Raw genomic sequence first — 69937 nt, forward strand, 5'->3', positions numbered from 1 at the left:
AAGGTGGTATTTTTTAACTTTCACTGGAATGATCCACCCAAAAAATCAAATATCGTTAAAACCCTTCATTTCATATTGAATAAAACAAAGCTTGATTCTTTTAATTTCCTTTAAAATTCTACCATTCAAAAATAAAATTGTAGAAAATTTTTGACTACAGCGAATGGAAATATTACTAAATTTAGTTAGTTTTTAAAAAACTAAAAAAACTGAACAATTCTTCAAATGGTTTATATCAAGCTTTTCAATTGAAAACTAATAAAATTTACTTAAATTAACTAATTAACTTTGAAAAAACAATGATTTGAGAAAATTGATAAATTTCAAGAGAATTTCACACCGTCTGCGAAATCGTAAAAATCCACTAACCCTATATATTATTTTATTAATTGAACAAGGGTATTCACTCGCTTAGTTCTACAGTATTTTTTAAGAATATTTTCATTCCTATTTCAAGTTTGATAAAATATTTTGAGAAAAATAGTTACAGTTTCACACAAAAAAAAACAAATTTCGCGGATTTCACGCTGTCCGCGAAACCGTGATTTCACTAACCCTACGTTTAAGTAAATTTTTTATATTTAGTTCACGAGATATTCAATTTTGAATTTAAGCCTATAATTTTTGTATGGTCCTCAGGATCATTTTCCAATAATCAACTAAAAAAATATTTTTTTGAAAATTCAGGCTTGAAAGGGTTAAGAGATTAACAATTTCATATTTTGCAGTTTAAAAAGTTGTGCTAAAATTTGTTTGTCATTTTCTACTTAGGCTGTTGGAAATATTTTCAGCATTTTTTTTTTAAACTAACGTTTGAATAACAAACAAACAAAAATTATATATTTAAATTATGAAACCATTTCTAGTATTTTTTTTTTACTTTTTTATAAAAAAGTTGCGGTAAAATCTATTATTGAAAATAATCGGGCTGCCATTGTGGCCACTGTTTTACTTACAAATTTGAGTAGTAAGAATGTGTTTAATGTTTCATTTCAAAATCCACAATTAAATCATTTATTTAAATCCCCAAAATAGAACTTTGGTAAAAATCCATAAAAGAAAATCATGAAAAATACTAATTGCCATCATACTAACTTAAAGCAAGAATTGAAAAAAAACTCATTTAAATAGAAATTTTAACTGGAAATGGCATTAAATTTGGCAATAAAGTAAATATTTTTCCCATATTTTTATAGAATATTCAATGCATAGATTTTGTGATTTTTACAAACTTTACTTACTTTTTTTATATGTTGTATAGAGCTTTATGACGTTTCGCGTACGCACACTAGCGCACCATTTGATTTTGCTGGCTGAAAAAATTTAACCTCACTTTATTTTCGTGTACGTACACGCAATACATACGCACGTAGAATGCTCTATTGCACTTACACTGAAAACTGATGATCAATATTGTTTGACAGACTTTTTTGGCATTGCTATGCATTTTTTGATACTGCCAAAAATATATTTTAAAAGATTTTTATAACCTTTTTTGATTTTAAGATTTTTTTCAGCAATTTGATCCATTCTTGCATTGCTGAGGTACAGGCCATGACTTTTATATAAAAAAAATATTTTATATTATAGAGACAGAGTAGAAAACCTTGGAGGAAATTTAGAGTATTTTTAGGTCCTATAACTATGGGGTTTCGTATGTTGTAGGATCTTTTATAACAATCCTCTAGAATTATTATATCACGAATGCTTGTGGGACTTTAGAATTAACTTTAAAACCAAATTTACGATGCATTTTTTAAATAATTAAATGTTAAACGTAAACATTCACTGGCGTGCGCAGGATAGACGGCTTGTTAACAATTCCATTTTCCCTTTTTTGCTAAATTTTTTTTCTTTTTCATTTTACTTTTGCAGCGCCACTATATACAGAAGTGGCCATCAATCGAAGTTGTGTGATCCCTTTCATTCGTTTTCCACATTCGTCACACGTTGCTTTCAGGCGTTATTTTACATGAAGTCATTTTATATGAAGTACTAGAATGGAACGTACTAAATCTAACAGATTAAATGATGAGGGCTCACAAAATTTTAAAATAATTGTCACCCCCAACAAAAATAATTGTCACCCCTAACAAAAACTAGGTATGCAAACTATTTTGGTACATACTTCGGTTTGTAGCCTCAAATAAAAATCTGCTGTATTTTAAATAAAGCTTAGTATATGATCTGATAAATATTTCGGATTATAATCAAGTTTTTTTTCTTCAATCTAGAAAATAAGTTTATTACACAACAAACCTACATCACTCTCTACCAAACACCTTCGTAAAAGTTTTCTCATCGTAAACCTCCCCATACCGGTGCACAATCCGGTACACCTCGCCGTTATCGTGGTTCTTGATGGGAAAGTAAAACTTCAGCAGTGTCCGCTGCAGCTCCGACCGGGGCACGATGTTGTCCACCGGATAGATGCGGTTCTGCCGCTTACCGCCGGGGTCCACGTACGATATTTTCACCTGCTTGCCCTCATCGTCGGTGTACACGTAACCGACCAGATTGTTCGTGAAATAGCTAAACGCCAGCAGGGTCAAGGTGGTTGTGAAGCCTAAAATTAATTAAATAAAATAAAATTTAAGTTTTGAAGTCAAATGCAAATTTATGACTTCTCACCAACAGATCCGAAAATCTGTGCCGTCGTAACGGAGCAAATGTCCGCGTAGGCCAGCGCCAAACAGGTGGGAACCGTTACCGCCGTGAGACCCGCCGGGTACAGCTTCAACCGCTTGAAAGCCGCCGTCAGCATGATTCCTCGGAAGTGGTACAGGGTGTACCACTTGGTGGAATCTTCAACGTGCGACGGCGGCTCGTTTTGGGGAACCTTTTCTGGCGCAGCTGGTTGTGATGATTTTGTGGAGCATTGTCGCACCAGCAGCCCAGGGGAGGAACGAAATGCCGGCGATGAAGTTGGTTTGAGCGCGAGTGAAATTCGTGACAGCGGGCAACTTCGGAGCGCTTGTAACATTTTGAAGGCTTTTGTTAGGTAATCTTTGAACTTGTCAAACTACTTCCATCAATTATTTTCAAGCTATTCCACGAAAAATCAGAATATTTTCAGAGCGAATTTTCAACACAAATTTTGCATGATGCAATGAAAGTGAGGTACTAGATTCAAAACAAACTAGAGAACTGTCAGATAATCAGCTGTTTGACTTTTGACAGTTCTCGTTTTAAAAGCGCACGTGCGATTTGTTGACCAACGTTGTCGGTTCAGTTTGGTTGCAATTTATATAGTTTTTTAGGTGTAAAAAGTTGGAAAAGTTGTTAAAATGAGTGCCAAGATAAAGCTAAAGGAAGTGTAAGTATAGTTTAGAAATATTTCCACAGTTTACTGCTATTTTTGCTTTGTTACAAGCGTTCAAAAAATGCGTACTGTTTTTGCTTTCGAACCTCGTTTGTTTTGGTACAGTAAGACGCCAGTAAAGGCGGTTATTTTGAAATCAAAAGTTTTTAAAATATATTTATCTGAAAAATTTGGGAATAGTATTCATTCAATTTATTTGTTGTTTCTATTGTTTGAATTATTTGAAATGTGTGTTTTAAAATTATTTAATACAACATTTTTTGTTATAAAAATATTATTGTTATTCGAAAGAGTTCTAAAGCACTTTTTTCATTTTAATTTTATTTAAATTGTACTCAGAAAAATAAGCTTTATCATTGTGAACAACAAAATCGCATATTTAAGCTTAATTACATATTGGCCTTTTTATAAAATATTTATTTTCTGACTCAATCTCAAATTCGGATTTATTGAACTTTTTTCACTATAATAAATAATACCTCAAAATGAATACTTAAAACGTAGTACAGTCCAGACTCGATTATCCGAAGCCTCGATTTTCCGAAGTTTCGATTATCCAAAGGTTTTTATGGGCCTTCGTATAATCATTTTTTTTTTCGTGTTTGAGTTCTGCGATTAGCGAATTTGAATGTTGATTGCCTTAAACCGCCATTTAAACATTCTTAATCACTTTAGCGAAGTTTAGGGGTCAAAGCTGGGCAATAGATAAAGAAAAAAAAATTCTGAGGCCTTCGTATAATAGATTCTGGACTGTAACTGCTATTTTTCTGTAAATAAAAAAAATAAAAGACAAAAAACAAGTTTTTTCAATAAATCTTATTTTTGCGCAATAAAAAATACAGTTTTAATTGTAAAAGTGTCAAAATATGATTGCAATTGAAAAATAAACATTCGAATACTTCAATCGTTCTTATTTAGTACTGATTTTTTTTTTTTTTTTTTATTTATATTTATTCAGATTTTTTTTTTTCCATGTACATTCATTCAGTTAAAATATTATTGAGTGTCCAATCACAATTGATGACTTTTCACCTCAATTTTAAATTCTAGCAATTTTCATTTATTCATGAAATATTGTAGCTTTCGCTATTCAGTGATTTCATATGTAGGAGGGCCTACATGTACAAAGGGAAAAAGGGATACCTTAAAACTAACTTATAAACTATATAAAGAGCGGATCAATGCAGCTGAAGACTGCAATGATTTTTGTCGAAATGCATCAATTATCTTATTGGACATAACATCCAAAGTGTTAACTTCGGCTAATTGATGAAGTTCACTGGTATTGATTTTATCAATGATCAAGTTTGAACTGCATTTTATTATTTTTGCCCTTGCAGTTTTTTATCTTTTGAAATTCAAGTTGGCTTCAAAATAAAAAAAAAATATTTTTTACCTATATCTAACTTCCTTTAGAGCTGTTCTTTGTTTTTTTCGCTTCAATAACTTAACATCTGATAACATTCAAACTCTTTACAGTTACGAAGTCCAGAACCAGTACAAGGCGTTCTACACCGGCGGCACCGTCCAGTGGTCCCCGAATGGGCAGGAACTGCTGTGCCAAAACTCGGGTGCCATCAATCTGATCTCCGTCAACGATGATTCCTCGGAACCGGTCATTTTCGGCGCCAATCCTTCAACAACCGACGACGACGATGGAATCGCCGAAGATTCGGTCTACACATTCGCGCTGGCCAACGGTGGCGAGCACGTCGTTTCTGCGCATCGATCGGGGCTGCTTCGGATGTGGGACGTCGCGAGCAGGCAGGTTGTCAAGATGTGGCGCGGGCTGCACCAGGGACCGACGACGCGGTTGGCGTTCAGCGCCGGGGATCAGCTGGTGGCGAGTGGCGGGACGGACACTACGGTGCGCATTTGGGACCCGATGCAGCAGGTTTGCGTGGGGACACTGCGCGGGTGTGTTGGGGTTGTTAGTTTGCTGGTGTTTCATCCGGACGAGGAGCGGAAGGTTATTTTGGCGGCCGGGGATGACGCGAAGATTTATGTTTGGAACTACGAGACGCGCGAGTTGGTGAAGACGTTTTCGGGGCACTTTTCTAAGGTGACCGCGGTGTCGTTCTCGAACGATAGGAAGTTTTTGGTCTCGGCTGGACGGGACAAGATATTGGTTCTGTGGGATTACGAAACGCAGCAGTCGGTAAAGACGATTCCGGTTTACGAGAGCTTGGAGAGCGTGATTGTACTTCCTGATGGTATTCGGGTGAACGGACAGAAGTTGAAGAAGGGCAAGATTTATGCGGCTTGTGCTGGTGAAGAAGGTTTGATCAAGGTTTGGGAGATGACCGAGACGGCGATCGTCTTCAAGCAGAGCAACAGCTTGGTGACCAAATCCGCGGAAGAAGGTGGCCTTGCCATCACGGAGATGCTGCTGAACCGGCAAACGTCGCAATTGGCCGTGGTCAGTGCCGATCACAACATCATAATCCACGACCTGGAAACGTTCGACTGCTTCAAGCAGCTGTCCGGGTTCAGCGATGAAATTCTGGATTTGATCCTGTTTGGAAAGAAGGATCGCTTCCTCGGAATGGCCACCAACAGCAATGATTTCAAAGTGTACGACACCACGACCATGAACTGCCAGCTGGTTAAAGGCCACACCGACATCGTTCTGTCCCTTTCGGCCAACGATCAGTTCATGCTTTCGTCTTCAAAGGACAACTCGATCCGTTTGTGGCAGTACAACGCGACCAAGTTTGAGATTCACTGCGTGGCGATTGGGCTGAAGCACACCAACGCCGTCGGAAGCGTTTCGTTGAGCAAGATATCCGGCAAATTTTGCGCCAGCGTCAGTCAGGATCGCTGCTTGAAGGTTTGGAAGATCCCGAAAGAGTTCAACCAAACAACCGACGAGAAGGAACTAACCCGTCTGAACTGCACTCTGACAGAGTTGGCCCACGAGAAGGACATCAACTGCGTGAGCATTTCCCCGAACGACCGTCTGCTGGCAACCGGTTCGCAAGACAAAACCGCCAAGCTATGGGACGTGAGCAACCTCAGTCTGGTGGGCGTATTCCGAGGTCATAAGCGAGGAATTTGGGCGGTTCGATTCTCGCCCATCGATCAGATTCTCCTAACAAACGCGGCGGATTGTTCCATCAAGCTGTGGTCGTTGACGGACATGACCTGCCTGAAGTCCCTCGAAGGTCACGAAAGTTCCGTGCTGCGCGTCGAGTTCCTCTCCAACGGAATGCAACTCATCTCAGCTGGAGCGGACGGACTGCTGAAACTTTGGTCCATCAAGAGTTCCGAGTGCATTCAAACACTGGACAAGCACGAGAGCCGCATCTGGGCGCTTTGCGTGACCGAGGACGAGACCGTATTCTACAGTGGCGGTTCCGACTCGCAGCTCATCAAGTGGAAGGACGTAACGGACGAAAAGCGCGACCGAGAAATGACCGAGCGCAAGGACATGCTCCTCCAAGAGCAGGAACTCAACAATCTCGTCAACGACAAAAAGCTCCTGAAAGCGCTCCGTCTCTCCCTCAACCTGAACCGACCCCTAATGACGCTCAAGATCATCAACGCCGTCATAAAAGCCCAAGAGCAAGGACTCCCCGAAACCGTCCAAAAGCTCTCCAATGACCACAAGGAAACCCTGCTGAAGCACGCCATCGAGTGGAACACCAACAGCCGAAACTGCCGGCCAGCCCAGCTCGTACTCAACATTCTGCTCCAGGAGATCCTCGCCGGTGCCTTCCAAGTGTCCGAGCTGAACAAGCACCTGACGGCGGCTCTGCCCTACACCGAGCGGCACTTTGCCCGCATGACCGAGTACGCCAAGGACCTCAAATTTATCGAGTACACACTGCAGTGTATGCAACCCCACGCGGCACGAGCCACCAATAAATCCTAATCGTAAGGAAAACTCTCGTCGTACAAAGTAAGTAAGTCCTCCTTCTTTATTTGCAAATCCGAACATTCCATTGAATTCTAAACAAACGACGAGTGTTTGTAGCGGCGGCGGCGGCGGCGGGCGAGTCTAATTTGCCAAACCAAATTTGCTTATCTGAAATCAAAGCTGGTTGTGTTTGCCTGGCTGGATAAGTGTTTAGGTTTCACGGTTAAAGCTAGGCGAAGGTGGTCCTCCTCTGGAAGCTCTCTCTCTCTCCTTCTCTCGTTGAAAAAAGATCCGTGCCGTGCATAATATTTGCCGTTTCGCTTCGCGCTCTGCTGGGAAGTAGCTACTTGCGCACTAATTAATGGTACTAGCTGGGAATACAGTAAAAAGTGTGGATATTGCTTGCAGAGTTATAATTTACTACACTGAAATCCCGATGGTTTGACACCAACTGTTGTCAAACTAACGGGGTCACTTTTTATTTTGACACCCTCTTTACACAGAGCTCACACTTACTACCAAACCTTTGGTTTGATACGGACGGTCCCTATCCAATGATTTTTTATTCAACAAAGTGATTTTTTTTTGCGAGAACTTCGAATAATCGAGTTGCACTCTTAAAAAAATACCGTTTTTCATTACATTTTTTAAACAACAGTAAAATTCCCAAAGACCATTTTTTCTAATTTTGGGAGCCAAAAAACTTCACTGTTAAACAGCATTTGAAAAAATTATGATTTATAAATACTTTTTTTTACCTGTTTTTTTTTATCAATTTCAAAAGCAAAATCACATTTTCAATCAAATATTATTAAAAAAAAATTCCGATGAAACGTACGGTTTCAAGTCATAAAACATAAATTTTGGCAGTTTTATCAAAATGTACAGGTTTATTTTGAACTTTAAAAAATATTTGTACAGTCAACACTCGATTATGCGAAATCTCGATTACCTGGTGTTCGATTATCCGACCGAAGCGAAGGTTTTTATGAGACTTCGGATAATCAAATCACGAAAAAAATATGTCTTATAATTTTTTATTTTTTTTTTTCTTACATTTAACATCAAATTCGAATTCTGCGATCCCATTTTAGTCATTTTTTAGGGTTGTTTGCCTTAAAAATTACTAAATGCATTTTCTTAATATTTCATCACTGCCATTTTGGCCACCTTGATTTAAAAAACTTTAAATCACTTTAGAATAGTTTTGGGGTCATACTAAAGCTCGACAATTAAAAATAAGAAAGCGAAAAAAAAAATCGGGATTCGATTATTGTGTAATTTTACCAAGGCCTTCGGATAATCGAGATTTCCAAAAAGTCTCCACGTGGTTTATGAATGGTCCCCTCTATGACAAAAAAAACATAAATTATACTTTTTGTTATACCTGTAATAAACCTTTAAATGGCTTTAACTTGAACACGGTGCTTTTTACCGAAAATCATATAAATACTTTCGAATGAAAGAATTAATTTGTTCATAAAGATTAATCCTAAAAAAATATTTAGTGTTTATCTAATATATATTTTAAATAACAATAATATAAGAAATCACATTTCCGTGAAAAAAAATGTTCATGTTTCTCCGAGGATCAAAAATTTCCATTTTAAACCATATAAAAAAAATTTTTTTTGTGAAAAAAAATATTTTTTTGTGAAAAAATATAATTTTGGTGATTTTTAGAATGTTACTATTTTTTTATGAAAGGTCCTCATCGTACAATTTTGCTGAAGACACCCAATCAATCAGAAACTCCTTCCCGAGATATCGATTTTTGAATATTTACATTCCATTTTTTTCATTGGTGTAAAACTCCTATTTCTGTGTATAACTTGTTGTAGCTCTGACTTCTAAAGCTTGAAGGTGAAATAAAACATTTCAGTTTACTCACCGATAAACCCCGTTGACCAAACTTCTTTGATTGCAATTTGCGCAAATGATGTGTGTGCAGTTTGTAAGCACTGTTTGGCTGCTAACCAAATATGTTATCGTGCCTTTTAATTAACGAAACCAACCACCAGCTTAAACCAGCCTGTACGTACCGTTTGCGTTAATTCAACGTCAACAAGATCCAATATTTAAACAATGATTTGGTATCCACCAGTATAGAACGACGAAAACAGCGAAATCCAGAAGCGATTGCCAACACCTGAGGAAGGGTCCTGAACTTCCACCTAAGGAGAGTCCTTGCAGCAATCCAAGCGCACCACCGATAATACTAATTGATGTTAACGACCTTTTCCGCGGGATTGATGCACCGGCCTCAGCGCGTGATTTGAATACTGATTGAAGGCGAGTTGCAACAAAAGCTGGATTCATTCATTCGCAGCGGTTCTTATCTCGTTTTTTGATCGATTGTGAGACTGAAATCGCCTCGTGATGATCACATCTTGGCGGCAAACAAAAGTTAAAAAGGTCCGTTGAGAATTTAAATTTCGCTAATGCTTTGTTTGGGCGAGGTAAACGTTCAATGTTGATAAACTGTGATGATGAAATGGTCGTATTTTGATTCTTATTTCGATATGGAGAAACCTTGTTTGATGACTGAAATTTCGTGTCCAAATAGACAAGACAAAATATAAAAATAAAACTCATGTCAGCACTCCACGTTGCTACGCTTGGTATCGTGCGAGCAGCGGTTCTAGATCAACAACTGATAAGAGGAAGTGCCTATATCTATCGGAACATCTTCGCCTGAGAGCTATCACTTGTCCATCATCATCGATATACGATACATATAGGAAAACGACACATCTCTTCTGCTCCGTTAGCTTTGTGTGATGTAAATTACTTTTTTCTTGCTCTTCCGCGACTAATTGATTTTTGTCTTTGAACTTGCACAAATGACCGCGATGCCGCCCCCGACGTCGTTTGTTGTTATCATTCGTTGCGCGGGATTCGTCATCCAGCTTTTTTCCGCAGAAAATCCAGAAACGCGGTGGCGCGCTGTTTGTTCTCCTACTCTCCTCAAGCCATACCGAAGAGTCTGAACAGTTTGTTTGTACCTGAACGATGTCTTTATCTGCCACTTGACGTCCGACGTGAGCTTTTATGGGGGCCCCCTTCCGAATCATCATTATGCTGTTTTAGCGCAAAGTTTGCTTTTTCGTGAATCAGTGTTCCCGCCGTGTCAATAGCAGTTAATAACTCACTTGAGGATTATAATACACGAGGGTTTTAACAAATAGTTGCAATATGAAGAAAACTACTCAAAAAATTGCAACCGTTTTATTGAATTGAAAAAAAAACTAAAGCAGCTACAATCACAAAAGTATAAAGACACTGTGTAATGATACTTTCAATAATTACCAAACAATTTCAGAAATCTTGAATACCATTTATTAATTTTTTGATTAGCTGTGTTGAGAAATTTGACTGTCTAAACCTTGATTTTTTCAAGCAAATTGTTCATCACTTTGAAACCCAATCCCTAAGGAATCAGTTGGACCGGTAACTTAAATTCTCTGGTTTTCGGCCATAACACAACTAATCTGGATAAGTCTAAAATTAGGAAGACTTCAATTTGATCAATTCTATTTATAATTCCGATTTAATTTTTTACGTAAATTGAATTCATAATTGAAGAAACAGCTATTATCCGATCCACTTTTGGCAAAATATAATCATTTTATTCGATCACAGCTTTTTTTGGCAATAATCGCTTTGAGCAATTCTCTACGAAATCAGCCGATTTCGACCATTTTTATTTCTTATATTTTCTTCAAATTTGTCACAAACTTTTTGGGGGCCTTTCCTATGACCAAAGAAGCCATTTTGTGTCATTGGTTCAACCATACAAATCTCCATATAATTTTGGCAGCTATCCATACAATAATGGTTTGATTTTTTTATTAACTTTTTTTTCACATAAACACAATTTCCCAAAATCCGTACTTTTTGATTTTCGAGATTTTTGTATATGTTTTAGGGGACCAAAACCCGCAACTTTTGAGCCATAGAGAAGCATGGTCAAAAAATTGGCCGCCGAGCAAATGGAAGGAAAATGGAAAAAAAATAATTTCATGCATAACATTACTTTACACATTTTTTGATAAAGTGCCCCGATTTCAAAATATAGCCACCTAAAGTTTGATTTCAGCGAAATATTTACAGTTTTTCGATTTTTAAAAATAGCGACAATTTTGTTAATTTTTTTTAAAGGTTCAGAAAATTTGCTATAAAATTCTGAGGAGGCGGAAGGGAAATATTTTTTTTTTTAAACTTGATCATCCCGGTACGAGAATCGAACTCACGACCTCTGGATTGGAAACCCAGCACGCCGCTAGTCGAAACCCATCCCCTACCGGTCAGTATTCCCAGTGAGCATATTTACTCTTTTAAGGGAGCTGACTTTGCCGAGCCAGACAAGAATCGAACCCATCACCTTCCGCTTACAAGGCGAAACTCGTAATCCCACGGCCACGGAAGCTCGGCATTTCACAATTTTCAAACAATGAGTATCACAAAATGCTTTATACGTTATTATTACAGTGATGTTTCTGCCAAACATTTGCAAAATATTTGAATTTGCAATTTTCAGCAATATTTTAATTTTTTTTGTCTTCTCAATTTTATTAGACAATTTTAAAACATGATAATATTGTCAAGGCATCAGCCTAAATAATTTACCTCATAAATCCAGTCCCCAAAAGTTAGATGCAATCAGTATGAAGCATGAATTTTTATTCAACACAAGTCCAACGATATAAAATTTAGTACGACTCATGTGTTGTTTTCAACAGAGCTGTGGAGTTGGGTATAGCTTTTGCAGCGACGCTGACTCCAACGCCAGCTTCTGGAAACTTAGCAACTTTGATTCAGGTTTCTCAGATTTCTGTGAATCCGATTTCGGGTCATTAAATAAACCAGGCTAGTATTAAAAACTGAGAATAACATTTTTTAGGTGTCATAGTCGATTTCCTGTTACATGAATTAAAACAAATCTCAATATTTTACAACCTTCCATAGCAGTCATCTTGGCACACACATTTTCAAACCCATTTCGTAGTATTCTAGAGGCCATATTCAAAATCAGTAACCAGATATAATTGAAATTTTGAATATTCGAATTTTTAGTGCCATCCAGTCAGATAGATAGATAGTCAGACATGCATTTGCCCTTCGTGCACTTTTACAATTCTGCATCCCATTTTTTTTAACGATTTTATAATGGTTCACATCTTTGAAAACAAGATTCGAGTCAAAACCATTTTTTGATTAAGTTTTTTTTTAAACCTAAAGATAAATCACCAAAAATCAATTTTTAAACCAATTTTTGATCTTTGAAAGAAGAACTCTTGATTTTTTTTTAATTTTAGGGTTGGAACTTTTACTTGTTTTATGTGACTTTGCCAATGTTTTTAAAATTGTCATTTTTTGTGGGGTCAGCTTTGGCTGTGATTTCTACTAACATTTCCTTTATTTTAAGTAAAAAGAGGTATGCAGTAATTTTTGTGTTGACCTAGACATGCTTCTACGTATTTTTTTACAATTTAAATGATAATGATGCCATTCTATAGCAGAAAATGTGGAAAAGAAGCAAAAAATAGAAAAAAATACTGTAAAAACATGATTTTTTTTAATAGACAAAATGTAGGGGAGCTGGGGGTAAGACGGCCAGGCGGAGTAAGACGGCCACCCCACTGTTTTAATAAATATACTAATGAAAATTACTAAAATGTTTAGCAATACTGTTCCTCATGCTAAATATGCATATTGCCAAACATATTGTGTGAAATAGTATAAAAATAGCTCAAAATAAACAAATAATTTTTGAACTTGAAACTGGATGTAATTTTCTTGAATTACAACTTAGGCATTTTTGTTAGATAACAATATGTTTTCCTGTCTTCAAATATTTTTTCATATTAAATGAAGTTTTCCCTAGATTATGTCCCTCGGAAAAGTTTAAAAAATGCGATGAGCTATTTGCAAAAAATGTTTTAAAAAATAATTTATTTGGGGGCAAGACGGCCAACTCCTCCGGGGTTAAGACGGCCAACCGTAATTTGTAAATTTTATTTGATATAGGTTATATTTTGGTCGGTTTTTTGACTATTAAGACATATTTGTAGATAAGGAAAAGCATTTTCAATAAAACTATCAATTTTTAAACAAAATGGTTAACACAACATTCTTCACTGTGATATAGCAAAACTCATTGAATAGTATGAAATCCTATCAAACTATTCATAAAAATTGCTAATTTAATCTCGGTTGAGTTTTCAAAAAGCCGTAAGAGCCACCGTGACCTCCGGCATTAATTTTAGTTTTTCTCCAAATTGAACCAATATTTCATTTGTTTTAAATTTTTCGTTTTTGAAGGACGTATAGATGAAGAATCTCAAGCATTTTTGAAGTTGGTTTTTCGTAAGAAGGACGAGTACCGATGTAAAAAGGGCTTACTTTGTCAATGGCTCTTGCGTCCTTTTGAAAACTAATCCGAGTAATATTGTTTACATAGTTTTGATTTACTTATTCTAATCGAAATATACAAACTTATTATTTTGCATCAAATTGTGTTTGTTTTGTAGTAAAAATTCACAGTTCTTCATAAAATGTGGTCGCAATGATATGAAATTCACTGAGCCAAAATATGATTTTTTTAAAAATAGAAAACATTTGAAACTTGATTTTTTCAACCAAAATAGTTATGATGTTCAGAGAAGTCTGTTCAACCAACCATGTAGGTATTTAGGTGGATTTAGCAAAGTTATTAAGTTAATTTTTAGCACTGACCGTCTTACCCCACGTATTTAATATATATACGATTTCAATTTTTTTTAAAAACTGAAAAGCCAACTAATTTTTGTCATTTCTATAATGGACTACTGGTAGAACAATATGTACGTAATTTGAGATCAAAATAATCTGTTGTGTAAATTTTATGAGACTTCTCCCTTAGGGTGGCCGTCTTACCCCAAGCTCCCCTAATGATAGGAAGTGGTAGAATAGGCCAAATACTACCAAAAACAAACATAAACTAAACAAGATAAATGCAAATTAAAATATAAATAAAATATTAAAAAAAAAATCAAGAAAAACATAAAACAAGAGAAGTAAAGTTTTTCGTAGAACAAAAGTTGAACAAGGGAAAAATAAAAATGTTCGACAAAAAAACTGGGCAGTGTTAAATTTGAATACACTCAAACCCCGATGGTTTAACAACAACTGTTGTCAAACGAATGGGGTCACGTTTTAGTTTGACACCCCTTTTACACGAAGTTCACACACACTACTAAACGTTTGTTTTGATAGTGTGCGTGAGCGCCGTGTAAAAAGTGACAGTTCGTCACTTTTTAGTTTGACTTTGACCAACCAACGGGGTACAAACTAAAAAAGTGTCAAACGAAAAAGTGACCAACCACCGGGGGTTGAGTGTAGTCAACATTCTAAACAGGATTCCACCGTTACAGCACGTGCTCGATCACAAACAAGCAGACGTTCTCGCAGCCCTTGTGCGCACGCGATCACCCTCAACTTTGCGCGAACCAACTCTCTCAAGTCTCAAGCCCAAGAGCCTCTTCTCAACCCAGAAGCCACCCTCTCGATACGGCATCGTCCCAGCCAACTTCAAAAGAGTCGCTTTTCTCTCTCGCATTGCTGCGCCAAGATAAGAGCGACGCCGTCGTGGGTTCTCGGCGAAAAAATCAACAAATCTTTTGCCGCGCTCGTGAAGCGTTCGGTTATCTACACCTCGGAACACCGCAGACTCGCCGTCAGAATCAAGCCGCGCGCGCTCGAGTCAACTTCGTCCGATCCCCGATCTGTAGAACTTTGGCGAAGAGAACACCAACCTCCCTGTGGAGATCAGCACCTGTTGCAACAGACCGTGTGTGTGTGTTTGTGTGTTGTTCTAGTGAGAGTTTTCAAGTCCTGGCCCGCAGGTGTTGGCTGGTGCGTTTAGCTATTAGGAGGTGTACACGGTGTGGAGTTCCTACTTCCCGGTCGCGCGAAGCGATATGTGTGTGACGACACTTTGGTGACGTCCGTGCAGGAAACAATTGTGGCTGTGAAGAGTAAGGGTGTCTATTGTTTGTTGATGGCCTGTTGGTGAATCAATTCAGTGGCAGTGTTTCTGCTTTTGTACTTGAAAGAAGAACGACGCTGTGTTGTCTGTGGCGAACGTGATTTGTATCCACATAGCTTAAAGTTCCCGTGCCGAGCAATTTGCCTTGTCAGATGTAATTGTAGTCACCGTAGAAATAAGTTCTGTAACACCGCCTCCCAGTGATAACAAAGTGCCCGGAGCAACAACCCGCGATCGGTTACCCATTTTTCCTCAAATATGCCCGTTTTGGGCGTACTTTCGCCTTGAGTGTGACAAAAAAAAATCAATAATTCATAGCCCACTCGCGAAAGTCGAAAGTCTCAAAATGCACTCAACCGTTGTGCTGCTCGCAGCACTGCTGCTGCCCGCCGTGCCAAGTTTCGCACAAAATGACCCCACGGAACTACCGCCGGTCAACACTCCGGCCAACCTCAACAACGAGACCGAGCTCATCGACGCCAACGAGCTCACCAAGGCATACGAAAGCACCCTAGCAAGCGAGTCCACCAGTAGTAGTTCAACGACAACCACTTCTTCAACAACTCCGCAACCATCGTCAACGACAACCCACAACTCGAGCGATGTGGGCAACTCCACCGAGCCGATGACCCAGGAGGAGATCCAGCGGCTGCTGCTTCCGCCGGCCAAGATCGAGGCCAGCATTGCGCACCTCGAAGACGCCACCGACGAGGCCGGCGGAGACTCGACAGTCAACGGCGTGCCGAGCGAGAAGAGTGTCAAGTAAGTGTTTGTTTTTTTTCTCTTTTTTTATTACAATCGCGATTACGCGTACGAAACGTGCACTCGCACGCTCGACCAACGGTCAATGCATTCGATGGCACACACCGGTAGTAATAAGTCGGTGGTCCTTCGATGCGTGGGTGTCATCCTCCTTGAGCGGATGCATATGCTTTTGCATCGCTGTTGATCAGGGTGAGGCTCGTTGCTTCGGTAATCGACGTGCGATAGTTTCAGTGAAGTTTTGAATGATGTTGTAAAATTCATTTATTGTTCTGGAAATTTGCAAAGCCTTATCTATTACACAACAATAAATTTTGAAACTAGCTTTTTTTTCTCCATGCTGAACTGTAAGAATTTGGCTTCTTGAACACACTCAAATTGACAGAATTGACCGATTCTTCGGCTCCTTTTCAAAAAAATCCCAAGTTTTTTTCAGCGTTTTGGCTGTAATGGCAAAATAAAAGAAGAAGCCCCCCAATGTTTTTAACATATATGGAAAGATAATTGAATTTCTTACAAAGAAATGGTATGTAGAATAAACAACATTGTACCTCTGCTTCCCTAGAAATGAAAATGTAGCGTGACGGGACAACATCGTACAACTGGACTTTTAAAAAGCACATCAAAACAATCGCTACAACTTTGCCAGTTTTATTTTTTCAAACTTTTGCTGTTTTACACATTATCACAAATTGAAAAACGAATCTTTTGCTCCTTGCACTGAACGAATTGGTTGAAATTTTAGTTTTTGCCAGCCATTTCTTTCCGTGACGGGACAACGAAAGGAGCAGATTTGTGTAAAAACTCCTCTCCCATTCGTTGGCTTGCAGACAATATTTGGTAAATATTTTTGGTGTTTAAGGTAAGAAACGCATTTAATGAATATTGCAATTATTGAATCATACTAAAAATGATTTTTTTCATTTAAAAAATCACATTGAAAATTGAAAAAAGTGATTTTTTGGTGTAGCTTCGCTAAGAATCGGTCAATTACATTTTAATTCGTGTCCAGCCAGTACTAAACATAAAATGTTTCGTTTATAAATGCTATGGAATCATTCTAAGAAACCAAGCGCCTCCATTGAATCTCCCTCTCCAAAACCAAATCCAAGGAGGCGCATGGATTTTTAGAATGGACACCTGGCCGTTATTGAACTTATTATTTTTTTGCCAGTTGAGTCTCTAGAGAACTCTTTTTCTCATAGATGAGAAAGGGACCATCAATAAACCACGTGGACACTTTAGGGGGTATGGCGATTGTCCACGATCCATACAAACAAGATTTTTTTTGTATGGACAATTGTCCACGAAGGGGGTAAAGATTGCCAAAAAAGTGTCCACGTGGTTTATGGATGGTCCCAAATCGCAATTCGCAATTTTCAGTGTAAGAACGGGCCTTGACCGATCTTATGCACCAGGTTCCCGACGAACACGCACTGCCCTTACACCTACATCTCACCCTTGCTCTGAGTCAGTAGGAGCAGCACGCTAGAACACGCTTTGAGTGTTCGTGCCAGGCATGCACACCTTCTTTTCCGGTTACGCATTTTAACTCGGCCGGGGGTGGTACATTACGTAGGGTTTGATGTAAGTATAAGCGCCTAACCATTTATAGTGTGCCTATCAACTTTCATTAAAGCAAAAACTGTTTTATTTTGAATTCAAAAACTAATTGTTATTTACTGTGTATTGTTTTCTCCTGAAATCTTCCCTATTGTTGAGTCGTGTTTATCTGGGTGCAGAATAGTTGTCCGCAAAGCGGCCTCAATTTAGAACTGTCAAAGCGGAACCAATTTACTGTTCGCAAAATAATACCAAGAAGTGGCAAGTATTGTGATCGATCTATAATTTATTTTGTCAGGAATAAAAAAAAGTCGATGGCGTCGAGCTATAAAGATTTTCGAAGACAAAACATCTTAAGAAGAGGGTTGAAATCGAGATTGGCATGATTCGTTGCTAACATTTCAAAATCGCTATGTCTCACGCAAAACCTATGTTTATGACGCTTTTTGAAATGTTAGCGACGAATTATCAATAACTATCAATGGTACTTTCCAAATATTATTGGATAATCTTATTACGATATTATCACTGAACATCAAAGATACATAATCTCGGAACTTGCATACGGTTGCTCTTCTGATTCACGAAATTCCACCCACATTTGACACAATTTTTCATCACGTGGAAAACAAAAAAGGACTCTTTTGGCCGCCCATCGTATAGTATACGAAGAAAAAAGTGGGATGCACTAAATTTTTCATCGAAAACATCAACATCGACAGATCCAAAATGTTTCAAAGCAATTCACTTCAGCAGCAAAAAATATGTCACGCTTGAGCTTGAACATAGCCTTCTACTTTGTTTATGTTTACAGCTGTAGTGCAGTTGTATTAGTGGGGAGCAGTGGGGAGCTTTCGAAAATCACGTTACGCATTCTGTCTTTTCAGCACCCAGGTGTTTATCTGTTGCTATTTCTTTTATCGCGGTGTTTTGTTACAATGTTTTGAACCTAAGCATGTTATTCAAAAATTTATCAAAAGTACAATAATGTTATGTGTGTGACTTTGATCATTCAATATATTGAGTAAGGACTCAAACCTTACTTGCTTGAAGAAAAGGGCGTAGGTTAAAACAATAGACAATAAAGGAAAAAGCATACTACATAAAGTTCGCTACTGAAAGAATAATTGTATGTTGAAGGAAAGAAGAGTAAAAGCTGTATGAAGTAGATTAAAAATATAGGCAATAATTTATGAAAAAAGCTTTGTGATAAAGGATAAATAATATCATATAAGCTTAGATAGCATTAATGACAACTTTAGGAGCCGATTAAAATAATATTTTAATTAATAAATAAATTAGACAATGAATAAAGAATACATCAAATATGAACAGGAATTAACCCGAGAATTAACCTCGTTCGCATATTAAGGAGATCAGTTTTTGTTAGGGAAAACACATAGCAGTTAAAACTGGCAAATTGAGTAGAGGAGACTTGAAAGATAAGTGAAACATAACTAAAGTAGTTGGAGATAATAAAAAGAGATACTCCGAGTTGCGATGTTCTAGGTACATCCACAACAGTTCGTTCAACATGCTGTGAATCAAAACAATACCTTCTACAATCACAAATTACTTCCCTTTCCCACATTGCCGCTTTATAATGTAGCCCATGCTCTGCAAAGAAAGGGATGTTAGTAAAATATAAACACTTTAAAATAATGATACAGTTACTTGCGGGAACCTGAGTGACATCAGGGTTTCTGATGATGTTGCTGTTGTCTCCAGTGTGATAATATCACTCCGAAGTGGTTGTCGTGGTGCAATCGTTCTCCAACCGTAGGCCCAGACACGACATGAAAATGAAAACAAACAAAAACAAAAAGATGCATTAGTATATGAAAATAAGAGAAACAAAGGATCATGCAATCAAAATAAAATGGTGGATAGTAAACAGAAGCCGAATTAGAAAATTAGTAATACATAATAAAGAAATAGAAGATAGATAGTAGCTGAAAGTGGAAAGAAGAGAAACCCCGTATTGCGATGTATCAGGTACATCCACAACAGTTAACTCAACATGCTGTGAATCAAAACAATACCGTCTACAATCTTCCCTTCCCACATTGCGCATCCCTTTCTTTTGGCCGTCTCGACTCTGACCCTCGCTGGTCAAAGGTTTACGAGTTCGTTTCCACAGGCCACCAGCAAGGTCACGTGTTGTCATCATGATGACGAAACCAAGCCAACGTGGAGGTAAGAAAATGGGTAACTTGCAAGAAACCAGAGCAGCTGTTTTGACCAAGATCAACTAACAGCACTACGGATGTAGTTCCGCTCCTTCCAGGATGTTCCTCACCGGGTGTCAACCGAAAAGGTATCATTTCACCCTTGGCCTGCCTCATAGATGAGAAATCAACAAAAAAATAGCTTCAAAATGTAGAATTGATTTATTTACAATGGTTACGAAGTAGGGTAGATAAAGTATCTCTGACTCTTTCTTCAACAACAACTATCTTGCAAAGTTATTGAAAATTAGCTGACTCCGACAACGGTTGCTAAAATTTTAACAACTTCGACTCCGGTTTTTTAAAATATGCCGATTCCTGCTCTGGGTTCTAAAAAGTACCAGATATTACTACCGATTCCGCCCTTTTATTTGGTATGAAATGAGAAAGCGTAGTTGAGCATTGTCGTCATTTTTGCACTTTTTTTATTTGGCTCAAACTTTTGTAGGGGACTTCCGTATGACCAAAGAAGCTATTTTGCGTCATTGGTTCATCCATGCAAGGCTCCATACAATTTTGGAAGCTATCTATTCAAAAATAGCATGTCAAAATTTCCTTATTTTTCTGAATCGATTTTCTGTTCGACATAGATCTAGGGTTTTTTTCTCAAAATTTATTTTCCCTAAAAGAGCACGCAGCTAGCAAAATCTAAACTTAGTAACATGTACCCTCCCTGTAAAGGCTTTTGAATTGATCTCAGTTGAAAGGTTCTCCAAATCTCTGAATTGCAAATGTAACATCCTGGAGCAGAACTGTTAAATTCTAATAAACACTAATTGAATTGAATTGAATTTTCTGTTCGATTTGGTGTCTACGGTGAAGTTGTAGGTATTGATGAGAACTATTCAAAAAAAATCAATTACACGGAAAAAATACTTCCAATTTCTACATTAACCAAGAAAAATCTTCATTATAAATAATTTTGAAAATAATGTGCTTCCTGAAGAAAAATAGAAGTCCTACATTTTTTCAGTTTTCGTTATTAAATCAAATTTGAAATGGAAAAGTATGTTACAGTTAGTTTGATTTCAACAAAAAAACACAACTGTTCGATATTTAGATATAGTGTCCATAAGTATCCATTTCTCGAAATGATGTTTTCAAAAAGTGCAGACAATTTTCCATAAAAATTTGCAAAAAAAAACATAGAAGAATGGATCTCTGGTTGTTGAGATACAGCGGATAAAAGAACAAGAAGCTAAAAAATAGTTGGAAAACTCATGCTTTCTAAGTGTCATCTAAACAGCATTTGTAATATCAAGAACTAACATTCAAGGCTAACAATACAATAAGGTGTATTATTGTGTTTTTTTCTCTTTTGAAATTTTTGTCCTGAATTAATTTTTTTTCTAAATATTACTTTTGAGGAGATCAGAAAAATTACAAATGTTAAATTTTAACATTGAGGATTGGAGCATTCAATCAAATCAAATTATTCGCTCTACACAGCTAAAAAAGTGGTAATCCAGCTGCGTGTAAAAGGCCTGGGTGTAAAATAAATATTACATTATTTTATGCAATTTTATGTGATTTTACACTCTTAAATATGTAGCCCATCAGTATGGGAAACATACTTGACCGAAATGTCAAGCGCATATATGTGTTTATCCTTTCCATTTTTCATCGGTCTGATGGCCGAGTGGGCTAAGGCGCCAGTCCTTACTGTTGGTGCTGGGTTTGAATCCCGTCGGTTGCAACTTTTTTTGTGTTTGCAAAAATTGTACATGCAGTGTGTAATATTAAGTGATTATTTTGACGAAGGTGATGTGCATGCTTTTGCATGCGATTTTACCATCGGATTTTTTGCTGTGTACAGCATTGCCTTGGCGTTCTCGATTGCGAGATTCCTACTCGAAACTAGGTGTCCGAAGGCTTGATTGTTGAGGCAATTGCAAACCTCTTTTTACACTTAGCTTCCATCCACCCCGGGATTCGAACTGACGACCTTTGGATTATTAGTCCAACTGCCTACCAGCGACTCCACCGAGGAAGGACCCAGGGAGACGACTCCTACACCTGGACTGTGCTAACGACCTAACCTTTATTTTTAGGTTAGTCCGGGGCCAACATTTACTTCCCGTCCGACGGAAGGCGTGATCAGACAAATCTCGTCTCGAAAAATGCCACCGGGACCGTCTGGGATCGAACCCAGGCCGACTGGGTGAGAGGCAATCACGCTTACCCCTACACCACGGTCCCGGCTTGGATTGGAGCATTATTTTCTTAAATATTGGCAAATTTCTCCCAAACGTCTCTAAAAAATCATTTTCGTATCCTGTTCGTGTTCGGTTCGTGTCTTTTTGCATGCATTGTATTAATTTTCTTATTGGAAAGTGCCGGCGACAAAATTGGGCGAAAAGTTCATCGCCCGGATATCGCGAGTTGGCGCGAGCGAATGAACACCGCGAAAAAAGATTCGGGGGTGCACTGGGGTTAAATGATTATTTCGTCATTCGGTTTAATTAGAAAATAATTATTTTTTCGTAAATATTGCTACTTTTATGCGATGTAATTTTATTTTCATTTGACTCGATTAGTGCGGGGTTTTGGCGTAAAACGGGATTTTCTTTTTTAATTTTATTTAAAATTAAACGAAACATTTATATAAGGGGTCATCCACAAAACACTGATAAGGGACCATCAAGTTTTGCAACGAGTTCCATACAACGTTTTTTGCAATTCTGAAAACATCTTTGAGCAGAATCATAGGACAAATGTTCATGCATTGAGTCAATTAATCGTTTTCAAAAAAAATGTTGAAAAGTATAACTTTTCCTAACAAGTGCTGAAAAGTTCAACTTTTCAGCATCCATTTCAGTGCTGCAAAGTAGATTTTTTCAGCATTTGTTTTGAAAAGGGTTACTATTCGATTCTGTGATTTTTGGTATAGAAAAGTAGGTTGTTTCGTTGTTCAAGAATGACAGGAAAAGGAAGTAGTTTCACGACGGAATTCTTTATGTAAACTAATGTCAAAAACATAAACAATGACTTTTAAATCCCGCCGTTTGGCATGCATGATTTTTAAAACCCGCCAAACAAATCGCAGCACACTGGGGGTTGCTGGGGGAAAATTGGAAAAGTCCTTGTCAAAATAAATTGTTTTCTTTTGAAACGGTGGTGTTCTTTCGAGGTCCGGTTTAACAAGACCGAATAAAACAGGAGAAAACTCAAAAATGGTTTTTTGTGGTTCCGGATGCAAATTGGATGATGAAAAGTGAAGTAATCTACCTTACCACTTCCGGCGGACCGTGGAGTGGCAATTAAATAAAATTTATTTATAGTTCGTCAAAATGTTGGAATTCAAGCAGAAGCAGAAGCCTAATGATGTTTAATTTGTTACTTATCTGTAATTTTCGAAATTTGCAAGTGAAATAAATATGTTTTTAGGAGAGGGTGTGGATCTTGTCGTTGAACATACATACCATACCATATGAATAGCCATATTTTTTATTTGTCGATCTTGGAAAATTTTGGGCAAATTATTAAAAATAAAATAAATAAGTCGAAGCGAGTTAGATAATGAAAGACAAATTAAAAATAAGAATCGTATTTTTATTTTTAAAATCAAGCTTATCACTAGGTAGATCATAATATTATAAATTTACATCCAGAATTTTTTACAGCGGTATGGCACACTGGAAACGCGCACTTCTTGACTGCTATTATAAAGCTCCACTGGCAATCTAGAACCATTATCTCTTCTGATTATCACTCTAGCAGTCCTTGTCGGCCCTGCAATTCATCCACGGTCTCCTATTAGGTTTTACAGCGTGACGTCACGAGCGCACACGCACACACATTTTTACTTAGACACACGTGCAAAAAATGTAAACAGTGCAGCCGAACTGTCAAATTTCTAACCTAAAAATCGAGTCGGCGTAAAACCTAATTTTGGTTGAGAAACCAAGACTGATTCATGTTCGAGTTCGAACTTAACCGCTCCAACCGTGGCACTGTACGTCGGACGTCGAAATGAAATGTATCACAATCCGAGCGGCACAATTCACGGGGGTATTCCAGGAGCAAAAATAGTTCTTGAGGGCAGTTGGCGCTTGGTCGAGTTAGGCAAGGAGCCTTTTCCAGGCCTTTTAAGATGGGATCCGGAATGCGTTCCGGTCTGGTTGATGTGTGCTCGGTGACGGCACGAGCTTCCAATGGTTTGGAGCGAAATCATTTTGAAAGCTGTAGAGAACGTGTCTAAATTAGTGAAAAGAAAACTAAATAATATTACCAATAAAAAAGCAAAAATATGTACTACTAACCAATCCTGGAACCAATCCCTTTCACGCCCGTCAAAAATTTTCACCAAACTAAAAAATAGGTTAACAACAACCAGTTTGCTGCGATTTGTTTGGCGGGTTTTAAAAATCATGCATGTCAGACGGCGGGATATAAAACTCATTGTTTATGTTTTTGACATAAGTTTACATAAAGAATTGCAAAAACTACTATTTTGAAACTTGTGATAGACAACTGTACCTTTTTCGTTAAAATGTTGAAACCATAACTTGTTATTTCGATTATTTTTATTTTCAGAGTTGCGAGAGATGAACTCCAAAAGCGTTGACGATTATTATCCAGTGAGGCTGTTGTCTAAATTATGAAAAGTACTTTTTGCAATTCCGGCGTGAAACTAATTACTTTTCCTGTCATTCTTGAACGACGAAATAGCCTACTTTTCTGTTCGAAAAATAACAGAATCGAATAGCAACACTTTTCAAAAAAATGCTGAAAAGTTCTACTTTTCAGTACTGACATGGGTGCTGAAAAGTTGAACTTATCAGCACTTGTTTCGAAAAGTAACACTTTTCAACATTTTTTTGATTTAAACGATTTATTGACAAAATACATGAAAATTTGACTTAAAATTTCACTCAATTGGTGTTTTTCGTAATTGCAAAAAATGTTGTATGTAACTCATTGCAAAACTTGATTTTTTCAGCACTTCGTATTTATCCAACTCGGTGAACCTCGTTGGATAAATGTACGACTTGTGCTGAAAAAAACCTCTTTTTGCAACTTATTGCATAAACTACTATTTCGAATGTTTTTCAAAATCACAAATTATTTAAAAAAAAAAAACATTGATTTGTCATATTTAAACAAGTTTGTTGAATGATTTTGTTATTGAATTTTGTCATGATGTGTTTTTCAAATTTGTAATATTTGCACTAAATCTAAATATTTTGAAGCATTACAGATAAAATACTCGATGCTATCAGAACAAAATGACTAGAGGGAAACATCCCTCCTGCACGGTTACTAAAAATCGCACTTTTGAGAGTTCAGAAATCGCACTTTTGACAGTTCGCTTAAACGAACTCAAAAAAGTGCGAAATCGCGAACTCAAGAAATGGTAAAAATCACCAAAAAACAAGTTCAGTTAAGCGAACTCCCAAAAGTGTGATTTTGGACTTAGCGAAATTTTTGAAATTTTGTTGAAACGTTTCGTCCAAAGTTTTGTCATTCGTTGTTTTGTTTTGTTGGAGTTAAGTTTGTGCTCCGGAGGATTGGTAAGGAAACCGGAGTGGGTCAATAAAAAAGTGGTCCACCGTTGGACGGATTTTGCCAAAATTGGCAAAAGGATTAGGTCACACGGTGAACGTTTTTCTGAGCAATGTTCCGTCCCCCGGAGGACGGATTGCCTGCACGAGTTGGCAGAAGAATCAGTCCACCGGTGGACGGATTTGTGGACAATCTTTTGCAACAGGAATTCGTCCCCCGGAGGACGGATTGCCTGCAAGAGTTGGCAGAAGAATCGGTCCACCGGTGGACGGATTTGTGGGCAATATTTTGCAAAAGGAATTCGTCCCCCGGAGGACGGATTGCCTGCAAGAGTTGGCATAAGAGTCGGTCCACCGGTGGACGGATTGCCTGCAAGAGTTGGCAAAAGAATCGGTCCACCGGTGGACGGATTTGTGGACAATCTTTTGCAACAGGAATTCGTCCCCCGGAGGACGGATTGCCTGCAAGAGTTGGCAGAAGAATCGGTCCACCGGTGGACGGATTTGTGGGCAATATTTTGCAGAAGGAATTCGTCCCCCGGAGGACGGATTGCCTGCAAGAGTTGGCAAAAGAATCGGTCCACCGGTGGACGGATTTGTGGACAATCTTTTGCAACAGGAATTCGTCCCCCGGAGGACGGATTGCCTGCAAGAGTTGGCATAAGAGTCGGTCCACCGGTGGACGGATTTGTGGGCAATATTTTGCAGAAGGAATTCGTCCCCCGGAGGACGGATTGCCTGCAAGAGTTGGCAAAAGAATCGGTCCACCGGTGGACGGATTTGTGGGCAATATTTTGCAGAAGGAATTCGTCCCCCGGAGGACGGATTGCCTGCAAGAGTTGGCAAAAGAATCGGTCCACCGGTGGACGGATTTGTGGACAATCTTTTGCAACAGGAATTCGTCCCCCGGAGGACGGATTGCCTGCAAGAGTTGGCATAAGAGTCGGTCCACCGGTGGACGGATTTGTGGGCAATATTTTGCAGAAGGAATTCGTCCCCCGGAGGACGGATTGCCTGCAAGAGTTGGCAAAAGAATCGGTCCACCGGTGGACGGATTGCCTGCAAGAGTTGGCAAAAGAATCGGTCCACCGGTGGACGGATTTGTGGACAATCTTTTGCAACAGGAATTCGTCCCCCGGAGGACGGATTGCCTGCAAGAGTTGGCATAAGAGTCGGTCCACCGGTGGACGGATTTGTGGGCAATATTTTGCAGAAGGAATTCGTCCCCCGGAGGACGGATTGCCTGCAAGAGTTGGCAGAAGAATCGGTCCACCGGTGGACGGATTGCCTGCAAGAGTTGGCAAAAGAATCGGTCCACCGGTGGACGGATTTGTGGGCAATATTTTGCAGAAGGAATTCGTCCCCCGGAGGACGGATTGCCTGCAAGAGTTGGCAAAAGAATCGGTCCACCGGTGGACGGATTTGTGGACAATCTTTTGCAACAGGAATTCGTCCCCCGGAGGACGGATTGCCTGCAAGAGTTGACAATAAAATCGGTCCCCCGAAGGACGGATTGCCTGCAAGAGTTGATGAATGATTTGGTCCACCGGTGGACGAATTTCTTGACAATGTTCCGTTCCCTGGATAACGGATTGCCTGCAAAAGTTGGCAGTACGAACCGGACCAACTATGGACAGTTTTGAAATTATAATATTTTGTTTACTTTTTCCGGCAGAACCATAGAACAAAGTGGCCATGTCCAGTGTGGAAGCGGAATGGAAGGGATCCGGAATTAGGGGCCAGCGTCTGCAAAACTTTATCGGGACGCTAATCTGGCGGTCGGTTTCGAGGAGCATCGGATGCTGCGGGAAATGGTCTGGTTGAGAAAGCGAAGTTTTCCAAGACGACCGGTTCGAATGGGGACAGTGAAAAACAACCAGGATCTTTAAACTTGGGCGACCAAAAGCCATACGACCCATCACCATGCATACCTGTTAATGTCCCGACAGCGAGTAACGGTTATCAAGAATAGAACACCAACAATGACCAACAAGGCCAGAACCGGGCCAGAATGCTGCCGACGAGTGTGGTGAATCAGCCACAGGTAAGTGTCTTGAGCTAGGTCTTGAGTCCTTAATCTTCTCAAACAGATTCCGAACTGTTTTAATGCGATTTCTGTCTTCCGCTAGCGCCTAAAGCCCAGGTGGGACTTCGCTGCATCTTGTGACACGTTCGTTTTGAATTCGATTCTGTTCTACACGTTTGATCACAGGATGAGAACATTCAAATCTCGATCATGTTGGACACGGACGGATATGACCCGTTGCTGAGTCGTTTCTCGTTCTTCTGGCAGTCCGACTCGACGTTGTCCATCAGGTGACGAAGGTGTGTCCCATCAGTATTGCACAACATCTAAATCTGTTCTAACTCGACCTTTTTCAGACAACCAACTTATACGAAACGATGAAATCCAGCAAGAACCGAGCTGCAGGCAAATGTGGTACGAACGGCCATCCTACTCGTTAGAAACGGGTTCTATCAATGTCACCGATCTCAGTAGACGGCAGCGGCAACGATCAACTCCTCCACCGGCTTCCCGGCGGTCGGCGTCCAACGACACGCTTATGTGCAAGTTGCAGCTCTACGACGACGAGGAGGCCAGCACTTAGCTGGAGAAAAGTGAACAATGTCATGGCCCTACGGCTCGTGTAACTTTTGGTCCTGGAACGTAATCCTTGACCTCGATATAGCTGCACCACCCAACGCGAAGCAGTCTGCCGGAACCAGGAAAGATCGTGACCATTTTCCCCAAAGAACCAACATTGAGTACCGTGAGAAACTATCTTGCACGAAGCTTTATTTTATAAAATATGTCCTGTCATTATATTTTTGTAATTATTATCAAATAATTCAATAAAAATGCCGTTTGGTTGTTTATCAATTATTAACTGCAATTAGTTTAATTACTAATTCAAAGAAAACCCCTGAAAACGCCCTTAAGTAGGCAACCTCTCAACCGGTGAAATATTTCCCCACGCTCGAACTCGACAAATCACGAAAATCATGATTTTGCCAGTTCGACCCACTTTACCAAAAAAAGTGTTATCCGAGTTGAACTCCAAAAATCATGATAATTACCATTTTTTTGGTTCTTTTTGGTAAGCGTGTGCATGGTCATTTTGTCGTCACTCAAACCAAACAAACAGGGCCACAAACGGACGAGTGATTGTCAGGCACGTTACACATTTACACACGGCAAATGACTATAATGACGATTTCGCCGCCAGGAGGGACGTGATTAATATATTTTCTTCTGTTCCCCAAAGCACGAGTAAAACTGCTCAATCTCGAAAATCGTGCTTTTATGTTGGCAATTACGACGATCACGATAAACAGTTGGCATCAGCAATGACAGCACGTGATCTTGCACTAATATAATCTTTGTGAAACTTTCGTTACCCTTCGCTTGGAAATCAATAAAAAATAATGAAAACAAAAAAATACACAGCCATGTGCATCGGAATTTCTTGAACGTTGCACATGTTCGTTTGCACACATGGCTGATGAATCATGCCGAGGGAACGTCCGGAGAATACGTCAACATTCCGCTTTGTAGAAATCCCACAGGAAAGTTGGGGCAATCTTTGAGCAAACCCCAACACTGTAGCTAATGCAAGGTACAGCAAATAACCAAGTATGCCTAATTAAAATGCACATCTGTAGAAGTCTGGATTTCTTATCATAACAAAACTGCGAGAGTAGCCGTTCTGGCCGGACACGTTTCTTGCTTGGGAAGAGATATTACTACAAACAGCGTTCTGCTTAGGCAGACACATTGCGCAAATGAGCAACAATATAAGTTTAACTGATCGGTTTAGTGTTCTAAACGTCGTGACAACAATTATGATCTTCGACACTTTTTGACGTAAACTTTTTTGCATAAAGTATGTTGTCTAAATTTTTTGATATTATATTTTTAATCTTAGTTTGTCATTGATTACTTTGCACAGATGTTCTAGAACAAAACGCGCTCTATTCACAACTCAAACCGATAATCCGCTATATCCAACGTCGTCTCTTCGTACTAGTTCAATCCAACCTCCACAGTCTACTCGTGCGCAGAGTCGCCGCGGGAAATATTATGAATGAAATGTAACTGGCTACGCACTGTTAGAACTGGTTCTGACCCGGCAAGTTTATTAAACGCCGAGAAAAAAAGGAACTAGTTTACTTACTACGCTCAAATCGGAAGTAATTTCCACATGCATCGCACATGAATGCATGCATGCATAGTGCGCCGTTTTGTCTGCAGATTTGTGTCGCACACACGCGTCGAGCACCGTTGCTCTCGTTAAAGATCTTGTCTTGGTCACACCCTGCCGTCGTCGTCGTCGACGGAATCTGAGTCACGACCGGCGATCTGGTTGTTGACAACCTCGTTCAGTGTCACAGTGACGCAATGGCCCATCCACCAAGAGAGGGGGGGTCCAAATTAATTGGTTTCACCGTTTGTTGTTTGTAACGTATACCTTAAATGACAAAGATCATTATCGAGGTTCAGAAGACACCAAAAGTGCATTAAAATCATTGAGTGGTACTTCCAACCGGAGAAGTACCAAAAGTTGTGCGAAGAAGCGCGAACTCATTAAGACCTAATTAGTTCAGGACGGGTTGGGGCCAGTTTGATGTACCTTGCGGAAATTGTCTGGTTTTTTAATTGAGGCTATTGATCTTGGGTCATACTGGTCTGGTGACGTACTTAACTGGGGTCACCAAAAAATGTTTTACCGTTAACTTTAAATCAAATTTGTACCAGCCTAATGAAAAAATGAAATCTCGATTAAAAAAAATGCAATAAAAACATTATTAAGAATTTTTTTAAATGATTTTTTCCTGACTTTTTGAAAACTTTTTGAAACGGTCTTACTTTAAGATTTTGATCCTTCATGAACAATGCTTTTTCTTAACATTTAAAAAAAGTTTCCCTTAAATTTCATACCTAACAAAATTTTTTGATTTTTTTTTTCTTAAAAAAAATAATTTTTGGAAAATTGTCTAATTCTACACACATAAAATCCTTCTGATTTAAAATTTCGACTTACATTTATTTTCAATTTTCAATTCAGTTTTTATTAAGTAGATAATCAATTCACAATGTGTTTAACTATTAAGCATAATAGAGTTTTGGAGGTCCTTTCAGCTATGTGTTAATATAATTTGTCTAGTGACACAATTGTACATTACTAAAGGGATAATCAAATGTAGGAAAAAATTCTTTAAAAAAACCTACACAATATACTTACATTTAAAAAAGCCAAAATATAAGATTCGTCTTAGCCACGAACAAAAAAAATCATCATGCAAATATGTTTTAGGGGAAGGTGGGGCAAGACGACCATATGGGGCAAGAGGAACAATCGCTCGTACGGCTGTAATATTTACAATTTTGATTATTTCCAGTATGAGGAATTGTTGCTAGCAGTGCTATTAGCTGATTCTACTACCACATAACCGCCAAAACGACGTAAACGCCACGGGGCATAATATTTAATGAAGTTTTTATTAAAACCTTTGTTTTCTAATAATATTTGGAAAGTACAAAATAAGGCTTAGGGTTCGTTATAAGGCTCATTTTATCAAAATGCTATTTTTCCTAGATCAGTAGTGTTCCAACCAATTATTTGCACCTATTAGAAAGTATAATTTATTTTTTGGTTATTTTTGTTGAGAGCTTTTAAAAAATCTTGTTAACATGCCAATTATTCAAAGTTATTTTGGGAATTAAGAAGCATAAATCATGACACAAAAACATGTTTTGAAATTGTTTCCTCTGTTTGCAAAATAAAGGGCTAATTTGAACAGATCGATCATCATCGATCGATGAGTCAACCAACGATCAACGAATCCCTTCAAGCTTCAAGTCATCATCCTCCTCGTTTATCCAACATCAATCTGCTGAGCTGCTCTCATCGATACACCTTGAAACGTAACCTACCTACGCCCGTAGGGTCAGCGCTGAAACCCTCATTAACACATATATCATCGCGGTGTATTACCCCTTTTGGCTTTTAAACGGTAGGTATTTTCGCTGACATACGACGTTAAACTGAAGAATCAGTCTCAGTCTTTCCAACAACCGTATGATGTATTGCTGCTCAAATCAACGCTGGGGTGGTCTTCTACAAGCGGTACTCACCATAACGAGCTTCTCATAACTTCATCGTGCGACGAAACTCTTCGCTGAACTAAGGAAGGTCGCACCGGGTGTAGATGAAATGCAGATCAGCTTCATTGTTGGAGTGATCCTCCGGGGATGTCTTCATCAGCATGACCCTGATGACTCCTCCGGTTGGCGGTGAAACTTCAAGAACAGTCTGGCTTTAGCTTGTAACGAAAACGTTCAAAGAAAAGCAGCTCTAGTACAGTCGATGCTTTGTACTTGCAGCTTCCGCACAAAAGCGGCACGTTTGTGAGAAATGTCGCATTTGATCAAACAAGATCGAAATAGCTCTGCAATTATCTGAGCATTGACATTCCTTGAAAGATAATGCAGAATTCATGAAACGTTTTTGAAACTGAAAAATATAACATTGAACTTGACGTTCAGGACAAAGTTATCATCGATCACGTACGGCCTTATCGTGCTAAATCGATGTTCAAACTATTGGCATGTCCGCTATAGATGCTCCTCCTCCCCCGCAACTTTATCGATTCCTGTTCCAGAAGTAACAACTTCACGTCCGCACGCACGCATCGCACTTCCAGTAACGATCACGCATCAGTTTCACGCAATAAATTACGCGCGACTGTGCGGCGAACTTACTTTTATTTTTCATTTGCATAAATTAAGCCATAAATATAAAGCAGGCAAAATTGCGGCACCGCGCGACAGGCGCCGGCCATGTGATTCGCAAAATAATTAGCGCATTATCCTTCGCAACCAGCACGTGCTGATGCTATACGGGCGAGCGGGTTCAATCCGGTCAGCTGCAGTTTCAGAGGTATACCTGTGCCGGCAGGGAGGTGGTGCAGGATACTTTACTGTATAGGCCGGTTAGGGTAAAGACCCTTGCGAGGCGTGTTGGGAGCTGGGAGCATGAAGAGTTGCTGCAGCTATATATATATAATTGTATTCGGAGCACACCCTCGTCGCTATGCTACACTATGGTACATGAAATGGACAAAAAAATTGAACACTGGTTGAAAAAAATGACCACGTTAATTTTTTTTCGAAGAATTACTGAAATTTTGTAATTTTTCAACAGAAGCACAACTTTAACAACGATGGAATGCCTTAAATTTGATTTTTTTTTTCAAATTAGACTTGGCATTTGGAATTTTCTTTATTTTTATGAAAAGAAAACAGACTTCAAAAAAGATTCATGGAATTTTTACCTTGTCTACACTCGTTTAAAGCAGAAAATTTAACAAATACTGCTTTGTATAAATAAATAAAAACATAACGAAAAATACATTTTTTGGTCATGATTCGATTATCCGAATTCCCATACAAACCTTCGAATAATCGAGGCTTCGGATAATCTAGTCTGGACTGTATATTTTTTCACAAACAGCTCATGCTTTCCATTTAGAAAATTAAAAGCAATAAAACGTTTGAAATTTGTCCATACTAATTTAGGATTTTATTATGTAAACCTTTGGAAACATTTTTTTAAATGCCTGACTTTCTACTAGAATTCCATATAATCATAAAAAATCATAAATCTAGGGATTTGAGAGTTAAAATCCAAATCGTACTCGATGATACTCGCCAAAGAGTCACTCAGAAAAATTGAAACACTAAATTGATATTATTTTCTCCACAATATTTCTCTAACCTAAAATATGACTTCAAAAATGATCCAAAGTTTTCTGATTTTCTGTAATCTTAGATGGTGACAAAAATGGTAGTATCTACGAATTTATGAATTTTGACATTCTTAATTTTCAAATTTTTGAATTAATTTTTTAAATATTTTAATTTCATTTTTTTTGGAGTTTTAAATTTAAGATTTTTTTAATTATAAATTTAATTTTTTTTTTAAATATTGAGCAATTCCAGCTCAAATCAGGATTTTTTCTGGTACTTTTGTACCCGACCCTCTCCGATTTCAATGAAACTTTGTAGACATGTTATCCTAGACCTATATAAGCCATTTTTGTGTGTATGGAGCCAATAGTACTCGAAAACAACATTTGAGAAGGGTGTAAGGTATTTAAATATTTTTGTATTTTGCAATTTAAAAATTACTGTAAATCGAAGCCGTTGCGTCGTATCAAAAAGTGGTCAAAGTCAAACTTATAGGAAATTGGACGAGCTTTCTGAAAAAAATACACTGAAACAAAAATACACGCCACTTATATGAGATTTTTTGATTTTTAAGTCTAAAACTTAAATTTAAAGGTAATGTCACGATTTTTTTTTTGGTTCAAAATTTTTGAGGAAATAGCCTAAGATGTTACCAAAAGTCTGACGAAAATGCAGGATGGTATGTCTCTCCTAAAAAAAGACAAAAATCATTTACTAAAACTGTTTTTTTGAAAAGTGGTCTAAACGTCGAAATTTTCAAAAACCGATAGTGGGAATCGATTCCCCAGATAATTTTACATAAAAGTCTCCATATTGACCATTGTCCTATGTCCAATTCTTGGGAAGATACAGCGGTTTTAAAAATAAAAATGTTGAAAGAAAGGGGTTTTTGGTGGTTTTTGGCAATTTCTATATGACAGACTTGGTTTTTCAGTCTCGTAAATATTTTTACCGGAAAGCTCGTCCAATTTCCCATAAGTTTGTCTTTGACAGCATTTCAATTGGATGTAAGGGCTGCCAAAAACCACAAAAAAAACATTTTTTCAACATTTTTATTTTTAAAACCGCTGTATCTTCCCAAGAATTAGACATAGGACAATGGTCAATATGGAGACTTTTATGTAAAATTGTCTGGGAAATCGATTCCCACTGCCGGTTTTTGAAAATTTCGACGTTTAGACCACTTTTCAAAAAAACAGTTTTAGTAAATGATTTTTGTATTTTTTTAGGAGAGACATACCATCCTGCATTTTTCGTCAGTCTTTTGGTAACATCTTAGGCTATTTCCTCAAAAATTTTGAACGAAAAAAAATCGTGACATCACCTTTAAATTTAAGTTTACGACTTAAAAATCAAAAAAAAACTCATATAAGTGGCGTGTATTTTTGTTTCAGTGTATTTTTTTCAGAAAGCTCGTCCAATTTCCTATAAGTTTGACTTTGACCACTTTTTGATACGACGCAACGGCTTCGATTTACAGTAATTTTTAAATTGCAAAATACAAAAATATTTAAATACCTTACACCCTTCTCAAATGTTGTTTTCGAGTACTATTGGCTCCATACACACAAAAATGGCTTATATAGATCTAGGATAACATGTCTACAAAGTTTCATTGAAATCGGAGAGGGTCGGGTACAAAAGTACCACAAAAATTCCTGATTTGAGCTCTATTTGAAAATCAGATTTTTGATTTTTTGGATTCAAAAACTATAAAAATCAACAAAGTTTTGATTTTTTTAATGTTTTGATCTTATTTTTTCTCAATAATGCTTTAATTTAGAAAACAATATTTCTACGGGAAAAATCCCATCTAAAATTCAAAGGCGGAGAGCCAGCTCCAGTTACGTCCAATCAATCTTATATTTGGAATTAGAGCTCAGTACGCCCACTGAAACAAGTCCCAATAAACATTTTTGTTGCTACTGTCTACATGTTTTGGAAAAGTTTAAAATATGATTCAGAAGATTAAAAATTAAAAAGAAAACTAAATAAGGTTTAAAAACTCAAAAATTATTATATAGGTGTTCAGAGCCGGTAAGCAGATGTTAAAAAGTAGTTAAGTGTAATAATAAATTTATTTAACAAATCCACAACAATACTTAAAAAAATACATAAACAATCATTTTCTGAAGAAAATCAATTATGATTCAGTAACAACTTCTAAGCAGCGATGGAATAATCATCATCAAAAAAAAATCTTTGGATGTTCATCAAGAGAAAAAATCCGAAGGGAGCATGGCTCTCCTCTCTCGCGCAAGAAAGATCGGTAAAAGGAATCTAAAAAAATCATCATCTTGATTATTCGGCTGAACTTCTTTTTCACTAATACATTTGCAAGTGTAACGTCACACGTCGAAAAATGACCTGTCACATTTTGTAGATGGGCAATGTGTGTAAACAGAGTGAAATAAATGATTTTAGATGGTGCTGACAAGGAAATTCACAAAAAATCATCAGCAGATTGATTTTCTTGGAGAATTTCGGGAGCGATTTTCTTTTGCGTGATTCGCATCCTCTCTCTTTTGCGGGTGAAGAAAGTTCGCAAATGAAATTGGTTGTTTTGCGATTATTCCATCCCTGCTTCTAAGAAATCGAAGTTTTTGCACTCATCAAAAAAAAATATAAACTTTGAAAAATATTTGCAACGGCCTAACTATGTACTATGTATTTTCAGCAAAAAATCCTAAACATATGGTGTCTTGGGGAAAGTTTATCCTAATTTAATGAAGGTTCTACATCCAAGAAGGGCCATCTTCATATAGGTGAAAAACGGAAACAGCATGATTTTTTAATACAAACTTCGAACGATGAGCTCAAATTTGGAATTTAGCCTAATAATGGGCCAGCCCCGAGGATGCCTGGATTTTGCCCACCCTCAAAATAGCCACAATCTTATTCTCTTCACACAATTCAATAGTTTAAATTCCACATTGATTAATTTTTTCTTATTTTAAATCGCGCCTTGCATATGATTTCTACCCGACCACTAGCGTTCATCCTTTAGAACGTGACTACCTTAGTTCCGATGTGACACCACTCAGCACTCACTTCCTCCATCAGGCAGTACGCTGCCCGGATCGGTCAACGAACGCCGCTCAATCACCCATTTGTACTGGTTATACCTAATCGATGCAGATTTATGATTAGACGTGTGACCGTGTGAAGCAATACCGTATTGACGACTCAATTTATGAAAAATATACAGTTGGGGGTACAAATTGTACCGATCGGCTTGTGGTGCGTGACAAAGAGGTGATTGAACATAAAAAATTTAAAAACTCTGACTCGTTTTTTTTACGATGTCTAGACAAATTACGAAAAATCCACCGAATATTTATAAGGTAATTGAACAAATCGTCGGAAGTCACCCGGCGAGGTTCCCACCGGTATTACAAAGTAGATCTTGATGATGGCAGCTTAGTTAGCAATACGTTCACACCTCGCTGAATCGCGATGGCCACGCGCTGTTGCACAGTGGGCCCAGGAAGCGAAATTCACCAGGAAACAATCGTTCACGTTCTGGTCGTGGGATGGGTTTGGTACCAATAACTGAATACTTGATTTGGCACATTTTGGTTGCGGGGGCTTCGGAACAATTTTGAGAATTTTTGCTTAGAACGATCATTATGCACCTCACCAGATTGTCTTCCTCCTGCGATTCTTAGTCAGTAACTTGTGCATGGTTAGATAAAGTTGATGGCGCTTGCGCCAGCCTGTCTGGGAGTGCGACACAGGTCACATCGTTGGATGGAACGCCAGTGCTGTTGATTGCCACCATTGCAGTCGTATAGAATATAAATGGCTTAGCATTAATAGATCAATAATATTAGCATACATTAGTTTTAACGAGCTCTGTAATCGTCAAACGGCATCGAGTTCTCGCGCGTGCTTTGTGTGTGTGTTGCGTACGAGTGAAAGGTTGTAAATAATTTATTTGCTCAAAACTCGTTAGTTCCGATGTACGCTTTGGTGTTCATTAAATTGAATTATCTGATTTGCTGTAAAAATGTACATAAAATGTTACGTTTTGTGCTTATTTAATTTTAGCAGTCTGAAAAAGTCCAGTAGTATTTGAAGAGATAAAATTCTTCGTTATAAAATGAATCAAATGAATAAAATGAAATTGCCACTCAAATCCCATTTTCGAATGCCAGACTTTTCTAGTGCCTTATAACAGGATTTTTTCACTAAAAAAATGGATGCAAACTGTTTATTAAAAGTCAGCCGCACATTATTTCTAGTATTGACAATTTTAGTAAAAAAAATAGAAACTCAACAACAAATTTAAAAAATATACTTGGGCCATCGAAGCACACATAATTTCTACAGTAAGAAACTCAATAATACATGAAACTTTAAAATATCAAAGAGTTCATTCGAAATAACATTTTTTTTTATCAAATTTCCTTTTTAATTTTATGTATTTTAAAATTTAAAAATAGGAATCCAAGTTGATTTATTCATTTGTCAGTAAATATTTTAATGTTTAATACAAATATATACATTACATCTTATTTAAAAGAAATTTTGAAAGAGACACAGTGAAACCTCGATGGTTTGACACCGATTGTTATCAAAGGTAGCGTTCGTTTATTACGCAACGTAGTTGAGGAGGGGAGGGGGGATCGTTGGCTGTGTGTTTCATACATTAAAAAAAGTAAAAGTGTTGATCAAGCTTGACCATTTCTGAAAATATTTGTTCCGAAAGCATAAGAAGATTTCCAAAAAAATTGGTTCAGAGAAATTTTAACAATTGTTGGAGATACAGTCTCCGAAAGAAAATTACACAAGAAAAATTGGCTTTTCACTAAATCACCTAAATATCGTTGAATTTTTATATGACGATAACCTAGTAAATTCGTATCGTATATCATGAAATTTTTCGAGCTTTTGAATACAAATATTTTCAAAATTTTCTAATAAGTCCTAACATTTGATATGGTCAAAAAAAAAAGTAAGGGCCTTCGGACCTTTATATTTGTATTCGAGAGGAAACATTCACGAAACATTTAATTTTGGACATTGAAAATCGGACGCATATTTGCTTTTTATTTGATGATAGTCAATTAAGCATTCAACTTTTTTGCTGAAAGAAAGTCTGAATACCTACAACTTTTCGGAAGACACTACACAGCTAAAAAAGTAGATAATCCAGCTGCGTGTAAAAGACCTGGGTGTAAAATAAATATTGCATTATTTTATGTAATTTTATACCCTAAAATATGTAGCCCATCAGTATGGGAAACCTACTTGACCGAAATGTCAAGCTCATATATGCGTTTATCCTTACAGCGTTTCATCGGTCTGATGGCCGAGTGGGCTAAGGCGCCAGTCCTCACTGTTGGTGCTGGGTTTGATTCCCGTCGGTTGCTGTTTTTTATTGTTTTTGCAAAAAATGTACATGCAGTGTGTAATACTTAAAAGTGTTTATTTTGACGAAGGTGATGTGCATGCTTTTGCATGCGATTTTACCATCGGATTTTTTGCTGTGTACACACAATCCCCGGTGGTTGGTAACTTTTTCGTTTGACACTTTTTTAGTTTGTACCCCGTTGGTTTGTCAAAGTCAAACTAAAAAGGGACGAACTTTTTCACTTTTTACACGGCACTCACGAACACTATCAAAACAAACGTTTGGTAGTGTGTGTGAACTCCGTGTAAAAGGGGTGTCAAACTAAAAAGTGACCCCGTTCGTTTGCAAACAGTTGGTGTCAAACCATCGGGGTTTAAGTGTAAATCGATCGAAAAATCCTTTCTCCAGATCAGAGATAGGAGAATCTTCATCAAAAGAAAATCTTTTGACGCTCATCAAGAGAAAAAATCAAAAAGCAAAACACCATCATCTGGATTATTCGGCGGAACATCAATTTACTACTACACTTTCAGATGTAACGACACACGTCGAAATAAATGTATTTAAACAAAAACGATAAAAAAAAGTCATTTAAGTGTGCTAACAATGAGATTCACAAAAGAGTATCTACAGTCATCCCTCATATTCGGAACAGTTTACAGATCGGCCAATGTTCAAAAAATCATAGAAAATCGATAATTGAACTTAATGAGTCTCTTTTACCTTCATTTGAAAGCTTTTCTTGCGATCTTTCAAATGCTGTATCGAACAACCTCAAATTTTAACTTTTATATCAAGTTTTTGAAGAAAAACTTTGACCCTTGAAATCCACAAATTCGGAACACTTTTTTCTTACGGATGTAAACAAACTTTGGATCTCTCCAGGAGTACATATTTTCTACAAAATAATGACTTAACACACTGCAACCAGTGAAACTCAAGCTTAGTGATGTTTTATCCATGGTCTGATAACTTTTTTTGTGAAAATATGAGTTAAATTCAGGTGTTCCACAATTGTGGGAGGCACAATAACATCCCATAATCACGGAACAGGCAATTTGGAGGCAGTGTTTTGCTGCTCAGCATAAAATAGTCTTGAATTGATGTTTTTTGATCAAAACTAGTGAAATAGCAAGATAATGTCCAAATGCAGGTCCTAAAAATAGTAGGGTCGACAAAAAAGCTGCATTTGGCATGCTATTGACAAATTATCACAAAAGTGTTCCGAATTTGTGGGTGTTCCGAATATGTGGGATGATTGTACTGATTGATTTTCTTCGAAAAGTTCAGGAGCGATTTGCTTTTTCGTTTTTCGTCTCTTCTCTCTTTCGCTAGTTAAGAAAGTTCGCAAATATATTTTGCGAATAAGTCCATCCCTGCTCAAGGTAAAGATTTTTTTGATATTTTAAAAGCCGTTTTGTGTTGACAGCTGCCAACATTTTATAAAAAACTTATATAGACGAACTAATGATGCAAAAAAAAATAAGTTCATTCTTAGGAGACTTGCTCAACAGTTTTATTAAAAAGTTACCATCAAATTTTTAGTATTTTTAAGCAAAATTTTCTTCACATGTAAAAACCTTTTGATAAAAAGGCATAATTTTGTGTACAAATAAATGTTTTCAATATACCAAAAACACTTTTAGCACCCATGACATGATCAGACCTTCCGCATGATATCTTAACTATTTAACATACGAAAAAAAAAATACAAAAAACGAGACTTCAACAAACGTGCTTCCAACGTGCAAAGAGCTTACTCTCATCAACTGTTTTTCTTTCACTTTACTTTACCCAGGGATCCCAACTGCCCCTCGCTGGAGAACGCAAGCGCCCTCTCGCAGACGCAGCTTCTGTCGGCGTTGACTCACGGCTGCCGGTACGACCGTCTGGAGCGCCCGATGGCTTGTAAGTATTGCAGGTGTTGCAAACATTGTATATATGAATTTGATTCTAAGGCAATTAAAGCTCAATTAGGGTTCGATTAATCTAGTGGGACGTCGTGATGGGCTGATTGACTGAGTACAACAACAACAAAAAAAGTTCAATTTCACGCCGGTTTTATTCCGCTGACGCTGACTTGCACTTGTGCAGCTTGAGATAGTCTTTTCGCGTGAAACGTTCCGGGCAGCGTTCGCAGCTGAACGGATATTCCTGGGAGTGAAGCCGCTTGTGCCGAATGAGGTGACTTGTGGTGGAGAATCGGACCGCGCAAATGTCGCAGGCGTGAGGTTTCTCGCCCGTGTGGGAACGGATGTGGCGGACCAGGTGGCCGGACGTTACGAACGCCTTACTGCACTGCGTACACTGGAACGGTTTGGACTGGGTGTGAACACGCGAGTGGACCTTCAGCTCGGTGGAGTTGGTGAATCCTTTCTCGCAAGTGTTGCAGATGTAGGGTTTTTCCTAAAAAATATTAACATTATTTATAATTGACGACAAGTTACAAGTCAAGTACCTTGGTATGCGTTCTAACGTGCTTCTTCAGGTTGCTGTGCTGATGGAATCCCTTGTTACAATATTCACAGCGGTACTCTGGATTGTCGTCGTGAATTCTCATGTGCTGATTGAGTCGCGCCACAAATTTGTTGCAAATAGTGCAATGATTTTTGTTGTTTTCATTCGTGAATGCAATCTGGTCATCTGCTTTACTTTTTCGTTTGTTCTTGGCAAGCATGGGCGATTCTTTTTCACAAATTAGCTCTTCAACTTCATCTTCTTTTACTGCCGTTACTTCAATGCTCTCCAACTTCAATTCAACTGTTTCATGTTGCTTCTCTTGGTCCTCCCCACTACGAGCTACAACAACATATTCCTCGACTTCCTCATTTTCAGTTGAACTATTTTTGATAGCCTCAACTTTTGGCAGTTCCAATTCCAGATCTTCCAATGTTTCTTCTTGCAAATATATTTTAGAAAACAGCTTATCATTGCTGTGACACTCATTTCGGAACGTCTCAATTGCTTCCAGTGTCGATTCACATTCACGGCACAATGAGGATGGTGTTTCAGGGATTTGAGCAATCTGAAACAAAAAGCTTTTTTTTATTAATTTGAACTATAACTATTATTTAAACTTGCCTTTAACGTGGTAAGCTCCTCAATCCAATCGCTGACCGCGCGATCACCATCAAAATCGAATATCGCCCGGTACTGCTGGTTGTAGCACTCCTTGAGACATAACCGGCAGGTTAGTTCCACCGAGCGATCCTCCTTTGGGCCGGTGGCGTTGTGGTCATCGTCAACAGCCGACATTATTTTTTAGCAAAGTTTTCAGAATTTTTAAATAACTTTTACGGATTCTTGAAATGTGTTACGCTCGAATTTGCGTACAGAGGGGATGTAAACAAAAACATTCCATTTTGACAGCGAGAATTGTCATCGTTTGGATCGTAACAGTGCGAAAAGTCCAATAAGAAAACAAAACTCGACTTTTGATTTCGAATAATTCTATAAATTCTAGACAAAAATTCAAAACAACCTATGAGTCATTCATGGGTTTCTATGTAAACAGAAACCTTCGAAAATTTAATCTAGAATTAAAAAATTTAAAAATGCTTTCAAAAAAAGCAAAGTAATCCACTTTAACGACCCCCGGGTCTTTTGTGGTCTCTGTTGCAAGTTTCTGCTCATTTCTAGGCGTCCGAAGGTTATGTGTGAGGCCAGCAGAGCCAACCAAGACCCCTACACAATCCCCCTTCCCATCCCACGCCTTGTCTTTAACATCAATCCCTTCCCTACTAACCCCGAGTAGGCCGCGGGTAATCGGCTCCCCTCCCACTAACATTTACACACAAGATCCTCTGTAATTATTAAGTTTTTTTTGTAATTACAAACGCCGACTCGGTCCTAACCAGGTCCCAGTACCGAAAAGGACCTAATAAAAATAATTTTATGAAAAAAAAAAAAGGTTATGTGTGGTGAGTCACCAAAAACCTCTTTTACGCAAATGGACCGACGTTTTACTTCCCCATCCGATAGAAGGCGTGGTCAGGCAAATCTCGTCTCGAGAAATGCCACCGGGTCCGTCTGGGATTGAACCTAGGCCATACTGGGATTCAGAGGCTACCACGCTAACCACTAAACCACCGGACCCGGCTTTCAACGACAGGCAATTAGGAGGGATGTGCTAATTTTAGTGTTTTATTTAAAACCCCGTTTCATCTGTTAGATTTCACATGTCATTGAAATGTATAGCAAAGATCGCATTTTTTGTATAAAATGTATGTCTGCACCCAAAATCGCTTTATAAAATGATTCAAAAAATTCAAATATTATTACTCTAACTTTTGACATTTATCGGAAATATACAATATACATGTTTTACATGATATCTTTATTTACAAATCGCCGCTCAAATATAATTTGTTCCTTACCCTTTAAAAAAACAGGTCAGAAAAATAATTTGTAAAAACTTAAAAACTTATGGTTAAAACTGAAGAAATCAATATAAAAACTTTTTCAACGAGTTTTCAAATTGTAAAAAAAAAATTAACAACAGCATTTTGACACATCTTGTATTTGTTCACGTTAGACTGACATTTTTTTTTTTCAAAGTTTAAAAATTGGTGCTCAAATGGACTGATGTAAAAATATTAAAACACTTTTTTCGTACAAATGTTAAAGCCATAGCTTGTAATTTCATTTGTTTTTTTTTTGCCCGTGCTTCGCATTGGATAGAATGCACTGAAATATCACATGCGTTAAATCGGCCAGGCCTACTGCGTAAGGTTTACCACAGAGATGATTCCTTGAAGTGGGTTGAGTTTGAGCACAGAGTGTGAATTACATACAAGAGTTTCATAATAATTTCATTATTTTGTGAAAAAAAAGTAATCAAGAACAAAAATTAATCCCGTTTTATGTTTAAGGGTTCGGTCGGACGGAACCCGAAAATTTTAAATAATGTTGTATTCAATAAATATACAATTTTAAATCCAGAACAACCTCATCACGCGGTCGAATCTCAGAACGCAGAGTTTTGAAACGCCGGAAATGACAAGGACAAATTTATTTTTGCTACGATGAAGTTAATCATAAGAAAAAGCCATAAAAAGAAATTTAAATATAAAAGCTAATATTTTTAAAAATATTATGAAAATTAATTTGAAAATTGAAATACAGTTCGTACTCGATGATCCTCGCCAAATTGTCACGAAGAAAAATCGAAGCACGGAATTTGTATTGGGACCATCCATAAACCACGTGGACACTTTGTTGGAAATTTCAACCCTCGGAACTGGCCTGACCGATTTTGTCTGGATCTGTGTTTTTAGATCGTTCTACAGGTCATATTTTCATACTATTATGTCCAGTAGGGTGGCTCGACATGATCGATTTTACAGAACAGGCATTTTCCGGTCCCATTTGAGCCCCCAAACAACCCCCCAAAATTTGGGAGCGATTGGATTTGACTTGATTTGAGGAAAAGTTGTTGTATATGAATGTGGCTTTTATTTAAAATTATTTACATGCAGGGTGACACACCTACAGGGTGTCAACCAAGCCCTAACTTCTACTGGTGACCTTTTAAAGCGTTGGTGTCTTAGAAAAAGTTGTTAAGCTACTTATTCCGAGAAATTTTGACATTGCTAGAAGACAGGGTGGCACATCTACAGGATGTCAATCCATTTCTAGCTTCTATTTAAGACCTTTTTGATCACTGTAAACTGGGCGAAAAAGAGTACAAATCGCAAATTAGATAAAAATTCGTAAAAAGTCAGTTTTTCACATAAAATTTCCGGGGAATCGATTGCGCATGATTAAAAACAGTTTCCGATCTCACAAATTTAATTTTACATAAAAAATGAGGGTCAAAAATTTTAATTACATGATTTTTTTTACAAAAATCACTATTTAAAAAAATCATAACTCGTCGGAAAATGGTTAAAATGGCTTAAAAATGAGCAACTTGGCCGAAGACACCAAATCAATAAAACAAATTCTTGAAAAGTTACAGATTTTTTAAATATTTACGTACTATTTTGAAGAAATCGGCCGATTTTGTAGAGATTGCTCCAATGTCCTAAACATTTTTACAGAAGAAATTCCACTATTCAACTTCTTTTCATTTTATACAGAAAAAAATACATTTGATCGGAAAGTTGTCAAACTAGCTTCTTAACTTTGTTACCGTGTTTTCAATCATGTGCAATCGATTCCCCAGGAAATTTTATGTGAAAAACTAACTTTTTACGAATTTGTGTTCAGCCTCCTTTTGCGTGGCAGGTCTAATTTGCGATTTGTACTCTTTTTCGCCCACTTTACAGTGATCATAAAGGTCTTAAATAGAAGCTCGAAATGAGTTGACACCCTGTAGATGTGCCACCCTGTCTTCCAACAATGTCAAAATTTCCCGGAACAAGTAGCTTATCAACTTTTCCTAAGACACCAACGCTTTAAAAGGTCACCAGTAGAAGTTAGGGCTTGCTTGACACCCTGTAGGTGTGTCACTCTGCATGTCAATAATTTTAAATAAAAGCCACATTCATATACAACACTTTTCCTAAGACACCATTTGCTAGATTACTTCCTTATTACGTTAAAAAATAAGATTTCGAAATATCTACCGAAGTACTGGCAGTGTTGGCAAGAAATATAATTTTCAGCACTTATTTTGACATGCCTCTTTTCAAAACTCTGTATCTTTTACCAGAAGCAAGATAGGACCATACTTTATTCAGGAAATTTTTAGAGGACATTCAGGACAATACTTCTACGGTGTAAGTTTTGAAATTGAGTGAAAAAATTAAAATTATAAAAATCAAAATGTAAAAAGGAGGGTTTTCCCATACAAATTTGAATCGCTTTGCGAAAAGCCGGGTCAAATCCAATCGCTCCCAAATTTTGGGGGGTTGTTTGGGGGCCCAAATGGGACCGGAAAATGCCTGTTCTGATTGAATTAGTCCATTTTGAATTTTTGCCATACAACTTCAAGCCACCCTAATGTCCAGTAAAGTACTTGAAAAGTTATGCTGAAAAAACGATTTTGACTTAAGTACGCAAGATTGTAAAAAGGGTGGTTTTTGTAAGAGAAGCCGTCATGCTATACATTTTTAGAAAGGTATTTGAAAGACCTTTCTAACGAGTCCAAAACATTGAAGATCTGATAACCCTATCAAAAGTTATAAGCACTTAAGTGTTATTTATGCACTTTTTGGAGGCCGGATCTCATGATATTTTAATGAAAACGTTGTCTGGAACTATCATGCGACCTATCTTTGGATAGGTTATTAAAAGACTTTTTCAACGAGCACAAATTGGATTGGAGATTTGACTACCCTATCAGTTGTAAGTACATAAGTGCCCTGCAATACTACCCTACCCAATCTAGTGATATGAATAATGAGTCAAATTGATAAAACACTGAAAAACACCGCCCTTTTCTGTCTATTTTGGATAGCACCCTTTAAATTTGAGAAAGACACCAACCACCTAAGGGGGGATTAAGTAACGTTGCCAAAGTGCCTCAAAAATATACATTTTTGGAAAAATGTATTTTCACGGGTTAAATCCCATTTAAAATTGAAGAGCGGAGCGCCAGCTCCTGTTACGTCCAATCAAGCTCATATTATGGATTTGGGCTCAGTACGCCCACCGGAACTAGCCCCTAAATGCCCGCCAAAAAGTCATTTTTGTTACATCCTGTTGTACAGTCAAATTAGGGTTTCTTTCATATTTTGACGAAATTTTATAATTTGTTCATAATTTCCCAGATGCGGACAACGGCACCAAACTCCCAGTGGAAGTGTTTGCCCGAGCTTACATTTACTTCCTCCAAAACTTGGAGGCCCATGACTTGGTAAACTATTCTTAACGACCCTTTGAGTTCAGTTACTTAAACTAACCTCTCTTTTCACATCCAAGCAATTCAAAATCCACGCCCTGCTCCAGCTGCGCTACGTCGACTCGCGGCTCGTGTTCAAAAAGGTCGCCCCCAACCGGACGGAGCCCATCATGGGCGAGCAGTCGCTGCGGGACGTGCTGTGGGTGCCGCACGTGTTCCTCGCCAACGAGCGCAGCTCCGACATCCTCGGCACGGCCGAAAAGGACATCCTGACGTCGGTGTCGCCGGACGGCACCGTCATCATCTCGACCCGCATCAGCGCCACGCTGTACTGCTGGATGAACCTGCAAAAGTTCCCCTTCGACGAGCAGCACTGCTCGACGGTGCTGGAGAGCTGTAAGATATTTGGACGGGTATTGTGAAGAATCGCTGACGTTATGTCTTGTTTGTTGTAGGGATGTACAACCAGGAAGATCTGGTCCTGAAGTGGGAGAAGAAATCACCGGTTACGTTGGCGCCGGAACTTCACCTGACGGAGTACGTTCTGCTGAGTATGTTTACGAATGAAACGATGATCAACGCCGACTTGAGCGACCTCCGACATGGTGCCTTTGGTAAGTTGAATTTCTACAAGACTAGGCTTGAAATTTTAATCGATTTGCTTTCCAGCCGGTAACTACAGCTCGCTGAGCTTCACGGTACATCTGGCCCGCGAGATGGGATTCTACCTGATGGATTACTTCATCCCATCGATTATGTTGGTCACCATTTCGTGGGTCACGTTCTGGCTACAAGCAGATCAATCGGCACCCCGAATCACGCTCGGAACGAGCACCATGCTGACGTTCATCACGCTCGCCTCAGCCCAGGGCAAAACCCTGCCCAAGGTCAGCTACATCAAAGCGTCCGAGATCTGGTTCCTCGGCTGTACGGGATTCATTTTCGGAAGTTTGGTCGAGTTTGCCTTCGTCAACACCATCTGGCGGCGAAAGAAGAACGTCGAGCTGAAGAAGAAGAACAGCAAGTACATCTTCAAGTCGCTGACTCCGCTGCCCTCGCGCAAAGACTTGGGTGGCCTCCAAAAGTCTCACTCCTGCACCAGCCTGGACGGACAAGCCACCGTGACTGCGACCTCCAACAGCTTCAACAACTATCTGACCGTCCACGTAATGAGACTCAACCCTCCCTCCCATCTCAAAACATCTACTCAAACTCCCACCCTCACCCTCATTTCAGTCCTTCCCCTCGAAGACCAACATCCCGGCCATCACGACGTCCAGCGTGGACAGCAACAGCCGCAACGGGGACATCTCGATCCGCGTCGAGGACACCACCCTGATGGGCGGCGACACCAAGAAGCTCAACCCGGGCGACGCGTCCGGCGTCAACGGCAACGGCTGGACCACGATGACGCCGCAGGAGATTGCCATCTGGATCGACAAGCGGTCCCGGTTCGTGTTCCCCATTTGCTTTCTCATCTTCAACGTGTTTTACTGGACGTTCGTGTACGTCGTGTAGAGCACAAAAAGTGATTCCGAATATCATAGGCAGAGGACAGAGGTTCGCGCGGCAAGGGATTGGAAAGCTTGTTGATTTGACTTTGAGTATAACAGTTGATGCTTAAACAGTGCCCCCCCAAAACTAAAGCAATAGCGAGTAAGAAACAAACGAATGTGCAAGCAAATGAATAGTCAATTTATGTTTAACGTGCCCTACTAGTGATAGGTGTAAACACTGTGTAAATCTTGTATTTTATAATAAATTATTTTTTTATCGATGACATTCCAGAACAAAAGCTTTAGTTTTGTTTTAATTAATATCACAGTAACATTTGAAAATGGCGAATAGTCTATTTATAGCCTTTCCTCAGTAAGGTGAGAAAGGCAAATCTGTATTTTTTCCGTGTATCTGTCTTCCGACAACCCCAAACCATAACCTACAACTTTGCCGAGGACATCAAATCCCTTCTCTAGATAAAGAATTTCAACCATTTACACACCGATTTTGTATGACCAGCCCCCAAAAATTGTATGGAGACTTGTATGGAAAAACTAATGATGCAAAATGACTTTTTTTTACATAGGGAATGTGCAACAAAAGTTTCATCCCAATAAAAAAAATACAAAGAAAAGTCGATTTGCGAAATCATAGAGAACCACTCTATTCAGAAAAAAGGTACACGCAAGAAAAAAAAAACGATTTAAAAAAAATTAAAAGTTAAGTTAAAAATTTATGACTTTGAGAACAAAACGCGCAACTTTTGAGCTATAGAGAAGAATGGCCGAATAGATTACCGTCGAGTTATGTAATTTTTTGAGTAATTATGTTTTTTTTTAAATTAAAAACTACTGGATTTTTTTTTTGCCATAAATTTTTAATGTAAAATCAAATGTGCAATTTGTCACCATGTTTGAAAATAGGGAAACAGCATCTAATTCCAGCGTGCCTCTAATGTTGCCATATCAGCACTTTGACGTTCATTTACAGCTGAGCAATTCTCTACCAAAACCGGAAATGGATTTTATTTGTATTTTTTTATTTCACTCAAACTTTGTGGGGGCCTTCCCTATGACCAAAAAAGCTATTTTGCGTCATTGGTTCACCCATACAAGTCTCCATACAATTTTGGCTGCTGTCCATACAAAAATGGTATGTAAATATTCAAACAGCTGTAAGTTTTGAGTGAATTTTCTGATCAATTTGGTGTCTTCCGCAAAGTTGTAGGTATTGTTGAGGACTTTTGAGAAAAAAAAGTAGGTACACGGAAAAAAAATTTGCAGATTTTTTTATCAACTTTTTTTTCACTAAAACTCAATTTCCCAAAATACGTATTTTTTGATTTTCGAGATTTTTTGATATGAGAAACAACTTTTTCTTAAAGCGGCTCTATCTCAGCAACCCGAGGTCCAATCTCCAATGTCTCTTAGACAATTTTATTGAAAATTTTCTGAACTTTACAAAAAAAAAATTTTTTAGAAATAGTCACTCATAATCACCATTTTTAAAAATTGAAAAACTGCAAATATTTCGCTAAAATCAAACTTTCGGTGGCTATATCTTGAAAACGGAGCCCTTTATCAAAAAATCTGTAAAGTACTTTTCGATTGCAAATTCAATTTTGCATTAAAAAATAATGTCAATCTTGTTTTTGCATAAAATTTCGATTTTTTCCAAAAATCACTATTTTTTCAAAAATTCATAACTCGGCGGCAGATTTTTTGACCATGTTTCTCTATGGCTCAAAAGTTGCGGATTTTTGTCCTCAAAACTTACAGCTGTTTGAATATTTACATACCATTTTAGTATGGACAGCAGGCAAACTGTCAAAAAGTTTGTTTGTTTGTCGTAGTCTAATACGTCCGTCATTGTATTGGTTTAGAAGAAAAACATAAATAATCAGTCTTTTAAAAATAGCTGAAAGCTTAAAGGTGTATTCACATTATACCGCATCCGCAGCCGCAGCCGCATCCGCACAAAATTTGACAGTACGGACGCACAGTGCGGACGCGATTTCTCCAATGCATTTCATATGCAGCCATTCACACTGTTCCGCATCCGTATACGGATCCGTATCCGTATACGGATGCGGAACAGTGTGAATGGCTGCATATGAAATGCATTGGAGAAATCGCGTCCGCACTGTGCGTCCGTACTGTCAAATTTTGTGCGGATGCGACTGCGGCTGCGGATGCGGTATAATGTGAATACACCTTAACAATACATATAATTTCAACATTTTTTGTTAAACTGCCAAACATTAAGTTATTGTTAAAAAATGATTCCGAGGAGGCAAGTGCGGCAAAAAAGTTGGAACGATTTTTTTGATCGCAAAAATTACAGATATGATCAAATCGAGTTCTACAAAGTTCTGGACATCTTTACAAAAAAAAAAACAAAAAAATACAAATACAAAAAAATGGTCCCGATTGGTTGAGTTATGCCCGAAAACCAGCGAGTTGAAGCTACATTAAAAATTATTTAAGGGGCTAGGAGTTGGAGAATGAATTTTAGGGTGGTTCACGATTTAGGTGATTGTGAAAATCCAACTTTTCAGGAATATTTGTCGAAGACACCAAAATTTTTTATCTCGCAATCTACGCCTTCTATGACCAAATTTAGAGAAAGCTTCTGAGCAAACCTTTAAAAAAAAATTTTTTTTGAACGTAGCAATTTAGCAATTCAATTATTTTTTAAAAAAGAATAGTGATATTCGGGATACTTTCAGAGCTCTAAAAAAACTAACATTTTCATTTTTTTGACAAGTCAATTTGGACTTTGAGGGTCAAAAGTGCAACTAAAGCTTAGAACTAAAGCACTACAGACGCTGAAAAAATGTCAGGCGTGATTTTCTTTAAACTCGAGATATCTTCATTTGAAAATGTCTAACTTTCAAAATCTGGTGAAATTTGGCCTGCGTCTTTTCGAGATATTCAAGTTTTAAATTTGCATCCCAAATATCATCGTAGAATGCGTGATAAAATGCTGGTGTCTTGGACAAAGTTGCTTGGATTGGCAAGACTCACAACTTTTCAGAAGATATAAAAATTCCCAAAAATATTCCTTAAAAGTTGATTTTCAAAATCACCCTGATTTTCAACCAGATCAAAACTTGCCCCTTCTCATTTGCAACAACTTTTCTGAAGACACCAAAGCTCCAAAACTTCACAATTTTTCGGGAAATTCATTTTCCACTACGAAATGGTAAATATATGTATAGTCAACTGAAAAAAAAACACAAGTTTTAAATGATCTCTGTATTTTTTTAGAATAGTTGCTCCATCCTGCATTTTTCGTGAGGATTTTTCCAACATCTTAGGCTTTCTCTACAAAAATGTAGAACGAAGAAAAAAAAAACGAAAACAAAACCTTACTGAGGAAGGGCTATAAAATTACCTTAGTAAAATGATGTGATATCTTTTGGAAGCTCAAACACTCAAATTCTCTATACTTTTTTTTTAGTTTATTATCACTTGTTTTACTGTTTTTAAACTAACGCTAATCGCATGATTGGATTAAATTCATACAGATATTCATAAGAAATAACGATACTCCAGTATAATTCGTGTGTAAGTGTTTAAAAAAAATCCGTGTAAAAAACAGCAAGAGAAATTAGCGTTATAGCGGATTAACACCACGTACACAAACACAAAAAGAAAAATGCTAAACGCAAACAAAGCTCATGAAATAATCGTGACCCCCCCGCGACGGGGAGCGAAAGGGTTATTGATTATTGCTTCTCTATTGGTTGGTACTTTTCTTCTACTTTGCTAGATTTTTTTTCTCAGCTTTGCCATGCTCTGTTGTATGATTACTATTTTTGGTATATTATCATGAAATTTATGTATTTTCTTTCGAATGTGCTTTTCCAGACAAAACAGTGGAAAACAGTGCAACAGCACTCTGTAAAACTCTAACGCTGCGCTGATAGTTTGCTGGTTTTGGGGGAAAAAATCTTGAACACGTTTTACACAGTAACAAACACTTGCTTAAACTTGACTCTCAATCTTTTCCGTGAGAGGGTGAGTGATTAGATATGTGTGTTTGCGCGAATTCTGAACTCATTATTATTTTTTGTAACAACATCGGATTGCGTCGTCAAACTTGTGTTTGCCGTTTCAAACACTACAAGCGACGCAGTTCCGGAACGATCGTTAAACTTGTATCTTTTGGTTTACGGAGGGGGGTTTAATGTGGGTAATGTGCAACTCTACTATAGATGAAAGTTTTTTCTAAATCTTGGTTTGATTTTTATCTACACACGTGCATCATCGTCGTACCCAGCAATTCTAACCAACTCGACATGACCGGGGTACGACGCTCGAGGCGCCTTCGTTCTCTAAAACTATCCTAAAGCTTAACCACTAATGCTGTTCTATATTCACAAAGACAAATAAGAGAAAACGAAACCAGCGCAACTGGTTCCCCTAAGCGTGTGTAAGCTTGTGTGTCGCAAATCATCGTCCGACTCATGTTTCGGCAATTTCAATGTTTGTCGCCATAAACTGAGAGGAGCTGGCACTGGCAGCCCCGTTCGCTGACAGCGGACACAACGAGCCACTTCCCTCCGCGCTGTTATTGTTCTCGCTAACACTTCCAACACTGCCACCGCTGCTAAGCCGGTGGCAATTGCTAACGACACTGCTGCTCCGACTATCGAGCAGTTCCGACTCCGAATCAAGAGCCCGCGTGGTCTTGATGACCTCTTCCATCGCGGCCTCGGAAGATTCCGTCGTCGCCATACTGGTACTGCTACCAATCACGTTCAGATCCGTAATGTCCTCGTCACAGTCGATCTTACCTTCCTCGCCGGAACTGCTGACCGTCGTCGTGGCCGCAGCCACCACCGGAACCTGCTGCTTCCTCTCACCAACCCCGCCGCCGCCACTGCTGCTGCTCACTCCGCAGTCCATCATCATGAACGATGACGAGCTGGAGGACGACGGCGGCGACTCGGTCACAATTCCGGGCCCGGCAGTCGCCTGTGCCACCGTGGCCACCAGCTGAGGGTTCAAGGAAGCCAACGAAGCGGGTGGTGGTGCACCTCCGTTGCCATTGCCGGCAAACAGCTGGCCGGATGCCGACAGACGGGTGACGAAGAATTTGGGCGTTATTCGGCCGCTGCCGCTGGAAGCGTTGTTGCTGCCGTTCTCGAACGAAGCCGTCGACGAGTCCGGGCTGGGACAGATCGGCGACGGGGAGGGCGTTTGGCACACGGGAGATGTTCCCCTGGGGAGAAGGATTTTTTTGTTAGTTTTATTTGAGTTACAAGGTACTTATTCTAATCAATAGTTATTTAAATTTATATATCTGTTTGAACAACTTTGGATCAACAAAAACGTTTTAGTCGACCTATGGAATTTTAACATTTCCTCTAAAACGTGGCCGGCTCAGATCTTCTTCAAGAATGTGCCCTTTAGGGGAACTAGGAATGATTTACTTATTTTTATTTCAAAATGCTCGATTGCCATTGTTTCGAAATTTCCTGCGTTTTCATTATTTATTAAAAGACAAAACAATTGACATAAATTGAGATTTTCATTGAAAAAATTGTAAAATATATTGAAAATGATTCAAAATTTCATAGATCTAGGGTTTTTTTTCCGATTTTTTTCTTCCTAGAAGAGAACTCAACTATCAAACTTAGATATATGTATCTTCCCTGTAAAGGCTTATGAACTGGTCTCAGTTGAAAGGTTCTCCAATTCTCTAAATTGCAAAATGTAACATCCTAGAGCAAAACTACTAAATTCTGCTAAATAAAAACACTAATTGAATTGAATTGATTTTTTTTATTTTTTGAGTTTTGAGTATTTTTGGCGGACTTAAGGCGGTTTCAAAAACACCCAAAAAGCAAAAAATAAAAGCGAGCGTCCTAATTTTTGGTTCAAAAATCAGATACCGCCGAACAAACCTTTACCGACAGTACTTCCGAGTGCTGCGCAAAATCAAACTTTGTTCAGTAAAATCGCTGTATCTCGACAATAGTTCATTTTAGTTTGAGGTCTACATTGATTATTATGTAATATTGTCCGGGGAACACGATGGTGATAAAATAAAACAAATAAAAATGTAAGGAATTGGTCGAATAAAAAATAAAAATGTAAGGATGGTCCAATCAGCACCAAACTTGGGATTTCTGTTGACTATCGATAGATGAACGTTCCCTCCAAGTTTGGTCCAGATCGGTGAAGGTCGAGTACAAAAGTGTACTCAGTTGACCTGGAATGACCCATATCTAAATTTATAAAATTATAAAGGATATACTTCGGAAAACATCTTTTAAACGAATTCATAGATATTTTTAAATTCCTTGAAAGACTTGAATCAAGTGAAAAGATATGTAAAGATTTGATAAAAAATATAACCATAAGAATAACATTTAAAATTTTGTTATCTTTCACTTTTTGTCATCATCATTTTCATTGCCAGTTGAAACGAAGTTTCAAAAAAACTTTATGTTTGGATATTTAAAAAATAAAAATTGAAATTATATATATTGTTCGATTATTTTTCAAAATCTGATGATTTATGTTTTTACTCAATACAACGCTTTTATTTTTGAAGAAAGGTTGAAGGTTGTAAGAATTTATCATTGGAATTTTATTTTTCTTTACTTAGTGTTTTATTTTTTTAGATATTTTGTCCAATGATTTATAATGACTTTTTATAAAGTGTTTTTGAAATGAAATCATTCTTCAGATAAAAAAAATACCTATTACCCTAAGTCGGCAAAAAGTCGGGAATTTGAAAATGGGATTTGAGTGGTCACCCTGAATAAGCAACTGTAACAGTTGAATTTTTATAAAGTGCACTGTTTTCGAGTTATAATCAGTTTTAGGTTAAAAATTCAGAAAAAAATATTTTTCCTTGCAAAATATAATGTCTATCTAGGTCTATCCTGTTCCACCCTGAAAAAAAAAACAAAGTTCGGAAAGCAAAGAAATTTAGCTTAACTTTCTATTTCAACATCACTGATTCTACTTCGCTAAGATAAGACCATGAAAAATGAAAACCTTGGAAAAACATATTTGTGAGTGCTACCCAATTAGTTCCCATTTTTCAATCGGCGATATCTGGGAAATTGTTGATCCGATTTTCAAAGTCAAAAAAATTATACCATAATGACTTAATTCTTTGTGAGGGTGTTGATAGAATTTGATACCAAATCATCAAACGATAAATTGTATCATTTTTGTGAGAAATTGACATAAAAGTTCAAAAGTTTAGTTGAAGCTGGCTAAAACAACCAGGGATAACAAAAACACAGTCAGTGCTGGCTGACTTAAGGCATGATAATGCTATCAACCATTCTTGGTAATCAAAACGAAAAAAAAAAAAAAACGAAACGCCCAAACCCCATTCCTACCTGTCCGCTCCGGTGAAAATCTTCTTCAGCGGCGGCGGAGAGTAGCAGTTGCCGTAGTTGTTCCCTCCCTCGCCACCGCTTCCGCCTCCCTCCAGGTCGAACTTGCGCTTCACCGAGCTCAGCGGACTGGGCCGGATCGGGCAGGGCGACATCGAGCGGCGCGTTACGTACTTGCGCGTGGGCGAGGGCGACGTCGTCGGATACTGCAGCCCCAGACCGGCGCGACTGGAAGATACAGAAATTGGCGTTACAGGTTTTTTAGGTTGGCGGGAAGCGCGTTGAAGCTTACCTGGTCGGGGAAGGACTAGAGCAGTAGTTGGTGCCGATCGAGGGCAGCGCGACATGCAGCGGATTGATCAGGTCGTCGTTGTGCTTGGTGTTGGTGGTCGACGAAAAGGACCAGTTCTCGGTGACCAGCGTCAGATCTTCGTAACTCTGGGACATTTGCATAGCGGAGTGGATTTCGCGCTCGTGGTTGACCTCCCGGCTGTTGCTCAGGTCAGCACATTCCTCCTGGCGGAGCTGCGATATCCGGGGCGTGAGCCGTGGGCCGGGTGTGCAACTTCCGGATCGAACTGGGCTGGAACTGCCGTTCGAAATAACCGCCAGTGGGCTGAAGCTGGCCGAGAACCGGCGAACCCGTGGCGCAAAGATGTTCGAGAAGGAAGTCGGCGGGGATTCGCGGTGAGGGGCAGCAGCGGCGGCGCCGGCTTGCAAACTGGAAGTGCTGGATGAAGACATGCTGTGTAGCTGGGAATTGGCAAGGTTCTGCTGCTGATGCTGTTGGCCGTGCTGCTGCAGCAGAGTGCCGGTTTTGATCTGTACGGACTCCGCTGATTGATTGTCTTCCGGCTGGTGTGATTGTCCTTCCTCCATTGGCACTATTGGGCTGAGGTGGTGGCCGACGGCCGTCGTCGGCAGCAGGTTGTTGATGTGGGGTGCGCTCGAGCACCGTTTCAGGGAATTGGGCGAATCAACATCCATTTCTGCATTTGTCACGGCGAAACTTGTTTTTCCTTAAATTTTTAATCCTTCCCTTGCGGGAACCAAGTACCACCCCCCGACTGTGGTCACAAATCACACTTCAAAGAGTTCAAAACAAACCCCGGAACAGATTTTCACATTCTTCACCACTCCGGAACTAATTTCCGACTCGCAATTCAACTTTTTCCTCCGAAAACGCACCTTTCTATCGCGCAGAAATCAAACATGGATGGAAGAACTTTTTCTCCTCCACTTTTACAGTAGAAAAATAATGTTCTGGCAGTGTGTCAGAGAGAGAAATTTCAAACGTCGAACTGTCACTTTCCGAAACGGCTCCTGCTTCCAACTTCCCAATAAAAACGTAAACAAAAATCCACCACCAAAAGTTCAATTTTCCTCCACTTTTCACCTTCACTCGCGTCAAATCTCCCACCGGATGTCCTCAGCGCGAGAATCCTGACCGCGAGCACTTTATTCCGGAAGGACCGTTCACTAAAAGTCACCAAATCTGGCCAAGACCAGCGCGCAGGCTGGTTGCAACAAATTTTGACAACAGTTGCAGCGAGCAGTTGACTGTTGACATTTTGAGCAGCAGCGCCGAGATGACAACAAAATCGACCTCTGACAACTGGCATACAAATTCGAAGCAAGGGAAATTTTGCAGAAGGGAACCTGCTTCGAATTGGTTTTTTTGGGACCAAAGATGCATCAGATGACACAGAAGGTGTTCAGATATAAATAACATGTTATTTTTTTATTTCTTAAAAATATTTTATTTATAAAATACAAACCAAATTTAAGAGTTTTAAAAATCCTCAAGTTTTAAATTAGAAAATGATTTCCAAAGCTAGTTCCAAAGCCAAAATTTAGAGAATAATTTAACTTGAGTTGAATAAGGCTGGTACAAGTTTTATTTAAAGTTTAAAGTTTTTTTTTTGTTCAAGGTTCAGGGTTGTTACGGAGAAGTCGAAAAAAAAAATCCGATTTAAATCCGCGCCGTCCCAAAAACTAATCTGCGTGAAATTCGCGCCATGTAAAGAAAAATAATTTCACCACAAAAAATACGAGAGTTTCAGAATAATTTCATTTGTTTTGAAAAAAAACAGGTATTTGCAAGGGTATTTGAGAACAAAAGTTTAACTCGCTTTATGTTTTAGGGCTACTTTGCAAGGAACGCAAAAATCAAAAACGTTCAAATAAAGTTATATTCAATGAATACAATTTTGAACCCAGAATTCTCATGAGGCCGAATCTCAACACGCAGAATCTCGAAACGATTTATGGAATTTATGGACAAATTTATTTTTGCTAGGATGGAGTAAACCAGAGGGAAAAGCCATAACAACAATTTTGGCAAAAAAGAGATCCAAAATATAATAAAAACATTTAGAAATTTAACCTCGAATTTAACTATAAAAAAGAAATAGAATTTATTTAAAAATCTAAACAAATCAAAAATAATCATTAAATTCATAAATCTAGAACTTTGACAACTTAAGTATAGTTCGTACTCGATGATATTCATCAAAAAGTCACTCAGAAAAATCGAAACACGAAATTTGTATTATTTCTTCTCAAAATTGCTCTAACCAGAAATATGACTCCGAATATGTTCCAAAGTTATAAAATTGAGAATTTACGAACTAAACAATTTAACAACTTTTTCAATCAAACAATTTACCAATGTAAAAATTTGTTTTTAATTTTTAATTTTTTTAATTTCCAAATTTTGACATTTAAATTTAAATTTTTGAATTCCCCAATTTTCGGAGTCTTGAATTTAGGATTTATAAATTTCGGAATTTTTCAATTTTGTAATTTGAGTTTTTGATTTTTTTGATTAAAAAAGCTCAAAAAATCAATCAAAAAATTTATTTGGGTTTTTGAATTTCTGAAACTTTGAATTTCCTTTTATTTTTTCCACAAGAATGTTTAAATTTAGAAAAAAATGTCTTTCTACCCTTTAAATTCCATCTAAAATTCAAAGGCGGAGAGCCAGCTTTTGTTACGTCAAATAAACGAGCCCCAATAATTATTTTTGTTACATCCAATGCCTTTATCTTTGGGAATCACTAGAATGAAAAATGAATGTGTTCAGTATAAAATAAACAAAAAAAAGCTTAACTCAAAACAAAATATTTCAGATCCGTTAAGCAGATTTTAAAAAATCATTTGGATATAAATTTTGTTTTTTTTTTAATTTGGATGGATGAAGAATACACTCTTTATGAACATTATGTCGACGTTTCTTATTAAGAAAAAACAAACAAACACGGAAAACAATTCAATTTTTTTGAAATATTGTTTCAAAAAACTTCTAAATTTCAATGGAAATTTATGCAATCAGCTAAAATCAATTTTAAATGCATTCTGTTTAGAATCATTAAATTGAAATTAAATTTTAGCATGCTTGGGTTGATTTAAAAATCGATTGAATTTTTTAAAATTTCCGATGTTTAGTATCGCTAAAAAACTTTTTGCGCAAAAATTTTTGTTTTCTTCAAATCTGTCTTCGTATCCGTTACGCTCCAAGGGTATATCAAACCGAAGAGTGGACCGGATATTTTTATACGAAATAGAGCTAATTTTTATTTGAAAGGGTATTTATTGATTTTCTTTGCAAGATAAACAAAACAAAAACCTCAGTTGTATGCTTCCAAAACCGCTACTTTTGTTTATTATGCATCCAAGGCAATGAGCGACCTAGATAAGAAATTTAGTCATCAAATTCATATGGGTTCATAGTCACAATCCTAAAATTTAGTACATAAATTCAAGCGTTAGTCTAAAAGAAAACAACCCTAATCTTTGCACATCTGCGCGGTCATCACGGCCAGCGGTTCGAGCTCCTTCCCGGACATCAGATCGAATTCTTGGATAAAGTAGTAAAAATGCTTGTAACACGTGTTGACGTGAGCTTCCTGCAAAAAAGAGAACAAAGCAAACAAAAAACCCATCATTTAGGCCCCTACCTGTTACCCGCACAAACACCTGCTCTCGAAGAAGGCTAATTGAACACGGTTCAAGGTCTTCTTTACATAGCACTTTGGGCGGGTGCGGTGTTTACTTACCGCTCCAATACTGACGATTCGATCAAAGTGATGGATGTACACATGCACAAATACTCGAAACAGTCGGGCCAAAATCTTCTTGCACAGGCTTGGGAAAGACTTCGGGAATGGCACATCGGTCGACACTGGGAAGAGCGTCTCGGTGTTGATCTGGTTCTCCACCCAGTCCATGAGCAGTGCGACGTAGCGCGGGGCAGGTAGTTGGGTTGGCTTCTTGAAGACATCTCCATCGGCCCAGAGGTACTCGTACTTGGAGCCCCCGCTCATGGTGGGACACGTCGTTTCGTTGCAGTACTCCGATACGGTTCCGTAGATCAGATTGATCCGGTTGAAAAAGTCCACCACGTGAACCGCCAGCCAATCGTTCATGTTTTCCCCGGGCGGCAGCCTGACCACGTCCCGCAGGTTTATTCCCGACTGCAGACTTGCGTGGGCTTGCTTGTGCAGCGAGTAGCGGATTGTTCCTTGGGCGAACTTTTTCCGCGGCCGGAAGGTCTGCGGGGAGGACGACGGTTAGGGTTATTCCAAATGTGGATTATTCAATGGTAGAAAATTTACCTTTTCCCGCTGGAAGAACTCGAGGAAGCCGTTGAGCGCCATTATCTTTGGGATTTTTCTCTGCGAGGTAGCAATTTTTCTGAAGTGGTTCACTTCCTCCGCGTCATACATGCAGCTCATTGGAAGACCTTATTTGGTTCCCATTTTCATCCGTTCAAATGCGTTCCAGAAATTGCGACTGATGTACGTGACGCCAGCTGCAGCAGAGAAGGTGCCCTCGCACAGTTTTCGAGCACCAAAAATAACCTGAAGGAGTTATCCTTTTAACGCTGCCGCGGTGCTTATTATAGATTAGACGGTCATTATTACTTACGCCTTGCTGGCCGTTTATTTGCGGAAGGAAGCCTTAGCAGTGAGAAGAACGGAAAACCCTGACTCAAAGGTAAACAAATGTTGAAAATTTTGCATTAGAACTGTGCCGTGCGCTGAGGAAAACTGCGAATATCGTGAGGTGGAGGAACTAATAAATTTATGTATGTCAAAGCAGAAGCATCATTGAATTCTGACAATCGGTTGGATGTTGCATAGAAGTTAAAGGGTGACATCATTAGAGAATGGAAATTAGAATGATACTTGCATACAAGTTGGTATGAGTAGAACATAATATAATGATCCTAAACACTCTTTTATGCTGCGAAACATGATTTAGAGCTGAGCAAATTTCAGATTATGGATTTGGAACAAGTTAAAACACAGTTATTTACTACACTAAAGACTAAAGACCACTTTTTTTTATAGATGTCCACAAGTAATAACTCAATGATTACAGATGACTGGCCAAAGCAAAGAGCCCTACATCGCCCAGTGACAGCTATGTTTCAGTTTGTTTTCATACAGAGGACTGTGATACGTTTGATAATTAATATTTTAGCCATGAATTTTTATTTGGTGTTGAGTAAATTTACTTTCCATTATAATTGACCTTTTCCCTGCATCAAACAAAATAAAACAATTATTGCTATTCCTGATTCATCCCTTAAAACACACCTTTACCAGAAAGTTTTACATACATTGTTGTCTGAATAACTGAATTTGCATTGAACTAAACCTGTCTAAATGATTTAAATATGTGTGCATTCTTTGAAATCTCCAATCACTATTCATAGTGATGTAATATATATTTAAAGCAGCACCACAGACTAATCAGATGTAGCACTAATGGTGGTTGGTTAACATTCATCGTAACTGGTTAAAGCTTATTACATTGGCATGTTCTTTTGAGTATATCGTTTCACTTTAATAGGTATTGTTGGGAACAATTCATGCAAAAACATTTACCACAACAAGCGTATTTCAAATATTGGCAATAACGGGTACTTACTAATTCGCTTAACAGTAATCATTCTAACCTAGATGCGTTTTTAGATAATTCAGCACCTTGGTCCGTGTTCCAGTGCCAAATATTTCAATCGCTTTCTTGAAATTGCCCACGAACTCGACCGATACGGCGTCCATTTTGAACGGTCCCTCACACTTGGACTCAATCACCAGCAGGTCCATCAGATAGAAGCACGCCACCACGTACTCCGGACTCATCATTCCGAAGCGCTGCTCCCGAATCTGGATAAACTCGTGCGCCAGCTTCTTGAGCCTCCGCAGACAACGGTCGTCCAGCCCGGAAAACGGCAGATACTGGAGGAAAATCATGTGCGCCAGGGTGATCTTGGTTTCGTGGTACTCGGAGAGTACGGCTTTGCACTTGCTGTAAGCATCCATTGCCTCGTCGAACTCCTCGTAGCCACCTTTTTTTTTAGGAAATTATGGGGTAAGATTTGAGGAATAGACCGTGAAGATTTGACACCTACTTTCTTGCTCGCTGGTCATGCCAGCAGCGATCAGTTGGAACGTTGAGCAATCGATGATACGCCTGCACATCGGACACTTGATATCCTTCTCAAAGGGATCCGCGTTCTCCTTCAACATAAAGTACTTGGAACACTTTGCAAAGGGACATTTGTAGTGCTCGAAGGATTCCTGCAAAATATATAATTTGGTGATCTGTTGATGATTTCTGAAATTTTTCCAACTTACGTAAGCTTCATCGTTTTTCGATATACATCTCGTGCATTTACACTCAAATCCATACTGCTGTCGCAGTGCAGATTTGCGCTCGTCTTTGCACATCAGCTTAAAGTTCGGTCCGTAGCAGTTAAAAATTTCACCTCCCACAGGAATATCTTTGGCGGCGTACACCGTAAGAGTATTTTTGTTGAACGTATTTCTTATGTTCGGCTCGCAGGAATGATTGAACATACTGATTTGAGGGAAAATACCGGTAAACACTCGAGTGCTTTCAAAGTACCGGTGCAAGAATCCCGCCTTGATGTTAAAGCTGTCCGCTTCCAGACAGTTGTTCTCGGAGGCGAAACTACCGCGCAGTTCACTGATTGCATGGCCGTTGCACACCAACTGACCAATATGGCGGAAGATGACCGCTCCACAGTAGATAGACCAGTTTTCCTTGGACATTACGTTGATAAGATCGCCAAGTTGTTGGAAAAAGTCGGTAAAGCCACTCAGGTATACCGAGAGCATGTAGGCAGTCTGTGGAGAATGCGAGTTTCATGATTCATTTTATTTTTGAAATTTAATGGATTATCTCACCAACGAATACTGCAGCATATCCATCACATCCATCTGCTCAAAGTTAGTTACCAATCGTAGAACCCTCCCATACGGATATTCCGTATGTTCAGCTTCTGCCGTATCGAGCACGCTTTTGAACAAACCTTCTGGCGTACTTTCAACCGACAAATCCAACTTTTGGGTACTCGCTTCAAACCCATCCAGGAAGCTTCGCATTCCAAGATGAGCGATACCAATCAAATACCACAAGTGCTTCCCATATCCGGCACATTCGAATCGATGCGAGGAGTGATTCTTGCGACAGGCTACACTACAGTAGCATGCTCGTCCACAAGTGATACAGCTTAAAAATGATACATTTAGTTGTTGCAGTTCAGGGGATGATTAAATATAAAACACTTACGGAAACGGGATTACATTGATTTCACCGCAGTACTGACAATCGAAGGGCGGCAGCTCGGATCTGCTTCGCGGATCGTACACTGGAACAAAGGAAACGGCCGTTTCCTGCACGATTGGAGCCTCTTTCTTGATTCCCTCTTTAGATACTATGAATCGACCATGTGAAGCATCGGATTTTCTTGAAAGAAAAAATATTTGATTTTGTTCGACGTTCATTCAAGAAAGACTTACTCTTCCAGTTTAGGATATTGAACATCAACTTCTGTTGGATCAGCGGGAATTTCTGATATTGCAATGATTCCAGCAAGCTGCTGTAGTCGTTTATCTAAAAGAAACCATACCTTTCAGTGGTGTCCAACATCAAAACTTTATTGAACCCCAACTCACATCGCTCCATCTCGAAGCTGGTCAGCTCCTGCTGCTCGGCATGTGCCCCCATCGCGTCCAGCGCCTTGTCCAGCCCGTCCCGGTCGCGATTCTGGAGCGCACACTCTGCCAGCCGGAACAGGACGCGCAGCCGGTTTTCCTCCGGATACCCCCCGGTCAGGGCCAGCTGGCAGTCCTCGTACGCCTCGCGGAACCGCTTCAAGCTCATCAGCACGATGGCTCGGTTGGCGTGGGCCATTGCTTGCGCCGGCGAACCACCGGGCGCCATAAAGATGGCCTTACTGTACGCTTCCAGTGCCACGTGGGGGCTCTTGCGGCTGCGAAAGATCTCGTTTCCGTTCTCCCGGTACAGGTGGGACTTTTCCTCGTCGTTCACCGTGACGGGGGGTAGCTTTTTCAGCCAGGCACGGCACGCTTTTCTAGGAATTGGTATGAAGGTTTTGGTTGACACGCTTTCCATGCTTTTAAATTATTGAGTGTTTCTGATTAACAGTACAAAATTGTAATACCTCTAAAAATGGTGTGTTATTGATTCAAATTTTAACAAAATAACACCTAAACTCGCTTCGCTTCGCTTCGCTTCGCTAGGAGACGGTGATTTTAGCGGATTGCAGACTGGATTTTCGCCATGTGATGTGATGATTGTCTAAGCCCAAGTTGCCTAGGAATCGATAATTGGGAATAGAACCAATTCCACCTGAACCAGATTCTCACCACCATGGCAGCCGTCCATTGCCGGCCGCTCCCATCTCCACCGCGCACCAGGGACAAGGAAAGGGAATTGGAAGACGGGAAGTGTTGATGCTCCACTTTTTTAAGAGTATTAAGGGAAATTCTCCACGGTATCCTCAAGTAAGTTTCGCTTGGAGTTGGACGGTTTTTGGGAAGGTGAATGGTCTGAGGAGCCACCCTAGGCGAGTGGTAACGACCGTTGGCATTGTTGTTCGAATTCTTCGTGTGTTCTCATTTCTAATGGGAATGCTTTCAATTCTTCTCATCTCTTATTGGATGAATTCTAGCAGTCGCCCAGGCTATTTATAGCGAGGTAATGTAAAATAACACCTAAACTCCCAAGCTCGAAAAAAAGGGGGAATTTCCATACAAATTCCCCCTTTTTCTCGAGCTTGGGAGTTTAGGTGATAATTTTAAGTTCTTTTCATTAGTTTTTGTAGCGTAAAATATAAGCTTCAAAAAATGTAATGAAAATCACTATAAATTTAAAAAAAAACATTTTTAATAAAATTGACAGAGAGGTGAAATTATTTTTGTATTGATTGGTTTTGAAATCAATTTTCATTGAAGCATCATTGACAGTCAAATGAATAACAAAATGAAGATGCAGATATTTTTTACAGTTTTGGTCCCCAACTAAAAAAAATAATTTCAGCTATAATTTCAATCCACAGATGAAAAAAGGAAAGTTAATAAATAAAATTCTGGATTTTTTTTTGAAAAGGTCCAATACACCAAATTTTTAGTTTTTGCTTTTTGGATGTTTTTTAAAACTCCTGACTCAAGGCGGTTTTAAAAACACCCAAAAAGCAAAAGCTGGAAATTTGGTTTATTGGACCTTTTCAAAAAAAAACTCCACAATTGTAAGATGTGTGTTGTTAGATAAAAAAAAAGTGTGAACGAAAATATACGTATTTTTTAGAGACTCGATTATCCGAATGCCTCAGACAATTTTCAATTCGGATAATCATATCACGAAAAAAAAATCTCTTTTTCTTATTTTTAATTGTCGAGCTTTTCTATGACTCAAAATTCTGTGATTCAGAATGTTTACGTCCAAAATGGCGGTTACTAAGTACTAAGTATTTGGTAATTTTTAAGGCAATCACCTATTCAAAATTTAATAAAAATGGGGTCGCAGAAATCGAATTTGATGTTAAAAATAAGAAAATGAAACAAATACGAAAAAAAATTGTTTGTTCGTGATTCAATTTATCCGAAGTTCCATAAAAACTTTCGAGTAATCGAACATCGGATATTCGAAACTGCGGATAATCGAATCTGGAATGTACTAAACACATAAATTTCACAAATGTCTTGTTATATGTGTTTTTTTTTATATTTAACAAAAAAATAATAATATAGAAAGATTAAGTTTTTTTAATCTCGAAATTCAAAAATTCTATTTAAAAATTTAATGTTTGTCCTTTTGTATTTATATTTTTTGTTTCAACAGATTGCTATCTTCATCCAAAGTTCTGCTTATATGTAATTGTAGTACTCAGTTAATTTATCTTAAGTTTTACATTGCATTTTTAGATGCTCATATTTGTTTTTAATAATTATTGTTGAAATATCCTCCCAATTTAATATTTGTCTTGAACCCAAGTTTATCATCTGTTAGCCAAGTCTGTGTCCCCAAAAAGACGTCATTCAAGGCTAGTATGGAGATCGGAAGAAAAGGGGTCAAGAAACAGCTTTACGAACAGCAGAACAAAGGAGAGGGAGCTTTTCTTGGGGCTTTTCTTCACCCTCTCTGGCTTGCTTTCGCTGTCGCTGCTGCCCATTTGATTTTTTTCTTGACCGATTCCTTCCGAAGTGCATACACCGCTTCAACCAGAGACGAAAACACACACAAACCCCGAAACGGTACTTTTCGGACTTGCCTGATTTCGGGAATCGCGTCCAGCTTCCGGATCGTGTCGACCTCGCCCCGGTACTGCTTGATCACCCCGGTCAGGTTGTACGTCTGGACGATCCGCGCCGCCATCAAATCCCATCCGTTTTGCATTTTTCACACGGTTTTTCGAACGCAATAAAATTCCTCACCAAAACTCTGGCCAAACACTTGTCGCCGATACCAAAACAAATTGCGTTCTGACAGTTCTGCGGGTTGTCCCTCGCGATTTGTATGTCAAGTTCCACAGCGAACTGTCAGTGCGGCGCCGATCGAACTTTTTTTTCGAAGCATTCGAAAAGTGTCACTTTTGGTGGATGGATGTTTTATTTTTGGTAATTTGGACGTGACTTACAAGAATCTTGAAGAGATTTTTTAATAAATTTCTGCCGTGGACTCGGCGTCGAAGAACTCCTTTTATAGTCGTCAAAGAAGCAGGTAAGAATGATAATGAAGAATCTCGTTCAAGTAGTAAATCAAAAACTCAAACTTACAGTACAATCCCGGACGGAACACGCTCCGTAAAACTCAACCCGCAGGATGGCGTTCAACTTTGCGGCCTTCAGCTACATTGCGGCCCTGATTATCGATGCATTTCTCATCTTTTTCTCGATATTCCACGTGATTGCGTTCGACGAGCTGAAGACGGACTACAAAAATCCGATCGATCAGTGCAACTCGCTCAATCCGGTAAGGCTGCGCCGTTCCCGAAAGCGTACTGACTCATTGAGGTTTCCGGTTGATTTTCTCTTTGCAGTTGGTGCTGCCCGAGTATGCGCTGCACGTGCTGTTTAACCTGCTGTTCCTGTTCGCCGGAGAGTGGTTCTCGCTGGCCATCAACATTCCACTGATTGCGTACCACATATGGAGGTAGGTTCTCGTGAAGAAAAGATTCGATAAAATTCTGCTGCTACTTCTTTGGCTTCATTTATGCAAATTAGCGTTCTACAACCCAACTTCTGCCTGTGGACCAGCTACAATCTTGAATTTATTCAAAAATCAATTTCAAATTAATGTTTGATCTACAATGATGAAAGCAAGAACTCTGGAGCAACAAATAAAAGGGGTGGTACGACGTTGCAAACTCTGTTTTTAGGAAAAATAGAAATTTTAGTAAAACAAAAAATTTGCTTAGAGACCATCCATAAACCACGTGGTCCCTTTTTTAAAATCCCCCATTGTGGACATTTTCTAACAAAACATTTTTTTGTAAGGAGCGTGGACAATCCCTGATTTTTTATTCTTTCTCCGTGATTGTCCATTCCTGAAAATATTTGTTTGAAATGTTCCGAAAGTTTCCAATTCAAAAACAAAATAATCAATATCCAGAATATTTATATCATGCAATTTAAAAAAATTATAAAACTTTGCATTTTGAGAAATTTATTTCCTGTGGAAAAAAATATTAAAATTCGGCAAACATTTTGTTTCCGTGTGTAATTTTCCGCAACTTTGAAGATGCATTTAAGTCCCCTAAAACACATTAAAAAAAATCGAAAATAATAAATTACTTATTTTAGGAATTGTCAAAAAGTCTAATAAAAAATTGTTATTTTTCCGTTTTTCTATGTTCTGATAGTACCTAACCTACAATTTTGCCTTTTTTTCATTTTTTAATATTTCCAGCTTTAGTGCATAATGCCGATTTCTAGGATGAATTGTATTTAGCCAAGCTCTAATATTTAGATGCCGGTGTGCTTTCTTGTGCTTAGCTTGCTGTGGTTCCTATCTAGTTAGTACAAAAGAGCACACGGGCATCGATTTATCAAAAATATTGATTTTTAAAAATATTTAGAAAACATTTTTGGAAGTTGAATTGAATTTGCATTTGAAAAGTAATTACGTGAACTTTTGATAGTGTAGCGTTTTCGAGTTAAAACCATCAACTGACTATTATTTTTTAATATTTTTTTTTAATATTGTCCTTTCTTGCAGGCCAAGGATTGATACCTAAGAGCATGCAATGGCATTGACCTTGTTGCGTGCTCTTCGGTTGACGTCCACGTAAGGAACATCCTGGAAGGAGCGCAACTAACTACATCCGTAGTTCTGTTAGATCATCCGAATTATCTTGATCAGAACAGTATAGCTCTGGTTCCTTGCGAGTGTCCTATTTTCTTACCTCCACGTTGGCTTGGTTTTCATGATGACCTAGCTGGTGGCCTGTGGAAACGGATCGTAAACCTTTGACCACCGCGGGTCAGAGTCGAGACGGCTAAAAGAAAGGGGCGCGACAATGTGGGAAAGGGAAGTAATTTGTGATTGTAGACGGTATTGTTTTGATTCGCAGTATGTTGAGTCAACTGCTGTGGATGTACCTGAACGTCGCAGAACGGGGTTTCTCTCCTTTCCATTTCCAGCTACCATCTATCTCCTGTTTATTTTGTTTCACTGATTTTCTAAAACGGCTTCTGTTTACTATCCTCCATTTGATTTCGATTTTACTTATTTGATTCTCTTATTTCTCAATGCTTTTCCACTCTATTTTACCAATTGATGCTGCTGTAACAAACTGTCTGCTTTCCCTTAATTTGGCTGCGATGTCAATTATGTTTATCATGTGCCTATTCTTTATTTATCTATTTGAATAATTTCTCATCTTCCCTGTAAATTGCCCTCAATACAATCTAAGCTTGTTTGTTACCTCTATTGATTAACTATTGTTAATTTATTTATCTACTTCATAAATTACTATCTTTCTTTTACTATTGATTCTTTACATAGTATATTTCTTTCACTGTCCATTGTTTTGAAACTTCACCTTTTTCTTAAGCAAGTGAGGTTCGAGCCCTTACTCAATTTATAGAATAATTATAGGATTAACACAAATATTACTATTGTACTTTTGGTAAACTTTTATAACATGCTTAGGACCAAAAATTGTAACAAAACACCGCGACAAAAGAAATAGCAACAGATAAACACGACTCAACACTAGGAAAGATTTCAGGAGAAAACAATACACAGTAAATAACAATTAGTTTTTGAATTCAAACTAAAAATAAAACAGTTTTTGCTTTAATGAAAGTTGATAGGCACACTATAAATGGTTAGGCGCTTATACTTACATCAAACCCTACATAATGTACCACCCCCGGCCGAGTTAAAATGCGTAACCGGAAAAGAAGGTGTGCATGCCTGGCACGAACACTCAAAGCGTGTTCTAGCGTGCTGCTCGTTCTGACTCAGAGCAAGGGTGAGATGTAGGTGTAAGGGCAGTGCGTGTTCGTCGGGAACCTGGTGCATAAGATCGGTCAAGGCCCGTTCTTACACTGAAAATTGCGAATTGCGAATTTAATATTGTCCTTTCTTGTCCATTTCTGAAAAAAAAAACATTCAGATAGGCTAATTAGGAACACTTAGGAATACAGTCCAGACTCGATTATCTGAAGGGCTTGAAAAAAAAATCACTTCGCATAAACGTATCTTCGGATAATCGATCCACACATTTTTTTTCGTTGTCCTATTTTTGATTTTTAAATCTCAGATATGACCTCAAACTACGCATAATTTACTTAGAATTTTTAAATCCGAGATGGCAGCCAAAATGGCGGTGATGAAACATTGAAAAAATGCATTTTATAATTTAGGCCGTTGCAAATCCAGAGTTTTTTTTTAGAGTAGGTCCGATAAGCTATTGTGTTTCATATGTTTGTAAAGTTTAAAGTAAGAAAATAAAAAAAATAATAATATCCTGTATAATAACTGTTAAATTCTAACACAAATTGGGTTGAATTTAAAATCGCCTTTTTAATCGAAATATAACCGATTTTTTTTGCGATTTTTTTTTTGAAAATTCAATTTTCTCTACCTTTGCTATTTCAACAGATACAAAAACCGCCCAGTCATGTCCGGCCCGGGCCTGTACGATCCGACTAGCATCATGAACGCCGACGTGCTCGCCAAGTGCCAGCGCGAGGGATGGATCAAGCTGGCCGTCTATCTGCTGTCGTTCTTCTACTACTTGTATGGGTAAGTTTGCTTGGGTTGATTCTTTTGACAATTTCAAAAGACTAAGCTATGTTTTTTTTTTTCTTTCACAGTATGATCTACTCACTCATATCGACGTAAGTAAGTACTCATTTCTGGGGGAACGAGCAGCCGGAATCAAAACTTCTCCCCTGAAAATTTCCACGGCATGCCACACTCGATACAAAATGTTTCTGAAAGTAATCCAAGATAATCGTAACCCTCACATTTTGTGTGTGAAAGAACAGCAAAACACCGACCAATAGTAGCTTATTGAACGTACGATTCCATCCTAGTCTAAAACTTACCATCGTGCTATGCGGGAT

The 69937-nt window shown here is 38.5% G+C and overlaps 8 protein-coding genes across 8 annotated transcripts in view; 3 read left to right on the top strand and 5 right to left on the bottom strand.

Moving 5' to 3' along the window:
- Positions 1-2215: 2215 nt before the first annotated feature.
- LOC6042120 (transmembrane protein 186) lies at positions 2216-3123 on the bottom strand. The gene is made up of 2 exons (XM_001851217.2): positions 2632-3123; positions 2216-2566 (listed from the first exon to the last, which is right to left on the bottom strand). Exons 1-2 carry the CDS (start codon positions 2981-2983, stop codon positions 2265-2267), a joined length of 654 nt encoding a protein of 217 aa, XP_001851269.2. The 5' UTR covers positions 2984-3123; the 3' UTR covers positions 2216-2264.
- A 44-nt stretch (positions 3124-3167) lies between these two features.
- On the top strand, positions 3168-7227 carry LOC6042121 (transducin beta-like protein 3). Its single transcript, XM_001851218.2, has 2 exons — positions 3168-3316; positions 4802-7227. The coding sequence occupies exons 1-2, from the start codon at positions 3288-3290 to the stop codon at positions 7194-7196; spliced, it is 2424 nt and encodes an 807-aa protein (XP_001851270.2). The 5' UTR covers positions 3168-3287; the 3' UTR covers positions 7197-7227.
- Positions 7228-14886: 7659 nt separating this feature from the next.
- Positions 14887-47954, top strand: LOC6042124 (pH-sensitive chloride channel 2). Its single transcript, XM_038254905.1, has 7 exons — positions 14887-15972; positions 40172-40281; positions 46089-46174; positions 46240-46555; positions 46615-46773; positions 46829-47325; positions 47396-47954. Exons 1-7 carry the CDS (start codon positions 15557-15559, stop codon positions 47675-47677), a joined length of 1866 nt encoding a protein of 621 aa, XP_038110833.1. The 5' UTR covers positions 14887-15556; the 3' UTR covers positions 47678-47954.
- On the bottom strand, positions 40420-41723 carry LOC6042123 (zinc finger protein 429). Its single transcript, XM_001851220.2, has 3 exons — positions 41455-41723; positions 40832-41398; positions 40420-40779 (listed from the first exon to the last, which is right to left on the bottom strand). Exons 1-3 carry the CDS (start codon positions 41626-41628, stop codon positions 40435-40437), a joined length of 1086 nt encoding a protein of 361 aa, XP_001851272.2. The 5' UTR covers positions 41629-41723; the 3' UTR covers positions 40420-40434.
- A 3143-nt stretch (positions 47955-51097) lies between the features above and the next one.
- LOC6042125 (mucin-5AC) lies at positions 51098-56596 on the bottom strand. Its single transcript, XM_038255729.1, has 3 exons — positions 55315-56596; positions 55026-55250; positions 51098-52885 (listed from the first exon to the last, which is right to left on the bottom strand). Exons 1-3 carry the CDS (start codon positions 56007-56009, stop codon positions 52126-52128), a joined length of 1680 nt encoding a protein of 559 aa, XP_038111657.1. The 5' UTR covers positions 56010-56596; the 3' UTR covers positions 51098-52125.
- A 2062-nt stretch (positions 56597-58658) lies between these two features.
- Positions 58659-60110, bottom strand: LOC6042127 (MOB kinase activator-like 3). The gene is made up of 4 exons (XM_001851224.2): positions 59952-60110; positions 59639-59884; positions 59081-59575; positions 58659-58930 (listed from the first exon to the last, which is right to left on the bottom strand). Exons 2-4 carry the CDS (start codon positions 59756-59758, stop codon positions 58811-58813), a joined length of 735 nt encoding a protein of 244 aa, XP_001851276.2. The 5' UTR covers positions 59759-59884; positions 59952-60110; the 3' UTR covers positions 58659-58810.
- A 743-nt stretch (positions 60111-60853) lies between these two features.
- Positions 60854-65837, bottom strand: LOC6042128 (SET and MYND domain-containing protein 4). Its single transcript, XM_038255951.1, has 8 exons — positions 65632-65837; positions 63014-63432; positions 62858-62951; positions 62628-62804; positions 62243-62567; positions 61670-62182; positions 61444-61612; positions 60854-61380 (listed from the first exon to the last, which is right to left on the bottom strand). Exons 1-8 carry the CDS (start codon positions 65754-65756, stop codon positions 60983-60985), a joined length of 2220 nt encoding a protein of 739 aa, XP_038111879.1. The 5' UTR covers positions 65757-65837; the 3' UTR covers positions 60854-60982.
- An 82-nt stretch (positions 65838-65919) lies between these two features.
- The window catches only part of LOC6042129 (protein cornichon), a 4288-nt gene continuing 270 nt past the window's right edge, over positions 65920-69937 (top strand). The window contains exons 1-5 of the mRNA XM_001851226.2: positions 65920-66080; positions 66139-66332; positions 66400-66512; positions 69471-69614; positions 69686-69937. The exon at positions 69686-69937 is cut by the window's right edge and continues 270 nt beyond it. Of these exons, the coding sequence (XP_001851278.1) occupies positions 66183-66332; positions 66400-66512; positions 69471-69614; positions 69686-69713 (435 nt within the window). The 5' untranslated portion in view covers positions 65920-66080; positions 66139-66182 and the 3' untranslated portion in view covers positions 69714-69937. The remainder of the gene's footprint in view (positions 66081-66138; positions 66333-66399; positions 66513-69470; positions 69615-69685) is intronic.

This window comes from Culex quinquefasciatus, chromosome 2 (assembly GCF_015732765.1).
Source record: "Culex quinquefasciatus strain JHB chromosome 2, VPISU_Cqui_1.0_pri_paternal, whole genome shotgun sequence".
NCBI lineage: Eukaryota > Metazoa > Arthropoda > Insecta > Diptera > Culicidae > Culex > Culex quinquefasciatus.

Excerpts from the sequence above, each read along its gene's own strand:
- LOC6042121 (XM_001851218.2), top strand. The coding sequence starts at position 3,288 with ATGAGTGCCAAGATAAAGCTAAAGGAAGT. Across the intron at positions 3,317-4,801 it reads AAGATAAAGCTAAAGGAAGT|TTACGAAGTCCAGAACCAGT; the intron begins GTAAGTATAGTT and ends AACTCTTTACAG.
- LOC6042123 (XM_001851220.2), bottom strand. The coding sequence starts at position 41,628 with ATGTCGGCTGTTGACGATGACCACAACGCCACCGGCCCAAAGGAGGAT. Across the intron at positions 41,399-41,454 it reads AGGAGCTTACCACGTTAAAG|ATTGCTCAAATCCCTGAAAC; the intron begins GCAAGTTTAAAT and ends TTTTTGTTTCAG. Across the intron at positions 40,780-40,831 it reads ACGTTAGAACGCATACCAAG|GAAAAACCCTACATCTGCAA; the intron begins GTACTTGACTTG and ends AATATTTTTTAG.
- LOC6042127 (XM_001851224.2), bottom strand. The coding sequence starts at position 59,758 with ATGAGCTGCATGTATGACGCGGAGGAAGTGAACCACTTCAGAAAAATT. Across the intron at positions 59,576-59,638 it reads AGTTCTTCCAGCGGGAAAAG|ACCTTCCGGCCGCGGAAAAA; the intron begins GTAAATTTTCTA and ends TCCTCCCCGCAG. Across the intron at positions 58,931-59,080 it reads GAATCGTCAGTATTGGAGCG|GAAGCTCACGTCAACACGTG; the intron begins GTAAGTAAACAC and ends TCTTTTTTGCAG.
- LOC6042120 (XM_001851217.2), bottom strand. The coding sequence starts at position 2,983 with ATGTTACAAGCGCTCCGAAGTTGCCCGCTGTCACGAATTTCACTCGCG. Across the intron at positions 2,567-2,631 it reads ACAGATTTTCGGATCTGTTG|GCTTCACAACCACCTTGACC; the intron begins GTGAGAAGTCAT and ends AATTAATTTTAG.
- LOC6042128 (XM_038255951.1), bottom strand. The coding sequence starts at position 65,756 with ATGCAAAACGGATGGGATTTGATGGCGGCGCGGATCGTCCAGACGTAC. Across the intron at positions 62,952-63,013 it reads CAGCTTCGAGATGGAGCGAT|ATAAACGACTACAGCAGCTT; the intron begins GTGAGTTGGGGT and ends GGTTTCTTTTAG. Across the intron at positions 61,613-61,669 it reads CGAAAAACGATGAAGCTTAC|GAATCCTTCGAGCACTACAA; the intron begins GTAAGTTGGAAA and ends TATATTTTGCAG.
- LOC6042125 (XM_038255729.1), bottom strand. The coding sequence starts at position 56,009 with ATGGATGTTGATTCGCCCAATTCCCTGAAACGGTGCTCGAGCGCACCC. Across the intron at positions 55,251-55,314 it reads TCTAGTCCTTCCCCGACCAG|TCGCGCCGGTCTGGGGCTGC; the intron begins GTAAGCTTCAAC and ends TGTATCTTCCAG. Across the intron at positions 52,886-55,025 it reads ATTTTCACCGGAGCGGACAG|GGGAACATCTCCCGTGTGCC; the intron begins GTAGGAATGGGG and ends CCTTCTCCCCAG.
- LOC6042124 (XM_038254905.1), top strand. The coding sequence starts at position 15,557 with ATGCACTCAACCGTTGTGCTGCTCGCAGCACTGCTGCTGCCCGCCGTG. Across the intron at positions 46,175-46,239 it reads ACTTGGAGGCCCATGACTTG|CAATTCAAAATCCACGCCCT; the intron begins GTAAACTATTCT and ends TTCACATCCAAG. Across the intron at positions 47,326-47,395 it reads ACAACTATCTGACCGTCCAC|TCCTTCCCCTCGAAGACCAA; the intron begins GTAATGAGACTC and ends CCCTCATTTCAG.